General features: G+C 40.0%; 6 protein-coding genes and 4 long non-coding RNA genes across 11 annotated transcripts in view; 4 read left to right on the top strand and 6 right to left on the bottom strand.

The window, feature by feature from the left end:
* The window catches only part of LOC134177352 (uncharacterized), a 3777-nt gene extending 3344 nt beyond the window's left edge, over positions 1-433 (bottom strand). The window contains exon 1 of the mRNA XM_062644125.1: positions 366-433. The gene's annotated coding sequence lies outside the window, so the exon portion shown is untranslated. The remainder of the gene's footprint in view (positions 1-365) is intronic.
* A 138-nt stretch (positions 434-571) lies between these two features.
* On the bottom strand, positions 572-2790 carry LOC134177354 (uncharacterized). Its single transcript, XR_009969481.1, has 3 exons — positions 2682-2790; positions 2578-2625; positions 572-1365 (listed from the first exon to the last, which is right to left on the bottom strand). It is a non-coding gene; the product is annotated as an uncharacterized LOC134177354 (long non-coding RNA).
* LOC134177353 (uncharacterized) lies at positions 2342-7177 on the top strand. Its single transcript, XM_062644127.1, has 3 exons — positions 2342-2412; positions 3972-4079; positions 6549-7177. Exons 2-3 carry the CDS (start codon positions 4031-4033, stop codon positions 6851-6853), a joined length of 354 nt encoding a protein of 117 aa, XP_062500111.1. The 5' UTR covers positions 2342-2412; positions 3972-4030; the 3' UTR covers positions 6854-7177.
* A 22797-nt stretch (positions 7178-29974) lies between these two features.
* Positions 29975-30743, top strand: LOC134177702 (uncharacterized). Its single transcript, XM_062644481.1, has 4 exons — positions 29975-30091; positions 30154-30477; positions 30555-30693; positions 30740-30743. The coding sequence occupies exons 1-4, from the start codon at positions 30025-30027 to the stop codon at positions 30741-30743; spliced, it is 534 nt and encodes a 177-aa protein (XP_062500465.1). The 5' UTR covers positions 29975-30024.
* LOC134177299 (fibronectin-like) lies at positions 30709-33518 on the top strand. The gene is made up of 3 exons (XM_062644076.1): positions 30709-30869; positions 30949-31245; positions 33023-33518. The coding sequence occupies exons 1-3, from the start codon at positions 30758-30760 to the stop codon at positions 33361-33363; spliced, it is 750 nt and encodes a 249-aa protein (XP_062500060.1). The 5' UTR covers positions 30709-30757; the 3' UTR covers positions 33364-33518.
* Positions 33519-34182: 664 nt separating this feature from the next.
* On the bottom strand, positions 34183-35561 carry LOC134177138 (uncharacterized). The gene is made up of 3 exons (XM_062643872.1): positions 35263-35561; positions 34901-35197; positions 34183-34712 (listed from the first exon to the last, which is right to left on the bottom strand). The coding sequence occupies exons 1-3, from the start codon at positions 35351-35353 to the stop codon at positions 34393-34395; spliced, it is 708 nt and encodes a 235-aa protein (XP_062499856.1). The 5' UTR covers positions 35354-35561; the 3' UTR covers positions 34183-34392.
* An 8504-nt stretch (positions 35562-44065) lies between these two features.
* Positions 44066-44765, top strand: LOC134177563 (uncharacterized). The gene is made up of 2 exons (XM_062644339.1): positions 44066-44295; positions 44370-44765. The coding sequence occupies exons 1-2, from the start codon at positions 44142-44144 to the stop codon at positions 44702-44704; spliced, it is 489 nt and encodes a 162-aa protein (XP_062500323.1). The 5' UTR covers positions 44066-44141; the 3' UTR covers positions 44705-44765.
* A 3405-nt stretch (positions 44766-48170) lies between these two features.
* On the bottom strand, positions 48171-50633 carry LOC134177399 (uncharacterized). 2 transcript variants are annotated; one of them, XR_009969496.1, is made up of 5 exons: positions 50345-50633; positions 50119-50286; positions 49614-50053; positions 49227-49557; positions 48171-49157 (listed from the first exon to the last, which is right to left on the bottom strand). It is a non-coding gene; the product is annotated as an uncharacterized LOC134177399 (long non-coding RNA). The 2 variants fall into 2 exon arrangements; XR_009969495.1 differs by having other exon boundaries at positions 49227-49541; positions 50345-50632.
* Positions 50634-50873: 240 nt separating this feature from the next.
* Positions 50874-55898, bottom strand: LOC134177314 (uncharacterized). Its single transcript, XR_009969473.1, has 5 exons — positions 55789-55898; positions 55592-55712; positions 55463-55516; positions 51664-51772; positions 50874-51583 (listed from the first exon to the last, which is right to left on the bottom strand). It is a non-coding gene; the product is annotated as an uncharacterized LOC134177314 (long non-coding RNA).
* A 4400-nt stretch (positions 55899-60298) lies between these two features.
* Positions 60299-60828, bottom strand: LOC134176645 (uncharacterized). The gene is made up of 3 exons (XR_009969317.1): positions 60730-60828; positions 60595-60675; positions 60299-60502 (listed from the first exon to the last, which is right to left on the bottom strand). It is a non-coding gene; the product is annotated as an uncharacterized LOC134176645 (long non-coding RNA).
* Between the last annotated feature and the right edge of the window lie 10531 nt (positions 60829-71359).

The following is a 71359-nucleotide window of genomic DNA, read 5'->3' as shown; positions in this document are numbered from 1 at the left end:
ATAGATGCACTACAAGTCCTATTACAAATCTTACTGAGAGATGAAAAATACGAGATAGAGTGCAATGTATCCAACTGTATTATGTCAAAAGTGCAGTACAGCTAGTATCAGAAATGATACCAAAGCATGTACTAACTGTACATGACACACAAGACACATGAATTTGTGTCTAGAGTATAGCTGGATACTGACAGAATGGCTTGGTGTTAAGGGTCTGGACATATGGATAAGGGGAGAAGGGTGTTCAAAGGGATGCACAGTAACAGAGAATACCACAAAAATATGGTGTAGCCCAAGACTGGATTCCAACTGTGAAACCATCTGGACTACATATATTCCTATATATACAACACATGTACACAGACCATGTAGACCTTCCACTATATCAATCACATTATTGTGCCCTGCATTGAAGTAGACTTGAGCCAGTCTCTCCCAGCCTTCGTCATTCAATCCCCGGATTGTCAATCCTCGCCGTAGTGATCGACAATCCGGGGAACGATGGGGCGAGGAGAGGCTGTCTTGAGTCTAGCATTGAAGGGCTATTTATTCAAGAGTGGTTACCCAGTTTCCAATAGGCAAGTGTGCCTGTAGCACATCTTTGTGTACCAAGGAACCAATGCAGGTTGCCTCCATCATCCACTGGACTATTTGAATCAGGAAATTTAATGGCGTTCCAGTGGTACACAGATGGTACAGCAGTAACCTGAATGGTAAATGAACATCATTATGAAGTTAAATACTCTACTAGTGAATCCTTAATGGCAGTAAATTATTAAGTAAATGCCAACCATCAAGATAACAATGAAAACAATGAAATAGTAGTGTCCATAGCCGTAGGAACTGTGTGCGCCAAGGGGGCGATGGTTTCCCTGTAATTTTCCAACCTCATTATACATTACTCCCAAATGCTATATGCATATGATATGGTATTATATGCATTGGCTGCTATAGAAGGTAAATCGACTACCATGAAACTTACAAGTCCAGGCAATTACAACCTGAACAGTTTACACTTAGATTGAGACTGCTAATTGGATCTGACATGATTATATATGTACAATTACACAATTGAATCTAGCACAACAGTTTGTGTATATTACAAGTTTAATTTATTGTTCAAGCAAGGTTTGCTTATAATACCTACAAGAATCATTCTACCCAAATTATACCGACTGAGTAGAGCGACATGAGCGATGAGCTCTTACCAGTAATCTGTTGCAATTATTTAAACAATGACATAGATCTACAAAGTTACTACTTAATGCGATACACTATAGAGCTCTTGGTACATGTTTACCACACTGCTGTCACTGTCTGAAACTTCTCGTGCTGTAAATGTCATGAGAACAGTCTTCTAACTTCCTACCACACAGAGAGACAATTATTGTGAAACAAGACAAGCAATGGTAAAATCACAGTTTGTACTAGACATATAAACTATAAGCTAATAAACATTTAATAAGTACACTTGCATTGAATAGTAAGGTATGAGCTTGTCTTGTAATTCTGAACCCAGCTTGCCGCAGCAGTTATAGTCTTAATTAATGATTGTTAACAGTGACAGAGCAAGGGCGTAACTAGCCTTAAAATTTTACCGAGGCAAGTTTATATAAATTAATTAATTAACCTTTAGGTTTCTCAGTCACGTGTGTGGCAAGTGCTTCATGTGCCGTGAACATGCGCTAGCTAAGTGCGAGAACGGTGGTGAAAGAGGACTTCTTCTGTTCGGTAACCGCGTGCAGAATGCCCGATCTTTTCTGTTATCTACTAACTGATACATCCAGCAAAATTTTTGCAACGCCACACCCATTTTATTTACCGAGGCAGTTGGCTGCCTCATGCCTAGTTACGCCACTGCAGACATTCAGTTTAATTAAACAATACCGTAAGTCAGAATGAGATCATCTAGATGAAGACATTCCACTGTTGAGAGAATGTGTAGCTGCTGTCACAGAATTTAGTGCAGATAATTAGATTCACAATATGTTACATTTCCAGTGCAGCTACATGGCACTAGACGACAATCCTACATAGCTAGCTAGCCTACTGGCATGTTACTGAAGTCATTCTCCACGACTCTGCACTACTGCTGCACTTCTGCCAGAAATGTGTACACAGATCTAGAAACCGGCATAAGTCTCGCGCAGCCAGCCCCTCCCCACGCAGTTCCAGTCGAAAATTATTACAGTCGAAGAGGGAGAGGGGCTGGTGCAGAGACTCTTAACGGTGAGTCGTCGTGTCGCCGCTAAATTTTAGACCGCATCCCCCTAATCAACACGTGCATTAATTAACAGTAACGACACACCCACAATAACTGGTTTCATGACGTATGTTTCGTACTTTCGATGATTCGTTGCAAACGAGAGTGTCTACTGGGCACACCACTGATCTTCGTCCTACCATCGACAGGTATTGCAATGGCACTTAGACGGTAGCGTAGGCGCGAGTGCCCCAATCCGAACTGTCTGAAATATCCGGAACGTGTACGTACAGCTCAGAAAGGAAGAAAACTGTTGCTAGAAATGGACTAATTATTAAAGTTTAGTAAATAGCTAACTTCCTAGCGCTACTCACCAAACGCTATTCATTTGCAAAACTATTACAGTGGATACAGCAGTAGACCTACGTCGGTAAATAAAATATTAATTAGTGATCGAGTAAATTAGAAGCAGACTTACCTGCGGGAATGTAGACTCGATCCAGTCTCTCTAGCGGCAATGGTGAATACCGTATACCTTCGTGCAGTGGCACATATGGACACAGAATACACACTTCTGTTCTATGCATGTCTTGTACCCGGATAGTCTACTCATGCAAGTTTTGCAGCAATAATAGTGAGGGATGATTTTAGTTATAGTTTTATATAAACGTTGGTAAATAAAGCTAGGTTAGGTTTTTGATACATCTGTTGTTTGATGATTGTTGTGAACTAGTAATATTTCTAAGAAAGTATTATTTTGTCTTTGTTTCAGTGAAAAATTTGCAAGAATTGATTTTTTTTACGATATTGCTTCTCGTCTATATGTCAAAGTACAACTTTTAATATAGTGCTATGGGCAACATAACCTAGAGCTCCTGCTATGTATACATGTTTGAGTATTGGCTACTTTTGTAGCATGCATCTGAATCTCTCATGATTGAGAATTTAGCACAAATGGAAATTATGGCTTCTAGTCCCCAAAGCATCTGTTTGTGTCTAGACCTTGACCTCTAGGAATCTTGTATTTGATATGATCTGTATAACAGTTGAATCTGAAAAGAACACAGAAATCAGCGTTGGTTTGCTTTGTCGATAAGTGTCTGGATTGGTTGGGTTATGGGTTAGTTGGATTTAATTCAGGGTTGGTTATGTTCAGAGGTTGCTTGGGTTGCAGAGTTGGTTGGGTCACAGAGTTGGTTGGGTTACAGAGTTAGTTGGGTTACAGAGTTGGTTGGGTTACGGGGGAGGGGGGTTGCTCAGGTGGGTTGCTCAGGTGGGTTGCTCAGGTGGGTTGCTCAGGTGGGTTGATCAGGTGGGTTGATCAGGTGGGTTGCTCAGGTGGGTTGTCGGAGATGGTCGATCAGAGCATAGCTTCTGTACTTTGATATTGCTGTTGATCATCAATAAAAACTATTGTTAATTAATTAATTAAACGCATTGGTTATGTACTGTGTACAATAAATTGACACTGCATGTTGCGTTTCAAATTTGCATTTGACGGCATCTATTGATCATTCTACATGAGCATGCAATGTCATTCTATATGATGTGTAGTTTTGTCGCCTTTCTCATTATGGTTCATGGCTTTCTTTAATTAATTAATTAATTAATTAATTAAGCCTACTATAATTAACTTAAACATGTCGTTGTTTCAGTACACAGGCAGGCTACTAGTGGTTTTCATACCATTTGACATGTCCACTAACTCTTTGCGTAGACTTGCCTGCAAATATTAGTGCCCCTGTTTGTTCATTTTCTTCACATTTAGCATGTAACACATATCTATCACGTGAGTCGAATTCATTTGAAGTCAAGACCTGAAGAGGGATGGTACCGATTCGCCTACTTGTTGCTGTTGTTCTAGTCACTGTCTCAGGTTAGATGTCTAGTTAAATATACTACAGTTTAGGTGGCACGGCTCCTTTTGGGAGGCAACAGGATGCATTTTGGGTACGTATACACCTGTACTGGCGTTTTGTTCTTGACTCACAAGTATGAATGAATAATAGTTATTGGGGCGGCCTGAGACTTGAACTTCAGCCACTGAGATCCAGGGGCTGCACTAGCCGCCTTTTGGACGCCAAAGGTCGTTCTTTGAGGCAAAACTCGCTTACTTCGTCGTCTGGTCCTTTTTTTTTTTTTTTTTTTTTTTGTGAACGGCGGGCAGTGGCCTCTAGTTAGTCTAGCGATTGCGACATAGATGTCGTGTACGGTAGTTCTAGCACCAACCTGTCGCATTGATACGAAATCCAAACAGACTGTTAGCTAGGGAAGTCCCGCCCCGCGCCCACGTTCTTTTGACTTCTCTCACAGAAAATTATTCATTAGTACGTATACGCACAAAAACAGCTTTCTGCGGTCGACTGACGCTTACTGTCTAGCTGATCGCTTTAAAAATTACTGTTTACTAATGCTGTTTAGAAAATTAACGTTGATGATGATTTTCTGATTTTTAAAAATTAATTAATGTAGTACTTTTCCATTATCACCGCCTCCTTTCAATATAACGATCTACTTTAGTTAGCATATTTGCGCTAGTAGCAGAATGTACTGGTACTGAGGTAAGGAGTGTCCGTCCAGTCTTGGGCTGCATGGACTTGAAGAACTATTGGTCATTTCGCTAGCATTGTGTGCAACTAGCTGCGTAATGAGGTTGCATGTATTGGGTACATGTGTTGCGTACATGTTGCTTACACGCAATTTGTGCATGCATGAGTGAAAATGGTATCTGCACGAGCCTAACAAAGTCTGACCTTAGCTGTCTCTTAGTATAACTCTAGCTAGATGCCTACTAATAAATAATGTCACATCTTAGAAACATTAAGCCAACAAGCAGTCACTTGCATACAACAACTACCATACTTGGATCTACCACGGTTATTGTATAAGCCGCTTCAATAAAACTTTATTAAAGAATAGTTTTTTCGTTCTTTTATACAGAAACCAAACTGCACTGCTGCAAACCACAATCTCCTAGAGAGCTCTAACTGTAGCCATTTATTAGCAACAGATTGGTTGCTGGGAATCGCTTGAACAAGTGTCAAGAGATTATACAGTGAAGAGTGAAGCATTCAATAAAAAGATTAAGGTTGAATTTTGCACTGTAAGCTAGCTGTCATACATTCACCATGCATGTATCAAGCGGTTCATACTGTTACACTTTGACAAATTGTTGACAGAGTAACAATTGGTTATTTTGCAAGCAATTAGAGTAGCCTGTAGATAGAAGACTAGGGGCGCATTTCTTTAGTCTCCACCAGCTACAATCTGGTTGAGGTTATGGATCACTTTCTTTATGTCTTCAACGGTTAGGCTGGATTAGCTAGAGGAGGTTGGTTGAGCTCCACTGATTCTGGTTGAAGACATAAAGAAATGCTACCTTACCTGGTAGAGATCTACAACCTTAACCGGAATAGCTGATGGAGACTAAAGAAATGCACCCTAAATAATGACATGTCTAATTGCAGCAACAGGTGTTGGAATTTGTGGTTGTTTCTACTAATTAATGCTTTACTGTACTAAAACTGTTAACGTTGCTACGTTTAAGAAAGCAGTGTACAGTTGAAGCTTTCCGTGTTTCTGCAACTTACCTCTGCATTCAGTAGCTATGCACAAAGCCAAGTGCAGACTTTGTGTTCACTGCTGTGCAGAAACTTTCACTGTCGAAACGGTGTAGTACAAGACATATCCTTGTCATAAACATGTACCTTTGTGTTGGTACTAAAATAGGAAGACAGGCACTTGGATAATTGCTTGACAAATCATGGCATGATAAATCATTATGTTCTTGCCTGCACGCTAGTTTTTGTCGGTGGTGGTTCATTTCCTGCTTTGCTAATGAATGAGCTTGCTATGTATCTTGCTACTCAAATCAGCTGTTGACAAACCTGCATATCTTGCTACCTAATAATGAGTTATGGTTGAAATGAATTTAGATACTGGGATGGAAGGCATTAATTAACTGCTACTGCAGTTGTCATTCTTTTACCTGTTTGTTGTTTTTGCATGCATTAACTGTACAACTTTTGTATTTACTGTGTCGACCATTGGGAAGACAGTTTTCTATCTTTTAAGATTAATATAGGTCTGATTACTACCCTAGCTAACACTTGTTTACTTAAGTCTAGTGTACTCCAATCTATTATGACAACTGAATAAAAAAGACTTTTCCTTTATTCTGCAAGTGTCTGTAGCAAACTGCATCTCACTGTACTGCTTCCAAAACTGAACATTGACAGTTAGAACTTTCTCAACCATCTACCAACCTTCCCAATTGCTGTTTCCAACCACTAGAGACTAGAGTATTTATGAGTACACGATAACAATATACTTGTTTGTTGTATAGATGCTGCTATAATTTTCCTTCATGCTCCATCTGGTACCGTGTATATTCCTCCAAGTGGCTTTCCTGCAAAGACAGTGACATGTGTCACCAATGAGAAAGCTAGCATCACATGGGTGTTTGCTGATGGTGTTGTATTGGATCCTGCTTTATATGGCATTAGGACATTGAATGACACTGCCAGTGCTATAGATATGAGTCAACAACTGCTTCTCAATATACCAAGCAGGATAACATTTCTTCAAATATACTGCCAAGCGGGAAACATAAGCAGCACTAAATTTGGCTTTCTAAGGGGAGGTAAGTAGAAAGCTTTGTTAGTCATATCACTGATTGTTTATTTGACAACATCAAAATAACTTGTATTTAAAGATGCATGCCACTACAGGAAATAGTGTGAATATCTGTAAGTTTCATCCACACACTGTCATTTGAACAGGTCTCCTTCAATATAGCAACTGCAGAGTTCACTGCTTCATATTATCTTTTAATCTTTTTTTACAACACTATTATCATGCAATGTCATATCTAAAGCAACACCCAGATAGTTAATTAATATACTCCATGCAAGCAAGGTTTTCTCCATCAAGCTGAAACTCGAAATCAGCAATAGACTTCAGTTCGTTCTTGCTACAAACACCACAAAAGCACTTTTCATTGAACAACACATTATTCCTAATTGCATATAAACCACAAATGTCCACCAGTTTTTATACCGTTTACACAGTTGGGGACACCAAGGTAAGTTCATCAGTATTTAATTAGGCAATACAGCCATAATACCATTTAGCAATCCTTGCTGCACCTTAACCAGAAACAGATAATTCCTTCAGTAAGCTGTCTACATGCACAAACGGGACAGGGTGTGCATGGAAAGAGAAAAGAGGGGAACACTTTCCCCTGTACTCTATTTCTGGCGCCAAAGACTAGACAGCTTAGTTGTCATTCCACCGAACTTGCATTTGCTGGGATTACTACAGAAGCACAACAATTTTGCAAGATATGGGGGACATTAATCTCTAAACATTTAACTGCTATGGGTGGCATCAAGAGACTCCATCTAATGCAATGATAAAACTAAAGCAGAAAAATACACAGCTGTTTCTATTTGAGATGTGATACTTTATGGGTTTTTTTACCACAAAAGGAATGAACAGTTACCACAAGTACATAGTCCTAACTCTTGGAGTGTGTTCACACCTGACACTGACATCAGCAGACTAAAATTTAATGATTAGGCAATCATTAGCGCACATGCGTTCACATCACTAATTATTTATGATTAAAGTCACGTGGAACATGAGCGTAATTAGCCTCGAAAGCTTTTCATCAGTCATATCCGACAAGAATCCATGCGAAATGTCTTGATGAATCTATGCAGTGCTTTAGGTTTTAAGGAAAGAAACAAATTTTGTTTGCTTTTTCTGGCAGCCCTTTCGGGGACAACAGGAAGTTGTCCCAGGCACTTAAAACGTTGCCTCTTTTCCCACGTTGTTGCTGCATTTGTAGCAGCATCCAAACAACACCACATCAGAAACATTGGCAGCATGCTCTTTTCATATATTATCTCACATGCTAAGGCGTGTTTCTAGATGGTTTGTTTTGCACAACCTGAATGTGCTAGTTCCTAGTGGAAACAGCCGCTTTCTTGAACTTGTTTAGTTTTTAAATGCGTTTCAGCTAGTTTAAGGTGCAGCTAGTGGAAACATGGCCGTACCGTAGAAATATTTGCACTACCTTGATTTTGAATCAGCAACAAGCTGCTTGCGTTTTCTTTACAATGTGGAAATATGTATGATGTTGAAAAGAACTGCATCAAAGGACCCAATTTCACAAACTTGTTATTTTTTGTTTGGACTTGTATGCTGGTTTTGCCCCACGAATCAAGATACACACTTTCATGTTTCCATCATGCTCTAATGCTATAATATACATGAGCGGTTTTCAGCACAGGCTGGCTGTGTTTGCTAAACAAACCAGTCTGACAAAATTTGTGGGCTACCTCAGCACTGCTTGTCGTGGTTTAGCCTGTGTTCATACAACAAATACACCAAGTCAATCCTGGCCAGTGCATGTTGGTCTGGTTACAATTAAGTGCCAGTGTGTGAACAGGGTATAATTAATTTTCTAGATTCTCATACCTGTGTGGCAGTGTTACACATTGATGATTCTGATTATAGTTTTGCAGTTCATCAAAGCAGACTTGTACACATTCACAAGAGACGTAGATTAGAACTAATATACATGGAAATTACATGTGTTTACCCGTGAATGTTATATCATTGATTTTAAATGATGGTGATAGGCATAATTGTATTGAAATGATGAAATGAGGGCATATAAAACCAACTATTAACAAATTAGGACTTAGTCTGGACACAACTTGGACACTGTTTTCAAACTAAGAAGCGTATAGCGCTGAACAGTAGGCAGTGTTCGAAAAGTGGTCGTTAAGTTGTCATTTGACAACTAACTGAGTTCATGTGACGACCAATTGTTCCAGTGATGTTGCCATAGAGACCCAGTGTCTTTGTTTTAATGCTGTAGAGTAGAATAGTGAAATTGCTCAGGTCGGGCTGGGGTGGCGCCTCTGGGTCCTGGGATATCGTTTACTTACCAGAACAATTAGTATCACTGTTTGATATTTATGAAATATATGGTAACAGTCCTAAACGTTTTGACAACTGAAAATTTTGTGGGGTTGCCAAGATGATGACTATGTCTGCCATATTTGGAACACTAAGTAGAGCAGCTTGTTCTTGTGCACCAAAAAGTTTATTTGTGCTTTCTTGTTATTGGCTATTAACTGTTAACCGAAGTTGTGTTTACACTCTTGCTTCCATAGTTATGAGCCTTCTGAAAACCACATTAGGATTGTTGCAAAGAATTACAAATTTAGACGCTATTTTCTTTGAAGCACACTACTTGTAAAATCTGTCTAAAATCGTGCAAAGCGACTGTTGTTTTACATGTTTGGAAATAGTCTGTGGGTGCTTTCACACACAGGGTTAACTTGGGTAGAGTTATGCTAACCCTACTCTACCCAACTTACGTTCACCTGTAGAATTCTGGTAATTAGATGCAGAAGATCTAGAGTAGAGGGAATACATTGATTACTTGAAGTTTCTGCTTGAGAATAGGAAAGCAGTAACGCCGATAGCAGAACACGAGAAGGAGAAGCCATTTGGAATTTTAGCACGATCGATTCTAAGGGTGTTTTTGCGTATATTAGGACGTGTCTTTGCTAACCCGTTTTAACCCGGTTAACCCTACTCAGGAGCCAGGGTTAGCTTAACCCATGTTTGTTTAACCCCAGTCATAACTCAGGCAGACCTGCCAACCTAGCTGAATCAACTGCCTGAGTTCGCAGGAAGAATGCGGGATTTTTAAAATTCTTTGACACACCTACGATTGCATTAATATCATTAAATTTTATAATGTAATAAATGTTGAATATATATATATATATATATATATATATATATATATATATATATATATATATATACATATATATATATATATAATATACAATTATCAAAATTTAAATATTTGTATGCTTGGTTGGAGTGGAAGCTATTAAATAATTAATTAATTAATTACAGTACACTTAACTTTATTAAATAAGCAAACTGCAACAAATGTAAAACACTGCCTCTTATTGAGATATAAGCCTAGACTAAATCCATGAACGAGGTATATATATATATACACACATTAATATTCTCACTGCTAGTTTGGATGTTTTAGATTCTCTGGCCTTCTTCGATCGGTTTTCTAGCAATGTGCAACTCCTTGGTAGTCTAGGATAGCCAGCTCCTCTTCCTTTTCCACTTTTGGACAGTTTGCCTGACCGACTCCTTTTATGTCAATGTTGTGACCCAGAGACTCTGATTGTGACCAATCAAGTATGAAAGAGCCGGATGGAGAGAGGGGCTGGCACAGAGACATTAATATCTGGATATCAAGTATGTACTAGCTTAGCTAATTAAGGGTATGGTTACACAGTACAGGCACGCCCACCAATGGTCAGAATATGAGAGATTTGATGCCAAATGCGGGTAGGCAGGAGAAGAGTCCCAAATGCGGGAGTCTCCCGCTTAATGTGAGAGAGTTGGCAGCTCTGCCCAGGGTAACTTGGGTTTACTAAACTCGCGTTCACACGTCTGGGGTAATTGGAGTCTAACCCAAAGTTCATCCGATTTAACCCAAGTTAAGCCTGTGTGTGAAAGTGCCCTGTAGTTGTCAAAGTACAGTAATGGGAGTTACCACATACGGGACATAATATTGGTTGTGGTTATGTAATATTAGGTTCCCAGATTACCTTGCATTGAGCTGCAGAGCTCTTATTAGAACATTTGGTGCTAAGTAACCAGTGAACAAATATATTGTCAAGCAGGAAGCATGCAGAGCACAATTTCTCTTACAGCGGGGAGGTAAGTAGAAAGGTCTGAGTTAGTCATTTATTGATTATTTATTAATTTGACACTAATTTAATATAGAACTAAGTAGAGCTATAATTCACTTGTATTAATTTAATACTCTGCAGACAAATACAAGCTAAACAGTTAGCCATAGACAAATTTTTTGCCCCTTCAAGTTCAAGAGTACTTTAATTCATGCATCTGAAGTGTGTATATACACTCAGTGATGAAAACCTAAACTAATCTTCATTGTAGTGTAACAGTTATGGACATTTGCAACTATTTGTAAAGATTTTGTTTTCTATTTTAAGAGCAGAATTCTTGCTACAAATGTTTCTTCAAGTTTGACTGATTTCTATGCGTTACCTAAAATTTAGATTATATGGTTGATGTGTCATGAGTGTTGGCAATTCTATACTTAGTACTCTGATTTAATCAATTGGAATTATTCACACTAATATAAATATAAGTATAAAATATAAAGTATATAGTCTTGCCAATTCCAGCATGCCTGCTCCATTGATTAAATGGTGAGATCGACAGACAGGCTAAAATCGGAAGTCCTTGGGTCTGAGCTTTGGCTAGCAGTCACTAATATGTCATTTTTTCTGTAAACAACTTTGTTCCATTCTGTTTTGTGGTAGTAACTTACTCGCAGTTTCTTCTCACAATGGAGAGTAAACAAACAAGTTTGGTCTTGTTGATCTTGCTGTCAGCTAATTTAAAGAGCTGCTATGGAGCTTCTTAGAATCTATATATTCCCCTTGGCTAATTGTTTTTGGGAAGCTCTCAGACTCTTGGTAATTTATCTTGATAACTCCTTCCAACTGTAGTTATACATTACCAAAGAGTCTGTGGAGAATAAATAGCCAATAATTAGCTGAGGCCAATGATCAAGGGCAAGCTCAATTTACCGTGATAACCCAAACCAGCCATAATCTAAGTGATTTGTTATATGATTACTTGGACTGCTGGTCATCACTTTTTACTGGAATAAGTGTTAGAGGTGATTTGATGTTGGTGTTAGAAACCACAAACAGTTCGTGGTTTGAGTGACATTACATGACAGCTTAACAAGGAAGCCAGCTGTCCATAAGGAAGACAGCCACTCCACAAGGAAGTCAGGCGCCAGCAGCAACAAGTCATGTGGTTATCAACCCATTCACATATGGTATAGACAGTAGTTCCAGTTTGTTAATCGTCTTTTTCTGCTTAACCTGGTGATATTGCTACATGGCAGTGTGTCGATTTTGAGCCTCTCAGGGGGAAGATGTTGGAAATAGACTAGTAAGAAGAGATTTCAGAACGTGCTACATGCGAAAATGTCAAGCAGTACTAAAAGGGTAGATATGCAAGAATCCGGAAGCAATTATAGACGACTGATGGGTTATAGAAGGCAATTGTAATTTAGAGAAATTTGCAGTGTTAAGTGATTATGTCGTATTTGCATGAGGTTTTCCTACTGTTTACTGACGGTCAACAGGATCCAGAGTTTCTGAAAGGGTTAGGCATACTTAGCTATAGGGTACTGAGAATGTGATGTCACGAAACAAAATCTGAGATCTATACCAATTACTGATTACTGATACTGACAACTGAATCACCAAAATTTGTCTAGCTTGGACGTCTCACAAAGTTGAATACCAGTATGAATGAAGATCCTTCCACTGGCTGGTCACCCAATGTGATTGCCAGCTTGTACCCATTTGGTGCAAACACCATCAAGAAACTAGAAATTCCTAACTGTTTGATGTTGATGCTTCTCCTTGTGCTGCTGGTCTCAAAAGGGCACCTGTTGCACTACCCTCTAGTTCAGCCTTTAGTTAAACCATCAATAACGGTAAATTTGCAGTGCTAAGCTGGTTGAGCTGGTGGTGTTTTATGACAAAAATATAGCATCAACGGTCCAATTAACACCCAATCATACAACAAATTAATTTAATGTCTATTTTCTAAGGGAACAAGTAACACAAATTTGTGCACCACTTGCCAGTCAATGTCTTCTTGCTCAGGCTCAACGTGATTTCCTAACAGACTCTCTGTGTACATGCCTGATGACTCAGATCATGTCAAGTTTTTGAGCAAGCTTTGCTAAGAGCATATTTAGTATTGTGTGAGCAATTCCCTTTCATGATAGAGCACATAGCTATAATGGCAGGGTATAGTGGTAATTAAATTTAATGTAAATTTAAGTCAGGTTATTATGTGATCTTTAAGTTAAATCAGAACTTATTTTGCACATCACTTTGTTCAAGTGCAGCAATTTCTCTGAAAGAAGAGCTCAAAAAGGGAATTTAAGCATTAGTAAATTCATGCCTCTATGCAAAAGTGTCACCTTAGTTTCAAAACTGAATGTACCAGTACACAATGAGACCATGGTAGATTACAATACTGGAATCCAACAAATTCAACAAATCCAGCTTGTAAATCAGTGTAACCATCTGAGACAAGGTGGAAATTTACTGCATCTCTGCATTTGTAATGCTACTACAGAACTCTTTTTGTTCTTACATGAATTTTTAGCCCAATAGTCAACAAAAACAAACAGTCATGCACTTTGGCAGCATGTTTTCTTCTTATAACTGATGACATCATTATCACAGACACTCTTACCGGTACCTCTACATGTTGATACACAGCGACCAGTAGAACACCAGACAGAGGCTGAAGTTTGCCCATCGTGCCTCTACGAGAGAAAGTTGATACTCACTGATTCAGGGCTCTCCTGACCGCTACTGTAGACAAGTTATACTTACGCTTAGATGTCCGGTCTCTCCTTTGCACTTGTGCCTCAAGTGAGCTACGTCATATTGATTCATATGGAAAGGTTCTGTCAACAAACTTCACACTTTCCCAGATCATGCCAAGTGGTCCAGTTTAATTACTACTACTTTGTCAGCTAGTGTTTAGTTTGCCATTTGCTACCACTTACGTGGAATGCATGTTTTCCATGTTGACAGTTATCAAGACAGAGCGATGCACAATCTTTTGCAGGAGCTAGACTCTTTAGGTCTTTTTGAGATAATGCAGAGGATCCAAGCCTAGAAGAATTCTGAGGATGCCATAGCTAGCCTTACATGTATGTTGGGTAGCAATTAACCACAAGAGAGCAAAAGCAGAATCCTTGAAGGAAGTTTACAGCTAAAAAAGATAAGACGACTTTTGGCAAATTTGTTCTAAAGAAGACAGTCATGTCAATGAGCAATTTTTGCCTTCAATGATTGGGACACATGGCTGCATCCCGTGTCACCAATTACAGCAGATGAAGGCCGGGTCAGACGTAGAATGTGCCTGTGACACTGAATTATGCATGATCATTATTAATGCATTATGCATTGTTTTTATTAGTATGCAAAGTTCTTTTAATAGTGAGTTTATATCTAGTCTGAAGTAATGCACCGACTGACTAAAAAATTTACTACCTTGTTGACAGTTCAGTTAACTTAGTTTAGTATTATAATACCCTCTTTATTGTGATAGTAGTAAGCAAGATCAAGGTGGTGCTATGGACACAATGTGGACACAAACATCAGTTTGGCCACCGCTGAAAGTGGTCGGTCTCACTAACCATCTTACTTATATCTAGTAGTAATGGTAGTAGTAATTTTTGTCTGATTTGGTATAGATAGAATTTTGAAAGATTAGGATATCTTATATGTTATTGTTGCCTGTATAGTAGTTGTAGTTCAAATATACCAACCGTTCACAGCATTCCTATGGTAATACCTAGGTCCACAAACCTTGTATAGCCACCAAGTAGAAATTAGCGTCAATGGCAGTGCGTCTACCACCATCACTCATTGCCATTAATTGTAGCCACCACCACAACCACCTGTTGTCATCATGATCAATAACAGTCAACTGCCAAAATAAAATCCATCAATATGCTTTTTTGTCAATTTCTTAACAAATTGTCAAATATATTTCTGCCATTATTTTATCTTATATGGTATGTTGATAACACTTATGCCACAACAGGTCCACACCACCAAAAGGGTTTCTGGATATATCCTGCTGCTGCCATTGGAGATAGTGGAACATACAGCATCATCACCCACAGAAAACAGAATTTTGTGGACTCCTATTGCGATTATTTGCATGACAGTATTCGCCTCCCCAACGTCCCCAACAACTCAAGTACCGTACAACCGGTTATTTCTACGGTCTTAAATTTCTGTGATTTGAGAACTTAGACATAAGTTCAATAACTGTGCATTATATTTCTGCATTCTAACCAGGAAGACAGTTACTAGTACACAAATGCTACATTGTACACATGTACATACCTCGAAACAGTGATTTCCTGGGACTCCAAAGATAGATCTAAATATATGCTAATTTTATTATGCGCTTCGTGATTTTTTTACAGAATCTCTAAATTCAAATGGTGTAAAACCGATCTAGCATTATATGATCATAATTTCACAGATAATTATTGTAATAAGTTGTTTAAAGACTTTGAAAACGTCATGTGACTCACTGCAGAAATTCTCGGAGCTATAGAGCATAGGATCTAAAGACTGTATGGAGTCCAGAGACTGAGAGTTTCTACAGCAAGTGGATAAAAGATACCACCAGCTGCTGTAACTCTGTCATCGTGTGAGGAAAGTCTTTGCAAGCGTTTGCTGCTTCTGCAGCAACTCCTTCACTGCTGGCAGCTTTAATAACGAATGAAGGCTGCAGGCTGCATATTGGCTTTTGTTACATCGAAGAAGTCGGGGCGACCCAGAAGAAAATCAGGATGAAATATATCATCAGGACGACTGTTGTCATAGCCAGAACAACGTTGTTCCCTTTTTGCATGCTTGTTGTTTGTTAGAATAGCATGGTAAATCACTTTGCAAAGGACGTTGTTGCGTTTGATCTGGAGAGGACCGTGATCCATATGGAAAGGTTTGGTACACACTTCACACTTTCCCAGATCGTGCCAAGTGGTCCAGTTTACTACTACTTTGTCAGTTAGTGTTGAGTTTGCCATTTTCTACCACTTACTGGGAACAAATATTTTTCCATGTTGAAACTTATCAAGACAGAGCAAGGCACAATCTCTTGCAGCAGACTGTTTCAAATCTTCTTGAGATAATGCAGAGGGTCCAAGCTTAGAAGAATTCTGAGAATGCCATAGCTAGCCTTATGTTGGGTAGCAACCACAAGACAGCAAATGCAGAATCCTTGAAGGAAATTTACAGCTAAGAAAAGATAATACGATTAGGTAAATTTGTTCTAAAGAAGACAGTCATGTTAATGAGCAATTCTTGCCCTCAGTGATTGGGACATGTGGCTGCATCCTGTGTTACCACTTACAGCAGATGAAGGGTCAGACGTAGAATGTGCCTGTGATACTGAATTTGTGCATAATCATTATTAATGCATTATGCAGTGTTTTTGATTAGTAGGCAAAGTTCTTTCAATAGTGAGTTTATATCTAGTCTGAAGTAGTGCACTGATTGACTAAAAAATACTACCTTGTTGACAGTTTAGTTAACGTAGTTTAGTATTATAATATCCTCTTTACTGCGATAGTAGTAAGCAAGATCAAGGTGCTGCTATGGATGCAATGTGGACACAAACATCAGTTTGGCCACCGCTGAAAGCAGTCGGTCCCACTAACTGTCTTACTTATACAGTATCTAATAGTAATAGTACCGGGGTTTTCCGAAACAGCGCCCAGCCGAAAAACCGCCCAGTGGGCGATCTTTTGGAAACGGTTCTCATTTACAGCCCATGGGCCGCTATTGAGAATCAAGATTGTGTTATGTGTTATTTAACTAATCCAAGTTTAATTGTGTATCCAAGTATAGTTGAGCTACCGGTAGTTATTCGTTATGTCTGAAAAAAAAGAGTGTGTAGGACGTACGAAGATGGGACTTGACTTGCCTACTCTATGGTACTCCAGTCCATTGTGCAGATGTTCATAGTTTCCTATTAAGCGCCCGGGCGGCTATTGAGAGCGGACATTTGCCCAAGAAATTCTCATTTTCCGTGTTACGGCCCTGGGCGCTGTTTCGGAAAACCCCGGTAGTAGTAATTTTTGTTTGATTTGTTATACCAGTTGTTCACAGCGTTCCTATGGTAATACCTGGGTCCACAAACCTTGTATAGCCACTAAGTAGAAATTAGCATTAACGGCAGTGCCTCTACCACCATCACTCATTGCCATTAATTGCAACTACCACCACCCCCACTTGTGGTCATCATGATCAATAAGAAGGCAACAAAGCAACAGCAAACAAGCCAAATTTATGTTTATAACAAATACATACAGTAGTGAATACGATGCAACAAATAAAAAAAATTGAACTAAAAATGTTGATGTCAATAATTACAAGAAAGGATTGTGAAATTAGATAAGAATGAATGCTTGAAATTTAAGATGTCGGGTCAACCTTTTTCCTAGAGCACAATGTCCAACCAAAATTTTTGCCTTATATTCCACTCTGTATAATAATATCACAAATCTGTATGACATTTGTTTAGTGTAATTAGGGCTTATGTATAGGCTTGTAATCACACGGATTTTATCAAGTACATTATTTAGGTTAATAAACTATTCACACTAGTGCAGTTACAAACCAAAGCAGCCCTGTGCCAATTTATATAATCAAGCCAGCCTCCATTAATATTGATACAACTGACCTGAAAGCAAGCCAGCCAGTTGGTGGGTGTGTTTATGGTACGGACGGACACTAAATATATTTGGTCACGTACTGTAGAATGTTTGCACTGCCTTGATCTTGAATCAGCAACAAGCTGCTTGCATTTTCTTTACAATGTGGAAATATGTATGATGTTGAAAAGAACTGCATCAAAGGACCCAATTTCACAGACTTGTTATTTCTTCTGTTTGGACTTGTATGCTTGTTTTGCCTGACAAATCAAGATACACAGTTTGATGTGTCAATCATGCTCTAATGCTATAATACGAATAAGCGACTTCAGCACAGCTTGGCTGTGTTTGCTAAAACAAGCCAGTCTGGCAAAATTTGTAGGCTACCTCAGCACTGTTTGTCATGGTTTAGCCTGTGTTCACACAACAAATACCAAGTCAACCCTGGCCAGTGCATGTTGGCCTGGTTACAAGTGCTAGTGTGAACAGGGTATAATTAACTCTTTTCCCAGTACATCCTACTACTGTAAGATGCAATTAAGTGTGGTCAGTTAATTGACGGTTTTGTGACCATCTTTTTGGCTGCTATCAGACTAATTTGCAGTCAAAACGTCACAACGCTCTCAGAGACGTCATTTTCAATGCTTTATTGATAGATGATAAAGGCACTTCAAAGGAGCAGAGATTCTCGTCAGACACTTGTGGTCCTGCTGGAGACGTCTTCCACCTCAATCTTTTGCCTGGTCGTTCTGCTTTTTTGATATAAGATGAAATATTTTTGGGGAATCTATTTTGGCAAATTGGCTGATTTTTCCGCTAGTGCTAATATAGATCCTCCATTAATTTTACTACCATATGTTGACGTCCTTACCCATGTGAATCAGGCATCTAATGGCGATGTGGCTGTACCTCACACAGATGAGGTTGCAAGATGGTAATCCCTGCTTGTCGTCTGTTGTGCCTGTACCCTATCTAGCAGGAAGGTTAAAGAATGAGGCCGTGAAGTTGTCAATGAGCATTTGCTAGGAGTCATACGTACGGCTCATGTTCTTTGCACTAACATAGCAATTCTTTTGTACATCAGTACTTACTTAGTTGGGAGACCACTAAGTTAGGGAAATAATGAACAGAACGCAGCTGTCAATCGCAAACTTCTCCATGACTTGGCCACTTAACTAGTCAGTGGGAAGTATCATACATTTATCAATTATCTAATAACTGTGTCCAACTGCCAAAATAGAATCCACCAATATGCTTTTTCCGCCATTTTCTGTTACTGTATTTCAAGGATTTTATTAATTCCATTTTGTCTTCCAATGTTTCTGCAAAGATATGTAACATGTACAGACTACAGAGCTTTTGTGTTTTTATTGACTGTCATCAAAGCTAAACTCCTGTTCCTCGACAACCCGAACTGGTCATACTTTGGCTGATGTTTAGCACAGCATTGTGTTCTAGCTGCCAATTGGGCTGACTACAATTACAATTCCTTGTTTGGCTAGCTAGTTACATAAGTGTTGCTTTAACTTGCTTACCTGTTGATTTTGTTTTTTTCTTTGTGACTGGCTTATGAATTTTTTGAAAAGTCATCTCTTGGTTTTAGTATAAGTATCACTGTTGTATTGGAAACTACAAAGGCATGTGTTGCCTTCAAAATCTCTAGTGTTTAATTTGCTACTACTTAAGTGGAACCGATGTTTCCATGTTGAAAGTTATCAAGACAGAGGAGTGAGGCACATTCAATCAGTTCCAAGCAGACTAATCCAGATCTTGAGATAATGCAGAGGGCCCAAGTCTAGAAGAATTTCTGAGGATGCCGTAATTGACTGGCCTTATGGTGCGTTGCAACCACTAGAGATTGCGTGACATTCTAGTCTCTGTATAGTTCTTCACTTCATCAATTAGACTAGCCTTGTATCAGACCCTCTTGCGCCGTTGTGCTCGGTTCTCGTATGACATGACAATGCCACATCTCTCTAAATTAGGCTAGCTAGGTTGCATTTCTGTACCTCTTTTGACTTTTCGGGAAGATGTGTGAAGATGTCTTGGTACCCTCTGCAAAAGAAACCATGCAGAATAGGTCAAGAGATCTCTCTGTTCCTCTGACTGAAAGAGAAAGCGTAAGAGCTCCCACGTATGCAGTTGCTAACATGCATTTCTAGCTAAACACTGGACTCATGCACGAATATACCCAACAACTATACACAGTGAGGTGGAAACCCATTGAAGAAGGAATTGAATGCTTGTTTTGACAGACTGATAACTCTGTCTAGAGGAACTAGGACATCTCCGCACGCAACACCTCTTTAGACACAAGGAATTTAGGCACACAAGCTCATCTGGACAAGCTGCCAGATGTTGCTATAGTGTGAGGTAGTCAAACTGTCTAAATTTATTTATTCTATTGGGTACCTAACTATAGCTGAAGCAATAGCTACATGCAGGGCGGATCGAGCTAGAGATTTTTTGCAGGGATGACAGGTTTCATGTGTTTGAGGTGTTTTTGAAAATCTTTTTCATCCGTGACACCTACTTGATCACTCAAATACTTTTCTCAAATACAAGTCACTTTACAAAAGTACACTACTCTTTGAGCTGTACATTGCAATGGCATTGCCGTGATGATGGTGCCAATAGTAGCAAGCAAGCTCGTGAATTTTTACGTGGCTTTTCAAGAAGCACAGATAACAGTGTGTAGAGCATTTGTTAATTTATAGGTACACCATACTAATATAGAAATTATTATCTGTAATAATGAGCTGACCAACAAAGGTGTCTGCAGAATCATCCCCCTTTACTGAAGCACCATCTGAAGTTGCAATTATTTTTAGGCCCCAAATTAGAACACCTTTTAGAACTCAGAATTATCTTTTAGAGCTCAATAGGATCGTTGTAAAACAAGCAACAATAGGTCTTGATTGATTGCCTAAATGGAAGTATGGTTTCATCACACTCTGAACTTTCCCAGTCTGGATGTTCATTCCCTAAGAACGTGCGCTCTAGCTACCACAAGCAAATAGCAAGTAATCTACTGGGACCAGACACTACAGGATAATCGATTGGGCAATCGCGTGTGAGCGAATAGACTGCATGACTTCTAGTTGTTTCATTCCGCTTGCAAATGGACAACGCAGTCAGTAGATATATGCTTAGAGTACATGCACCTTGGCAACACAAAGGACAACATCGTCATCACAGGCAGTCATAAATTACCTGTACATGTTGATACAACAGCGTCCAGTAGAACACCAGACAGAAGCTGGAGTTTGCCCATCATGCCTCTACCACAAGCAAATAGCAAGTAATTTACTGGGCTAGCATGTGAGAGACAAGACTGACTTTTGGTTGTTTCATTCAGCTAGCAAATGGACAACACACTCAGTAATATGCTTAGAGCACATGCACTCTGACAACATATTTTCTTTTATAGTGGACGACATCATCACAGACACTCTTACCTCTACATGTTGATACAACAGTGACCAGTAGAACACCAGACAGAAGCTGAAGTTTGCCCATCATATCTTTACGAGATAAAGTTGATATCCACTGATTCAGGGCCTTCCAGACTGCTACCCTTGACGAGTTATGCCTGCTAAATGTCCGGTCTCTCGTTTGCACTTGTGCCTGAAGTGAGCTACGTCACGACAATGCAACCACCGGTGACATCAGTGGCATTGACAGTATATATTTTTAATATATATGTTTTATAATATAATATTTATTACATTAACGTTCCCCTCTCCAACATTCCCAACAACTCAAGTACCCTATAATCGGTTATTTCTGCAGTCTTAAATTTCTGCGATTTGAGAACTTAGACATAAGTTTAATTCCTGTGAATTTAATTTTTGTGTTCTAACCAGGAAGACAGTTACTAGTACACACATGTTACATTGTACACATGCACATGTCTTGAAACAGTGATTTCCTGGGACTCTGAGGATACGTCTAGATATCTGCAAATTTTATTATGCATTTTGTGATTTCTTTGCAGAATTTGAAAAATGTCATGAACGCAGAGATAACAGTTGTACGGTATGCATGTCCCAACTACATACATCCTCTATCTCTAAATTCAAATGTCGTAAAACCAATCTAGCATTATAGGACCATAATTTTACAGATAATTATTGTAGTAAGTTGTTGAAAGACTTTGAAAACGTCATGTGACTCATTGCAGAAATTCTTGAAGCTATAGAACGTAGGATCTTGAGACTGTATGGTGTTCAGAGACTGAGAGTTTCTACAGCATGTGGATAAAATATACCACCAGCTGCTGTAACTTTGTCATTGTGTGACGAAAGTCTTTGCAAGCTTCCGCTGCTTCTGCAGCAGCTCCTGCATTGCTGGCAGCTTTAATAATGAATGAAGGCTGCAGGCTATTGGCTACTGTTACATTGAAGAAGCCGGGCCGACCCAGAAGAAAATCAGGATGAAATATATCACCAGGACGACTGTTGTCATAGCCAGAACAACGTTGTTTCGTTTTTGCTTTGTTTTGTTGTTCGTTAGAATAGCGTGGTAAATCACTTCGCAAAGGACGTTGTGGCGTTTGATCCGGAGAGGACTGTGATCCATATGGAAAGGTTCGGTACACACTTCACACTTTCCCAGATCGTGCCAAGTGGTCCAGTTTACTACTACATTGTCAGTTAGTGTTGAGTTTGCCATTTGCTACCACTTACGTGGAACGGATGTTTTTCCATGTTGAAAGTTATCAAGACAGAGGATGCACAATCTTTTGCAGCAGACTCTTTTAATCTTCTTGAGATAATGCAGAGGGCCCAAGCCTAGAAGAATTCTGAGAATGCCATAGCTAGTCTTATATTGGGTAGCAACCACAAGACAGCAAACGCAGAATCCTCGAAGGAAGTTTTCAGCTAAAAAAAGATAAGATGACTAGGCCAATTTGTTCTAAAGAAGACAGTCATGTCAATGAGCAATTTTTGTCCTCAGTGATTGGGGCACGTGGCTGCATCCTGTGTCACCAATTACAGCAGATGAAGGGTCAGACATATAATGTGCCTGTGACACTGAATTTGTGCATAATCATTATTAATGCATTATGCAATGTTTTGATTAGTAGGCAAACTTCTTTCAATAGTGAGTTTATATCTAGTCTGAAGTATGCACTGACTGACTAAAAAATTTACTACCTTGTTGACAGTTCAGTTAACTTAGTTTAGTATTATAATACCCTCTTTAATGTGGTAGTAGTAAGCAAGATCAAGGTGGTGCTATGGACACAATGTGGACACAAACATCAGTTTGGCCACCGCTGAAAGCGGCTGGTCCCACTAACCATCTTACTTATATCTAGTAGTAGTAGTAATAGTAATTCTTGTCTGATTTGTTATAGATAAAATTTTAAAAGGTTAGGGTATCTCATTTGTTATTGTTGCCTGTATAGTAGTTGTAGTTCAAATACCAGTCGTTCAAAGCATTCCTATGGTAATTCCTGGGTCCACAAACCTTGTGTAGCCACTAAGTATAAATTAGCATCAATGGCAGTGCCTCTACCACCATCACTCATTGCCATTAATTGTAGCCACCACCGCAATCACCTGTCGTCATCATGATCAATAACAATGCAACAAACAACAGCGAACAAGCCAAATTTATGTTTATAGCAAATACATACAGTAGTGAATACGATGCAACAAATAAAGAATTGAACTAAATGTTGATGTTGATATAATTACAAGAAAGGATTGTGAAATGAAATAAGAATGAATGCCCTAAATTTAGAATGCCTGAAATTTAAAATGTCAGGTCAACTGTTTTTTTCCTAGAGCATAATGTTTGACCAAAAATTTTGCCTTATATTCCACTCTGTATAATAATATCACAAATCTTTATGACATTTGTTTAGTGTAATTAGGGGCTTATGTATAGGCTTGTAATTACATGGATTTTATTAAGTACATTATTTAGGTTAATACCCTATTCACACTAGCACTTGCAGTTACAAACCAAACCAGCCCTGTGCCAATTTATATAATCAAGCCAGCCTCCATTGCTACAACTGACGTAGAAAGAAAGCCAGCCAGTTGGTAGGTTTTTTTTTTTGGGTATGGACACTAAACATATTCGATCACATACTGTAGAATGTTTGCACTACCTTGATCTTGAACACAGCAACAAGCTGCTTGCATTTTCTTTACAATGTGGAAATATGTATGATGTTGAAAAGAACTGCATCAAAGGACCCAATTTCACAGACTTGTTATTTTTTGTTTGGATTTGTATGCTGGTTTTGCCCCACAAATCAAGATACACAGTTTGATGTTTCAATCATATGCTCTAATGCTATAATATTCATGAGCGGCCTTCAGCACAGTTTGGCTGTGTTTGCTAAAACAAGCCAGTCTGACAAATTTGTGGGCTACCTCAGCACTGCTTGTCGTGGTTTAGCCTGTGTTCACATAACAAATATACCAAGTCAGTCCTGCATGGGCAGTGCATGTTGGCCTGGTTACAATTAAGTGCTAGTGTGTGAACAGCATACAATTAATTTTATAGATTCTCATACCTGTGTGGCAGTGTTACACGTTGATGTTTCTGATTATAGCTTTGCGGTTCATTAGAGCAGACCTGTACACATTCACAAGAGACTTAGACTAGAACTATACATGGAAATTACACGTGTTTTACCCGTGAATGTTATATCATTGATTTTAAATGATGGCAATAAGCATAATTGTACTGAAATGATGAAAATGAGGGCATTTAAAATTAACTATTAACAAATTAAGACTTAATCTGGACACAACTTGGACACTTTTCAAACTAAGAAGCGTATAGCACTGAACAGTACGCAGTGTTTGAAAAGTGGTCGTTAAGTTGTCATTTGACGACTAACTGAGTTCATGTGACGACTAATTATTTCAGCGAGGTTGCCATAAAGTCACTCAAGTTATGGTGGACCGAGTGAATTTTTGTTTTAATGCTGTAGAGTAGAATAGTGAAATTGCTCATGTTGGGCTGGGGGTGGCGCCTCTGTGGTCCTGAGATATCGTTTACTTACCAGAACAATCAGTATCACAATTTGATATTTATGAAATATATAGTAACATTCCTAAACTTTTTGGCAACTGAAAATTTTGTGGAGTTGCCAAGGTGATGACTATGTCTGCCATATTTGGAACACTAAGTAGGGCAGCTTGTTCTCGTGCACCAAAAAGTTTATTTATGCTTTCTTGTTATTGGCTATTAACTGTTAACCGAAGTTGTGTTTACACCCTTGCTTCCATAGCTATGAGCCTTCTGAAAACCACATTAGGATTGTTGCAAAGAATTACAAATTTAGACGCTATTTTCTTTGAAGCACACTACTTGTAAAATCTGTCTAAAATCGTACAAAGCGTGCAACTGTTGTTTTACATGTTTGGAAATAGTCTGTGGGTGCTTTCACACACAGGGTTAACTCAGGTTAACTCGGGTAGAGTTATGCTAACCCTACTCTACCCAACTTACGTTCACTTGTAGAACGCTGGTAATTAGATGCAGAAGATCTAGAGTAGAGGGAATACATCGATTACTTGAAGTTTCTGCTTGAGAATAGGAAAGCAGTAACGCCGATAGCAGAACACGAGAAGGAGAAGCCATTTGGACTTTTAACGCCATCGATTCTAAGGGTGTTTTTGCGTATATTAGGACTTGTCTTTGCTAACCCGTTTTAACCCGGTTAACCCTACTCAGGAACCAGGGTTAGCTTAACCCTTGTTTGTTTAAGCCCAGTCTTAACTCAGGCAGACCTGCCAACCTAGCTGAATCAAAATGCCTGAGTTTGCAGGAAAAATGCGGGAGAATGCGGCAGTTTTAAAATTCTTTGACACACCTACAATTGCATTAATATCATTAAATTTTATATTGTAATAAATGTTGAATATATATATATATAATATACAATTATCAAAATTTAAATATTTGTATGCTCGGTTGGAGTGGAAGCTATTAATTAATTGATTAATTAATTACAGTACACTTAACTTAATTAAATAAGCAAACTGCAGCAAATGTAAAACACTGCCTGTTATTAAAACATAAGCGTAGACTAAATCCATGAACGAAGTATATATATATATATATATATATATATATATATATATATATATGCATTAATATTCTCACTGCTAGTTTGGATGTTTTAGATTCTCTGGCCTTCTTCGATCGCTTTTCCAGCAATGTACAACTCCTCGGTAGTCTAGGATAGCCAGCCCCTCTCTCCCTTTTCCACTTTCGGACAGTTTTGCCGGACCGACTCCTCCTTTTATGTCAATATTGTAACCCAGAGACTCTGATTGTGACCAATCAAGTATGAAAGAGCCGGATGGAGAGAGGAGCTGGTACAGAGACATTAATATCCGGATATCAAGTGTGTACTAGCTTAGTTAATTAAGGGTATGGTTACACAGAACAGGCACGCCCACCAATGGTCAGAATATGGGAGATTTGATGCCAAATGTGGGTAGGCAGGAGAAGGGTCCCAAATGCGGGAGTCTCTCACTCAATGTGGGAGAGTTGGCAGCTCTGCCCAGGGTAACTTGGGTTTACAAAACTCGCGTTCACACGACTGGGGTAATCGGAGTCTAACCCAAAGTTCATCCGATTTAACCCAAGTTAACCCTGTGTGTGAAAGTGCCCTGTAGTTGTCAAAGTATAGTAACGGGAGTTACCACATATGGGACATAATATTGGTTGTGGTTATGTAATATTAGGTTCCCATATTACCTTGCATTGAGCTGCAGAGTTCTTATTAGAACATTTGGTGCTATGTGCCTTTGTGCCTTTGTACAATGTGGTTAGGGAATAGGGTAGAAGCCATGGAATTCCCTGGAGGATTGCAAACAAAGGAAAACATTACTAATAGTTACAGTTCTTATGAAAGTTTGCAGCATTTCTAACTGATGCATGAGAGCAGTCGCTACTGAAAATTTATCTATGGAGGAAGCAACCAAATCAGAATATCTTCTTTGTCTGCAATCCTCCAGGGAATTCCATGGCTTCTACCCTATTCTCTAACTACACTGTACGCAGGCACATAGTACCAAAATGTTATAATAAGAGCCCTGCAGCTAAATGCGAGGTATTACAGTACATGTCATAATCCACATAGGCGATTCATTTTACATTATGGTCGTATAGCCTGGCTTCTGAAGAGGGCCTGCGTAATACACCAAAATGGACCAATTACATCACAAACATGTCACGTAGTCTTTTTGATTTTTTGAATTTTATATATATATATACTAGCTAATTATCCCATTCTTTGTCCTGGCCAGTTAAGTTAATTAGCACAAATTCCTGTGTGTACACTTCGGGCATCTTACGATTCGTTTATTGGGCAGAGACAACACAAAATACTGGATAATGTGTAACCCCCTATAAGAGACCAGGTCTTTGCTTGCACACTGGGCTGGGGGGATGAAGCTCCCCTCGCTCGGTGTAAGAATTAAATTATTTTGTGTCGGTGACTCTTGCAAATTTGTTTATACAGTCTGCCAAGCAAGGTAGTTTTTGCTTACTCATAGTGACATCCACGGTACACCCCCTGCTCATGAACATCTTCCTATGCCACTGTTGCAGCTATTTCGACAGTCTCGTTTTAAAAGAAGCTTTTGCGATACATTTGTGTGTCAAGCCGGTCAGCAGCTTCGTTGTCTCTTTCCTGGTCCAATGACAACTTTAATGATCCACAGACGAACACTAGCAATGCATTGGTACTGGGCACAGATCACCATGAATGGCACCGGTTGCTATTCCAAAGTGAGAAAAGGCCGTGTGCTAGAGAAGGAGTGCAGAATTGTAGCAGATTGTGAGCGCATAGGGAACAAACGTTTAGTGATGTAACAACCTACAGACGAACGCCAGCACAAAGCAAAGTACAGGGCATCGGCCATCGCAAAGGGCACCAGTTGCTTTTCAAAGTAGAAAAAGTAGAAAAGGTCATGTGTTGAAGGTAGAGCAGAAAGAAGCAGTGGTTTGCAACTACATAGAGAACAAACATTATTTGGCTGCGTCCACAGAGAACTTTCCTTTAGATATATAGATACCACAATTAAAAACATTTTTATAATAATGAGGAGAAATGTAGGGATTGCGTGAAAATAATAGAGACAAGGATGACATAGTAGGTGCTCTTACAATTTTATTAATCGCGTTTTGCATACTATGTACGCGCCAGTACATTTGATCGAAATTGGACCTACGCGGCTGAGTGGGTGGTTCGTCCGAACTCCCAGTCTACGGGCCTGTAAGTTCTGTTTATTTTTTCACAAGACTTGGCAATCACAAACATGAATTACATGTTCTGGCAAGAAGTCTTTCATGAATGTTTTGTGAATTTGATTTGTGGTTTGTCCATTGTGTCTGGTTGCCACGTGTGATTAATTGCAATTGCTGCTCTGTGATTGGACAGAACTAAGGGAGTGGCACATTCCTGAGTGTGACGGACATAGTCAGCCAGCCAGCTATATATAATAACACCAGATGTCAGTTAACCTGTCCTATGCTATTCGCCAAGTCATGTGACTTTACAAAGTCCCTTTTTTCTTGCTTATACCTGAAATAGTTGTCTTGATATTGACAAAGAACAGGATGCCAAGGAAAGAAGGCATGCAATGGTACGCTGTCTTTATAGTCATTTCATGCTATATTGAATGTAAAAGCTTCAGGCAACTTCAAAATTTACCTTATTTTAGCATTTCACTAGAAGCAAAATTACTAGTTTCAACGAGAAATATCACAACTAATCCAATGTTCATTCTTTGTTTAGTTGTATTCCTATTGTAATGAGCTACGATAATCACTATTGAACTATATATGGTTGTCATGTCTATACCTTACTGTGTTCAAACGGTGTACAAAGTTGTCCTGAATATAAGCCTGTCTTAAATATTAGCCTGAATTCCAAGGCTTGTATTCAGGACAGGTTTGTAGACCATTCGAACATGGTAAGGTATAGACATGACAACCATATACCACTTGAAAAAGCAAGATTTGTTAAGATATATAGACATGACTACCACGAGATGCCAGTTTCAAGAGCATCAGCTGAATCTTTATCATCACTGTCAGTGTCATTGCACGTGCACGTGACCACACGCTTGGTGCGTCTTGAACGAAAGATCGGGTGACCGGCTTGTACGCAGCATGAGGTCTTCAATCTTCGGCTTTTATTTGAGATCGGCTTTAGTTGCGACAATACGGTAATTGCAAACATGAATTACAATGTTCTGGCAAAAACTCTCTCGTGAATGTTTTGTGGATCTGATTGGTGGTTCGTCCATTGTATCTGGTTGTCAATCATAAATATTACTCTGTGACTGGACTGAACTAAGGGCATGGCACGTTCTTGAGTATGATGGACATAGTCAGCCAGCAATCCAGCCAGTCAGCTACGCACATAGTCACACGTTTTGAGGATTGCTACTTGCTAAGTCATGTGACTTTACAAAGTCCCGTTTCGTTTTCTTTATAGCTGAAATAGTTGTCTTGATATTGTCAAAGAACAGGATGCCAAGGAAGGAAGACATGTAGTGGTACGCTGTCTTTATAGTCATTCTATGCTATATTTGAATGTAAAAGCTTCAGGCAACTCCAAAATTTACCTAATTTTAGCATTTGACCTAGCATTACACTTGAAACAAGGTATTTGTTTTAACGAGAAATATCACAACTAATCCGATGTTTATTTTCTTGTTTAATTTTATTCCTGTTGTAATGAGTTGCAATATTCACTATTGGACTATTGAGACTTCTAGTTGTAATACCAGTATATCAAGTGTTTGCTTGGTTGTAGCTGCTCCATCTGTGGAAACTCCTCCTGTTGATAATACTGTGAATGAGGGTGCAGACTTTGTAGAATTCAACTGCATTTTTCCTCTGACTGCGCCTATACCCACTGTTAGCTGGATATTTACCAACGATGATGGTCACATGCAGACAGTACAAAAGCAGCAAGAGCAGCCTCGAGATCCAAGTTCAAGAATAAGTGTTATTAGAATAACTTCAATTTCAAGGGACAAAAGTGGTCGTTATGATTGTGTTCTTAAAAATGAATTTGACAAAGTCACTTCATCAGCACATCTGACTGTACAATGTAAGTAATGAAATTTGTAATTATTTATCAACACTAAGCTGCTGATATACAGTATAGTTTCTATAGTGTTTTTGCTTTATTTTGTTCTTGTTCCATTTGTTAGATTTTGATGGTGTCAGTCTTAGTGTTATTCCAAGCAATGAACTTGTATTTAAAGGAAACGGGACTTTAGTCATCAACGTGTCATCAGTTCCAGCTGCAACTGAGATACGTCTGAGTCGAAATAGTGTTGTACTCTTCTCATCATCTAACGGAAGTCTCGACAAAGCAATAGGAACTGTCATAGTGAATGAGAACAATCACATACAGTACATATTTACCGTTGATAAAAGCTGGAACGCTATGGTAACGGCATATGCTGAACATCCACTAGGGAGTAATACATCAACTCAAGTAATAACTGTACTTGGTGAGTTATGTGACAAATTTTTGTTGTTAAATGACATGTACACGTATTTCTGTATATTTCAGCTCCTCCAGGTCCAATTGATGTGTCTGTAACCACCTCTTGTTATAACAATAATAACAGTTTGCTGGTTATGTGGACTGTGTACAGTAATGGTGGACGTGACATCAGCAAGTACACACTGAGATGGAGGAAAGGTTGTAGTAATACTCCAACTACATTGCTCAACTCAAAGACATGGATGGTATCGAACAATGCTAGATTTACACAGCAAGGAGGCAGTTCCATAATACCAGGACTGGATGGTAACACAACATATTGTATAGACGTTGAAGCAACAAATAGTATTGGGGCAATGTCCGTGACAGTCAAAGCAACTACATCGTCTGGTGTGTTCATGACTTCTTAGTTACTTGCATCTGTAGTTATCTGCACTTGTAATATATGTTGGGTTGTTTTGTTGTAGTTCCAAACCAGCCTGAACTTCAATGTAATCCCACATTGACCACAAATACAAGTGTAGCAATAACGTGGGTAGTCAGCAGCAATGGTGGTGATGACGTCTCACATTATGCTGTAGTACTAAGTGAAGATCTGAATTTTATGCAGACAGCTTATTTAAAGAATCTGTTTGTGGTTGACAATTCTGAGTTGACACAGAAGGGTGGAATGGTTACTGTGCCAGGTCTTTCTGGTGGAACAACATATTATGCAAAGGTTGTTGCAAGAAATTGTGTTGGTGCTAGTGTTCCTGCTACACAGTCTTGCTCTACACGCTGTGGTCAGTGTATTTGTGAGTAGTTTCTTGTATTCATGTGTTGTTTGGTCTCATATACATTATGTTGTGTTGTTTTTGTAAGGTCCATTGTTGCAGCCACGAGCAGCCAAAGAAGTATTTTTGTCTGATGACACCATAACACTGACAGTAAAGGCTCCTGACTTGAATTGTCAAATTGACAAATACATTGTTAAAGACGTCGCATCTGCCGACGAACTCCAGTCATCATATTCTGTTGAGAATGGCATTGTAACTATTACCATAACGGGACTGGAGGCAGGAGCAAACTATACAGTTCAAGTGTATGCAGTATATGATCAGTCACAGGAACGTCCAATAGGGAAACCAGTCACATTTCAAATATCAAGCCAAGATAAAGGTAAGAAATGAAATGTGTTTTAATAGCACAAATTGTGTATAGTTGATGCGTTGATGAGTTGATGAAGCAGCTGGTGTGATGAAGTTATTATACAGGCTCATTGCTGTTGTCTCAGTTAGCACTGATGGGTGACCATGCATGCGACATTGTCAACATTCTCTTTACTTGTAATTTGTCTAGTTGAGTCAACTGTCACTTTACTGTACAGGTTAATGTACAGATTTGTCACGATGTATCTAGTACTAACAAATTGAAATTTGTAGAACAACTTGATGGTAGTGTTTAGAGGTTGTGCTTAGGAAGCTTCTCATGGGACCAATGTTTGTACAGGCTTTGGAGTTGTTTGAGGTGGAAAGGGTCTCTCTAGATGAGAGTGGTGTAGTACCAACTAGTAATATATCTCTTTTTTGAAAAGTCATTCTGCTTCTAATCAGTGCACTGCATGTCGAATGTGACATATAGACTCAGCAGGACTTTTCACATTACTACTGCATAGGCGTAGCAATTAATTAACGTGGTTACAATTTGGGGGTCATCTTGTGCAGTACTTTTTGTATCAGCACATGTGCACTTACACACATATTGTTAGCCATGATGTTGACACTTATGCAAATAATAAGTAAACATAACTAAAATAGTTCCTTCTCCTCTCAGTAACGTTTATAAAGGAATTTGGTAGATCATTCTTATTCGCTCTGTCTTGTGCACACAGAGAGACATTGCATGATTTAGTCTTGCCTGACTCATTGCAGTTCTCAGGTATGTCTTTAGTCTCCTAAGTGCTGCAAATGTTTTCTCAGCAGTAAAGGTGGTGACAGTAATAGAGTGGTGTAGAAAAGACTAATCAAACTAACTACTTGTGAAAGCATCTCCATAGGGAGAGAAATTTCAGCCATGATAGAATATATTGGCATTAATAGTTGGCTTTTCAGTCAAGATAAATCAGGGTAATTTTTGTAGTAGAGTTCTAGTCCTTCTGGTGAAGGTGTACCGTCCATGGTGCATCTACCATTTGCTACATCTAATAGCAGCTTCTTCGTGCAAAGAGAAATGATGGGCATGGCAGTGTTGAACGGTTGCAATCCCACATTGACCACAACTACAAGTGTAGCAATGACTTGGGTAGTCAGAAGTAATGGTGGTGATGATGTCTCACATTATGCTGTAGTATTGAGTGAAGATCTGAATTTCACACTGATAGCATATTCAAAAAATCTGTTTGTGGTTGACAATTCTGAGTTGACACAGAAGGGTGGAATGGTTACTGTGCCAGGTCTTCCTGGTGGAACAACATATTATGCAAAGGTTGTTGCAAGAAATTGTGTTGGTGCTAGTGTTCCTGCTACACAGTCTTGCTCTACACGCTGTGGTCAGTGTATTTGTGAGTAGTTGTTTGTAGTCATGTGTTGTTTGGTCTCATATACATTATGTTGTGTTGTTTTTTGTAAGGTCCATTATATTGAAGAGAGTGGCATTAACTCATATGCGTCTGTTTCCCTCACTTCCCCCCACTTCCCCCCACTTTCCCCACTTTCCCCCACTTTCCCCCACTTCCCCCACTTTCCCCACTTCCCCCACTACCCCACTTTTTCCCACTACCCCACTTTTTCCCACTACCCCACTTTTTCCCACTACCCCACTTCCCCCCATTTTCACCCCCCACTTCCCCTACTGTAGAACACCGGGTACTTGTGCAATTTTTAATAAATAGAAATAGTCAGAAGAGAGACTTCTAATGTGTACAAGAGGATGGCTATATGTGACAATGTGTCTCCAGGTGAGGAAGGTCTATCATCAAGTGTTGTAGCTGGTGTGGCTGCTGCAGTTGTGTTGGTGATCATTCTCATCATTGTTGGTGTGATAATATGCCTATACAGAAAGAAGAGAGATGTAACCAAGTCCACTCGAGAGACTAGTAGGACAGTCAGAAGTCAAATGTATGAAGACCCATTGCAAACTCCAATCTCAGACACAGTGATGCAACAATCAAGTGCATATGGCGTGGTGGGAAGGGAGAGAGCAGCTGGTGACTCGGAAGTAAAGATGCAGGAATCACGAGCATATGCAACGATACCCATGCAAGTGGCTACTACCAATGCAATCGTGTCCAACATGTAGAGACAGCTGTCGGACATGGACAAATATTGTTTCTGTAGTAGATGAGTTTCTTACTTACATGCATAATTGCTTAGGAGTTATTCTGCATGTTATAATCAGTGTCACTTTTCTTCTGGTGATGCATTGTAGCTACGTAGGCAAAAAGTGTTTGTATGTGCGTGTTTTGACCAATCAGTGCTTTCTATATATAACTGTTGGGACTTGCACAAGGCCTAGTCAAATAACTAATTGAAAATAAGCTCAGCATTTTAGTGCAGTACATTTTTTGCTTGAATATAAATGCTATGGTGCTATTTTGTGTTAGTGCTTCTAGATGTGACGTTTGCTAGCCAAATAAATACTTCTGCTAAAATACTTCTATTCCTTTGTATTTATTGCAACATCTATCTCTTGTGAACGACGCCCTATATAGCTAAGAAATAGACGTTCTGTGAAAACTGTAAGAACTTATTCTTACCATCATTTGGTAAACAGCTAGAGTACAAACTACTAAAAGTGCTGCATGTACAATCAAATCAATTAATTAATTAAGCACAATCAGTGTCCTGGCTTGCACAACGTCCTTGTACTACTGTACCTGTACATGTTTTAATTGTCTACAAAGTTTAAAATATCTTTAATATCGTTAGATAAGCAGCACATGTTTACTCACTGTTCCGGTTAGAGTATGCGCATGCTCGCAACCACGCCAACGCCTGGCACCGTGTCGTACTGTACTGTTGCGTGTACTCGCACAAATGGCATGAATGAAGCCTCGTTTATATGGTCGTTAGATTGAAACGGGAGATCGCGATCTGATGATGTCATACAGAATGAAGATGCCACAGTCACCATTGCTGGTAAGTCATTAATTAATTAATTAAGTCAACGATGATCAGCTTAGCTAGCAATATTAATGCGTTCATTACTTCTCTTGCAAAGTGACATGCACAACAAGAAAAGACTAAATCACTAAGTTAGCGCTTAGTCAAACAGCAAAACACCATAAGCGTGCAATTTGTAAATTGCTTGTTATTCCGTCACGTGACTTTACATCACAACTTCATACTGTGGAACATGGTGGGCAGGTTGTTGCATCTTTCCAACACCATAGGCGTTCGATTCCTGCATTCTGATTTCTGATCTTGGATTTCCTCCTCCTGCCACGGCCTTGAATGCAGTATAGGCACTGGACTGACTCATGACAGTATCATAATCAGATCTTATATCTTCTGTAGTTTCCACGTGTGGAGGTCTTGACTCTGAAGATGCTCTTCTGGCTTTAAACCACCAGAGAACAAGAGACACAATCATGACTATGATGACAGGCGGAGCAGCAATTGCAGCTATGACTCCCGACGACAATCCACCTACAGTTATTAAAAGGTAATACAACATTCTTATTAATATTTATATTCAAACTACATAATTCATGAATAATATTTTCTGACTGTCACTGGTTGGAGACAATGCTAGCTGTCAATTTATGCAATAATAATAATATTAATTTAATATTAATTAATTAATAGGTTAGGATTTGAATGGTGCTGTTACTAACTTGGATTGCTTATTTGAATACTTATTGTGACTGGTTGTCCTACTGGACGCTCCTGTGACTGATCAGCTGCTGCATACACTTGAACTGTATAATTTGCTCCTGCCTTGAGTCCTGTTATGGTAATAGTTACAATACCATTCTTGACAGAAAAAGATGACTCGAGACTTTTAGCAGACATTAAATCTCTAACAAAGTAGTTGACACTTTGGCAGCCAAGATCAGGAGCATTTACTGTCAGTGTTATTGTGTCATCAGATGTAAATACTCCTTTGGCTGCTTGTGGTTGCGAAAATGGACCTTGTACAACAAAATAACATATGACAGGAACCAATAGTTAACATATACAATACACAACTGCTTACAGATACAGCTATCACAGTGTGTAGAGCAAGACTGTGTAACAGAAACACTCTCACCAACACAATTTTTTGCTGCAACCTCCGTGTAGTACATTGCTCCATTAGAAAGACCTGGTATAGTAAACGTTCCACCCTTTTCTGACAAATCAGTATTGTTAAAGACAAATAGATTCCTTGAATACACTATCTGTGTAAACTGCTGATCTTTACTCAACGTAACATTGTATTGTACAATGTCATCACCACCATCGTCGCTGACTGTCCAGTTTACTACTATACTTGTAGTTGTTGCAAACGTACGATCACAAGACAGAACAGGCTTGTCCGAAACTACAACAAACAAACCACACCATATATTACAAAATACAGATAACTACAAGTGTATTAAGATGTTACAAACACACCTGATAGTGTAGTTGCACTGGCCATTGCTGTTGTTGACCCATCACTGTTAGTTGCCTCCACCTCTACGCAATACATCGTTCTGCTCTCCAAGCCAGATATTGTGTATTGTCCTCCCTCTTGTGTAAATGGAGGATTATTTGATACCATCCATGTTTGTGAGTCAATTGGTACAATACATCTTTTCTTCCAGGTCACTTTGTAGTTTGCAATTTGTCCACCCTTTCTAACCACATTCCATGTAACCTGCAAACGGTCACTATAACAGATAGTGTTTACAGACACATTGATAGAACCAGGAGGATCTACTGAACACAACAATTATTTGATGTAGTCAATGACAGATTAATTAACTGTAACATGACTGACCAATTACGTTAATGATTTGAGTTGATGTATCACTCCCAAGCAAATGGTCAACGTATACCATTATCATAGCGTTCCAGCTTTTATCAACAGTAAAGATGTACTGTATGTGATTGTTCTCATTCACAGTGACAGTTCCTATTGGTCTGTTGAGATTTCCGTTAGACGATGAGAAGAATACAACATTATTTCGACTCAGACGTATCTCAGTTGCAGCTGGAACTGATGACACGTTGATGATTAAAGTTCCTTGTTTTTTAGATACAAGTTCATTGCTTGGAATAACACTAAGACTGACACCATCAAAATCTAACAAATGGAACAAGACAGTTAGTCTAGTGCAGAATAAAGTGAAAACAGTATAGAATTTATGCTTTATATCAGTAGCTTAGTGTTGATCAATAATTACAAAATTTCATTACTTACATCGCACAGTCAAATGTGCCGATAAAGGGACTTTGTCAAATTCATTCTCAAGAATACAATCATAACGACCACTATTGTTCCTTGAAATTGAAGATATTCTAACAAAACTTGTCCTTAGAAATGGAGGACGTGGCTGCTCTTGTACTGTCTGCATGTGTCCATCATTGTTGGTAAATATCCAGCTAACAGTCGGTATAGGCACAGTCAAAGCAACAGTGCAGTTGAATTCTACAAAGTCTGCACCCTCATTCACAGTTCGATCAACAGGAGAAGTTTCCACAGATGGAACAGCTACAATCAGCCAGACAGTGATTATAAATCAGTTGAAATTACAGAAATAAATGTTATCTAAACACAGTAAGTAATATGCAATCATTTGCTTATCAAATTTAATACAAAAATGTAAGTAAGCCCACAGGCAGTCTATTCAATTAACTAGAAAATAAGTATTGCATAAATTCTTATATCATGGGTGTAATATTTTACCTTCAAATTGGCATAGTTGACACCTTGACTGGCAAGGCTTATATCAATCTGCCACCCATGCTATTAGTTTCTTAATACTTTAACTTATTTTACAGTATCAAGAATGTAGAATATTGAAGACTAATTACACCATATGCAATGCAAACGTAAATTAAGAATGTATGCTTTATAATTCTAATAATGCATGTTATCTTAGTAGATCCATTACAGAACACTAAGTCAACTGCATGGTAATGAAATGTGTAGAGGGTTCATAAGTGAGGCACCCATTTAATTAAGGATTTATAGCTACAACGTTCTTACTAATGCAAAGTAATGAATTCATATGAATATGCCTACAAGCGTTTCTGTGGTAATGTAGGCACAGTTAAGCCTGCAGCAATGTGCTGCACATTTGTCATGTACTGAATACATGAAAACACAGTTTTATGATAAATTACAAAACTGACAGGGTGGGGAATGCACGATGGAGTTGGGACCTCTGCTGCTGAAGTCCTGTATATGTACTAATTTATGTATTAATTGCATCTATGCTATACAATGGAAATAGTAGTACACCATATGTACTACGAAATGTAGAGTTATGGATTGAATAAGATTTGTTATGTACATTAATTACAAACAACTGGTTTGGATATAAGTGGATTTAAACCACTTGTGGTCACAGGAAAAGGTAGTGCAATCCATTCTACCAAGTAGATGCACTACAAGTCCTATTACAATCCTAATGAGAGATGGAAAATACGAGATAGAGTACAATGTATCCAACTGTGTTATGCCAAAAGTGCAGTACAGCTAGTATTGGAAATGATACCAAAGCATGTACTAACTGTACATGACACTCAAGACACATGAATTTGTGTCTAGAGTATAGCTGGATACTGACAGAATGGCTTGGAGTTAAGGGTCTGGAGATAAGGATAAAGAGAGAAGGGTGTTCAAAGGGATGTAGAGTAACAGTGGAAACTACAAAAATATGATGTAGCCCAAGACTGGATTCCAACTGTGAAACCATCTGGACTACATATATTTCTGTATATACAACACATGTACACAGACCATGTAGACCTTCCACTATATCAATCACATTATTGTGCCCTGCATTGAAGTAGACTTGAGCCAGTCTCTTCCCGCCTTTGTCATTCGATCCCCAGATTGTCAATCTTTGCTGTAGTGATCGACAATCCGGGAACGGCGGGGCGGGGAGAGACTGGCTTGAGTCTAGCATTGAAGGGCTTTTTATCCAAGAGTGGTTACCCAGTTTCCAATAGACAAGTGTACCTGTAGCACATCTTTATGTACCAAGGAACCAATGCAGGTTACCTCCACCATCCACTGGACTATTTGAATCAGGAAATTTAATGGCATTCCAGTGGTACACAGATGGTACAGCAGTAACCTGAATGGTAAATCAACATCATATGAAGTTAAATACTTTACTAGTGAATCCTCAATGGCAGTAAATTATTAAGTAAATGCCAACCATCAAGATAACAATAAAAACAATGAAATAGTTATGAAATAGTAGTGTCACTGTGAATAGCCATAGGAACCGTGTGGGCCATTAAGGGGTGATGACCCCTGTAATTTCCGACCTCAATATACATTACTCCTAAATGCTATATGCATATGATATGGTATTATATGTATTGGCTGATATAAGGTAAATCGATTACCAGTGAAACTTCCAATTCCAGGCCATTACAACCTGAACAGTTATAATTACGTAGATTGAGACTGCTAATTGGATCTGACATGTTTATATATGTACAATTACACAATTGAATCTAGCACAACAGTGTGTGTATATTACAAGTTTAATTTATTGTTCAAGCAAGGTTTGCTTATAATACTTACAAGAATCATTCTACCCAAATTAAACCGATTGAGTAGAGTGACATGAGTGATGAGCTCTTACCATTAATTAATCTGTTGCAATTATTTAAACATTGACATAGATCTACAAAGTTACTACTTAATTAAGTTAATGCAATACACTCTAGAGCTCTTGGTACATGTTTACCACACTGATGTTACTGTCTAAAACTTCTCATGCTGTAAATGTCATGAGAACAGTCTTCTAACTTTCTACCACACAGAAAGACAATTATTGTGAAACAAGACAAGCAATGGTAAAGTCACAGTTTGTACTAGACATATAAACTATAAGCTAATAAACAATTAATTACAGTACACTTACATTGACTAGTAAGGTATGAGCTTCATGTTGCAATTCTGAACCCATGCAGCTTGCTGCAGCAGTTGTAATTTTTTTAATGATTCTCAACAGTGACCAACATTCAGTTTAAACAATACCGTAAGTCAGAATTAGATCTAGTCCATTTCACTGTTGAGAGAACGTGTAGCTGCTGTCACAGAAAGTCTACTCTCACATGGGGTATGTCACCAAAAAATGCACACATAATGCAGTTAATTAGATTCACAAAAATGTTACATTTCCGGTGCAGCTACACGGCACTAAGCGACCATCTTAGCCTGCTCCCATGTTACTGAAGTCATTTCTAGCGACTTTGCACTACTGCTCCACTTCTGCCAGAAATGTGTACACAGAAAACGGTGCCTCTCGCGCAGCCAGTCCCTCGCGTAATCGAAAGGGGGAGGGGCTGGCTGCAAGAGTCACCACTAAATTTTAGACCGCGACCATTACGACCTCCCCTTTTAAATCCTTAGCACATTGCGTAGTACCGACACAGCCACAATAACTGGTTTCATGACGTACGTTTCATAGACGAGGGCATGATTCGTTACGTTGCAAACGGGAGTGTCTACTGGGCGCTCTACTGATCTTCGTCCTACCATCGACAGGTAGCAATGGCATGTACGGTAACGTAGGCATGAGTGACGCAATCCGAAATGACTGAAAATGATATCTGGAACGTGTACATGTACAGCTCAGAGAAATAGAAAGAAAGAAAACTGTTGCTAGAAACGGATTAATTAACTAGGTACTAGTGAGTAGAATAGGAACAGTAAACACACTGACCTCTGGGAATGGTGAATACCGAGTCGTATAGTGGTGAATCTACCGTTTAGTTAGATGGTGAACCTCTTGGCGGATCAATCGCATACACACTTCCGCTGTTTACGGATGGTTTAATTGTATGTACCCGGATAGTCTACTTACTAGTATTAAGTTTTGCAGCACTAGAATAGTACTAAGTAGATTGATGGATAACAATATTAACTAGTTATAACATATTTAATTCTTGGATTTCTAGTTGCGCTGGAGGATTACATAAATTAAATGGAATATACCTAGTTTAATTAAAGTTGGAAATGATAATGACTTTTTGTTGTTGTCTTTTTATTGCTTTATAGTACCACTGTTTACTCTCAATGCACATACAATGGTAGTCAACTGGTAGAAACATTTTGTTCAGGAGATGTCACTTTTAGTACAGCACATCTAGCTAACACAGTGACAGTTTATTTACAGTAACTGCTCACATGGTGTTTGTACTGGTAATTATCCACCTGGTCTTTTCTGTAAGCTAGCTCCTGCAAAATTTATGCTTAGTTGCATGGGAAATACAGTTAAAATCACTTCTTCACTCAACTAGCAGCTTACAAACTTACTTTGGTTGAAGACGGGCACCTGCAGGATGTTGTTTTAGAAGCTCAAATACTAAGTTAGCCAAATAGGTGAGAAAAGGGTAAGAATTAATAGAGAAAAGCAAACAATGTTAACGATATGTGTGAAGAACAAAACTTACTGCTTCTTTATGGTGATCGATATATGTGCTGCATGCCTGGTTCCAGAAGAGTGAAGGTTGCTTAGATGCGATCATATACATACACAGCAAAATAGACCTGTTTTGTAATCATGAATATTGTAACGAGACTGTTGTATTGGTATATTGTATGTACTTGGAAAATTGTGTCATCTATAACATGTAGGCAACTGTGTACCTATCATGTTACAGAAATTAAATTATCACTTTGTATTTTATATTTCTTCTGTTGAATTTGTTTATGTTTGTGTTCTAGCCCAAATTAAGTTTGTGGCCTCTCCTCCAAGTATCGTGTATATCCCACCAACTGACAGTCCAGTGAAAACTGTGAGATGTATAACAAATGTCACTGCCAGTATCACATGGGTGCACAACAGATTTAAAGATTTGGATCCAATAACTTTCAACATTACTGAAGAGAACAGCACTTCTAGTATCATGCTTGTGCATCAAAGTCTTGCTGAGGCTAACGTATTGGTCTTTGGTACTCTAATAACTGGCTCTATTGTGTGTCAAGCAGGAACAACAGACAGTGTTCCCTTCACATTTAGACTGGGAAGTGAGAAAATGTTTATGTTCAACATTTATTCATTCCTTTTATTCACTCCATTTATTCATTTTTAGTACATGTGAATTCTACAGTATCAAGTATTGTCTAGTAATTAATGTCTAACTATATAACAACTCCTTCACCTAGTCTCAAGCAAGCCATGCCAGATTTTTTTCTTATCATCATAATTTATTAGTATTTTCAGAGATGTTAACAACAGATTATATTGAGATTAAATAAGCAAGTAGGCAGTGCATACCATAATTATTAGAAATAACTTCACATTGGGACAGATAGTGTGTGTGTCACAGTGTGTGTGTGTGTGTGTGTGTGTGTGTGTGTGTGTGTGTGTGTGTGTGTGTGTGTGTGTGTGTGTGTGTGTGTGTGTGTGTGTGTCAATGTGGACATTTAGTCTCGCACAGCCAGCCCTTGCCCTTTTTGAATTTCGTTGGCGGGGAGGTTAGTCACTGAAGAAATAGTCTGTAGTCGAAAGTACAGTAACAAGGATTATCACATAATATGAGACATAAATATCAGTCATTGTTATATAATGCTAGGTTCCTGTACATATGTCATAAGCTACGAAAGCAATTGATTTCTTGTTAGCAGTTGCAGACAGTAAGTTCCGTTTATTTTCAGCAAGACCTGGCAATTGCAAACATGAATTACACTGTTCTGGTAAAATCTCTTTTATGAATGTTTCACAGATCTGATTGGTGGTTTGTCCATAGTGTCTGGTTACCATGCATGTATGATCAATCAGAAATACCATTCCATGATTGGATCAAAACTAAGAGCATGGCACATTTCTGAGTGTGATGGACATAGTCAGCCAGCTATATACACAGTCACACACTAGATGTCAGTTAACCGTATACATTTTAAGTATGTTACTTGCTAAGTCATGTGACATTGCAAAGTCCTGTTTCTTCTTGCTTATACCTGAAATAGTTGTCTTGATATTGACAAAGAACAGGATGCCAAGGAAGGAAGGCATGCAATGGTACGCTGTCTTTATAGTCATTTTGAATGAATATGAATTAATGATATATTTTTTTATATATTTTGTCGCTATATTGAATGTAAAAGCTTCAGGCAACTTCAAAATTTACCTAATTTCAGCATTTCATCTAGCATTCCACTAAAAGCAAAATTACTTGTTTCAACAAGAAATATCACGACTAATCCAATGTTCATTTTTTGTTAGTTTTATTCCTATTGTAATGAGCTACGATAATCACTATTGAACTACAGTATTGAGAATTGTAATTGTAATACCAGTGTGTAACTTACTACTATAAAGGAGTGAATGAGCATGAGTGCATTTATGTGTATGTATGGTGTAGTAGTAACTGACTTTTATTATGGAGTGTCTGTCAATTGTTTGCTTGGTTGTAGCTGCTCCATCTGTGGAAACTCCTCCTGTTGATCAAACTGTGAATGAGGGGTGCAGACTTTGTAGAATTCAACTGTACTGCTGCTATCGACTCTTAGCTGGATATTTACGAAGAATGATGGTCACGTGCAGATACTGAAAATGCAGACAAGCATTTCACTTACAAGGGTGAGCGATATTAGAATATCTTCAATTTCAAGGGACAAAAGTGGTCGTTATGCTTGTGTTGTTGAGAATGAATTTGACAAAGTCACTTCATCAGTACATTTGACTGTACAATGTAAGTAATGGAATTTTGCAATTATTGATCAACACTAAGCTGCTGATATACAGTATAAATTCTATACTGTTGTTACTTTATTTTGCACTAGACTAATACCGACTTTATACTAGACGATTTGACTCGAGCCAAATTGGCTCAAGCCTAGGTGTCTCGAGCTAATTTGGCATGATTGGTGGTGTGTTTAGACTATCCGGGCTAACTGGGTGTGGTGGTGCATTTGGCATGCTTTGCGCAAGCGCATGAAGAAGACGTTACTGTTTTTGTTTCCAATCTTATTTTGTCAATTTTGGTGCAAAACCTGTCTAAAAGATTCTTTGACATGTTTATCAAAGTCTTTCAAGGTTGCAAATATGGAACGAGAAATACGGGAATATGCAGAAGGAAATATACTATATGTATTGTTGCCCCGTAACACGAAAATATGTAACACATGGTTAGGTTTAGCTCGAGCCTATGGTTTAACTCGGACTAATTTAGCACGGGCTAAAGGCACTTAGCTCAAGCCAACATCGTTCACACGGGGCCAAATTAGCACGGGCCAGTTTGGCTCGAGTCATATCGTCTAGTGTAAATTAAGCCAGTATAACTGTCTTGTTTCATTTGTTAGATTTTGATGGTGTCAGTCTTAGTGTTATTTCGAGCAATGAACTTGTATCTAAAAACCAAGGAACTTTAGTCATCAACATGTCATCAGTTCCAGCTGCAACTGATATACGTCTGAGTTGAAATAATGTTGTGCTCTTCTCATCATCTAACGGAAACCTCAACAAATCAATAGGCACTGTCATAGTGAATGAGAACAATTACATACAGTACATCTTTACCATTGATAAAAGCTGGAAAACTACAGTAACGACATATGCTGAACATCCACTAGGGAGTAATACATCAACTCAAGTAATAACTGTACTTGGTTAGCCTCGGCCTCCCAGACCCGTGTAGTGCCGATTCAAAATCGTCCTCCACGGGTCTGGGATGGTACCGCCTCTTCTCAATATATTGCGGTTGGTCCTAGGACCAGCATTTGTTTCTGGTATTTCTATAGCTTCGCCAGGTCCAATTGATGTGTCTGTAAACACCTCTTGTTATAACAATAATAACAGTTTACTGGTTACATGGACTGTGTACAGCAATGGTGGACGTGACATTAGCAAGTACACACTGACATGGAGGAAAGGTTGTAGTAATACTCCAACTACATTGCTCAACTCAAAGACATGGATGGTATCGGACAATGCTAGATTTACACAGCAAGGAGGCAGTTACATAATACCAGGGCTGGATGGTAACACAACATATTGTATAGACGTGAAAGCAACAAATAGTATTGGACCAATTTTAATGTCCACGACGGTCAAAGCAACTACACTGTCTGGTGTGTTTATGACTTCTTAGTTACTTGCACTTGTAGTTACCTGCACTTGTAAATATGTTGGTATTGTTTTGTAGTCCCAAACCAGCCTGAACTTCAATGTAATCCCACATTGACCACAAATACAAGTGTAGCAATAACTTGGGTAGTCAGCAGCAATGGTGGTGATGATGTTTCACATTATGCTGTAGTATTGAGTGAAGATCTGAATTTCACGCTGATAGCATATTCAAAGAATCTGTTTGTGGTTGACAATTCTGAGTTGACACAGAAGGGTGAAATGGTTACTGTGCCAGGTCTTTCTGGTAGAACAACATATTATGCAAAGGTTGTTGCAAGAAATTGTGTTGGTGCTAGTGTTCCTGCTACACAGTCTTGCTCTACACGCTGTGGTCAGTGTATTTGTGAGTAGTTGTTTGTATTCGTGTGTTGTTTGGTCTTATATGCATTGTGTTGTGTTGTTTCGATCTGTACGTCCATTATTGCAGCCGCAAGCAGCCAAAGTATTTTTATCTGATGACACCATAGCACTGACAGTAAAGGCTCTTGACTTGAATTGTCAAATTGACAAATACATTGTTAAAGATATAGCATCTGCTGACAAACTCCAGTCATCATATTCTGTTGAGAATGGTATTGTAACTATTACCATAACGGGACTGGAGGCAGGAGCAAACTATACAGTTCAAGTGTATACAGTATATGATCAGTCACAGGAACGTCCAATAGGGAAACCAGTCACATTTCTAATATCAAGCCAAGATAAAGTAAGAAATGAAATTATGTATAGTTGATGAGTTGATGAAGTGCTTGGTGTCATGAAGTTGTACAGGCTCATCGCTGTTGTTTGAGTAGCACTGCTGCATGGGTGACTATATATGCATGTCAATATTCTCTTCACGTGCAAAATGTTTAGTTATGAGTCATCTGTCACTTAATTTGATGTACAGTGTACCTCAGTAGGCATGTTCAAATACAAACAGCTAGTGGTCATATGTGCTACCTTGAGTGCTTTAATTGTTTGAGTCTCTGTTGAAGAGGCTGGAATTAAGGCTTGGGCTACTATATGTCTAGTCAAATTTAATACCAGTACAGCTAGTAATTAAGTGTTGAAGACTGATTATAACTGCATGGTAGACAAAACTCTGTAGTGTTGCTTAGGTGAGAGCTTTGCAGATTTGTCAGCGGCTATCTAGTACTAACAAATTGAAATTTGTAGAACAATTCGATTGTAGTGTTTTGAGATTGTGATTAGGGAGCTTCCCATGGGACCAAAGTTTGCTGCTTGAACACTCTTCTCTTCTGGTTTGTACTGGCTTTAGAGTTGTTGGAGGTTCAAAGGGTCTTTCTTGGTGTAGCTAAAAAATTTTTGTAGTAACAGCTAGTAATATTTCTCTTTACAGGTGTTAAATTATAAACCTATTAAACAAAGTAACTTAATGCCGATTTGTAAACTGCTGCAATTTAACAAATTTGACTATACCCTTCAAGACAAAACTTCAGAGCTTGTGATTAAATTGGTAGGGTTGAAATCTTTATTGAAGAGAGCGGCATCTGTTTCTCTCACTTCCCCACTGTGCAGCACTGGGTACTTGTGCAATTTTTGATAATTAGAAATAGTCAGAAGAGAGACCGCTAATGAGTACAAGAGGATGGCTGTATATATGACGATGTGTCTCTTTAGGTGAGGAAAAAGGTCTATCATCAAGTGTTGTAGGTGGTGTGGCTGCTGCAGTAGTGTTGGTGATCATTCTCATCATTGCTGGTGTGATAATATGTCTATACAGAAAGAAGAGAGATGTAACCAAGTCCACTCGAGAGACTAGTAGTAGGACAGTCAGAAGTCAAATTTATGAAGACCCATTGCAAACTCCAATCTCAGACAGTGATGCAACAATCAAGTGCATATGGCGTGGTGGGAAGGGAGAGAACAGCAGGTGACTCGGAAGTAAAGATGCAGGAATCACGAGCATATGCAACGATACCCATGCAAGTGGCTACTACTAATGCAACCGTGTCCAACATGTAGAGACAGCTGTTGGACATAAACAAATATTGTTTCTGTAGTAGATGAGTTTCTTACTTACATGCAAATTGCTTAGGCGTTATTCTGCATGTTGTGATTGTAATCAGTGGCTCACTTTTCTTCTGGTGATGCACTGTAGCTGCATAGACAAAATAGTGTTTGTATTATATGCGTGTTTTGACTAATCAGTGCTTTCTGTATATAACTGTTGGGATCGACTTGCACAAGGCCTAGTCAAATAACTAATTGAGAATAAGCACAGCTTTAGTGCAGTACGTCTTTGCTTGTACATATATAAATGCTATGGTGTTATTTTGTGTTAGTACTTCTAGATGTGACGTTTGCTAGCCAAATACTTCTGCAAGCAGGATTTGATTTACTGAATTCTTATTATTGTAAATGATACTTCTCAACAAAAAAGGTCAGCATTGAAAGCCTTGTCAAACTGATAATAATAATAATAACAATAATAACAAAAGTTATATATATTTATATAATTATTGCCACTTTATTGATATCAATAGTTTTAACTACAACAACTGTGACTAACAGAAACTATGTCAAGTAAAATGAACAACAAGGAAAAGACTTAGTGAGTGAGCTTGAGACGAGTCTCACTCTGCACAATGTCCATCATGTCTAATTTGAGCGGACAATGTAGTTTGATCTTGCCCTTTGGACACACAGAATTGCTGATCGTAATAGAGCAAAACTTAGTCTGCATCTAACCATAGACATTGTTCATGCATGAGGTATTTTGATTGTTTGAAATGATGTTAGCTATATGCTTGAAAATGTGGTAGCTTCTTTGCCCATCCCTCCAGTTGAAGAAAATACTAATGGAGCGTTCCTTCTTCAATCTCTCTAACTCATTGGTTCCTGTAGTTGGGGGTTGGTATGTCGGTAACTTGACAAACCTGACACAATTTGAATTACATATAGGCCAGTACATGTAGGCTTTGACAATGAGGAGTATACTCTACCTGGTATCTACCAAAATACTTCTCTCTACCAGTATACTATACAGTGAAACAAAACATGCATCAAAGTGACAAACTTTTCGTGGCTTTAGGTGAGTAGTGGATCATCTAGAAACAGTGAGAAAACAAGCAATGCCCTGCCAACACCTGTCTGTTCCCATAAGTGTGAACTTTGAAAATCATCAATATCTCCACTGTTTCTTGGACTTCCGCAATGCTCTGGTATTGCTATAAACGGCTAGCTAGGTCTGGCATTTCTGTTTATCAAATTATCTACGCCCTTCCTACAAACCAAACGGAAGGATATAGTACTTTTGCATATCAAAGACAAACGGGTGCAGCAATGGTTATTATCCAATTATCTTGTAAGACCAACAGATCAGCAACTGGAACGGTCCAACTGGAGCAGCTCATAGTGCTCTAATGAGCACACCTGGTGTGACCTCTACTTCATTACTCACCTCCGAGTTCACACTTACAGGGAATAGACACAAAAGGGAAAGTAGGTTTACTCCCCCCCCCCGCGTGGGGAGGGATGGGATGGAGTCGACCCCGACACCCAGAAGTGTGAACATATGAATTGGATTCTAGGAAAGGTTTAGACCTAGACAGTTACACTGTACTGTAGGGGAGTACTGTAAATTTTTGGAAAGGAAATACGGAACGAAACTGGGAAATTGGGAACATGTAAAACCCTGCCATGGCACTAGACCCAAATTTCCTAGGAAATCTGACACTAGACCCAAATTTTCTGAGAAATCTGGTGGACACCCAAATTCTCTTACTTAGTGAAGCAAACTGCATAGTTTCCTTGTTAATCTTGCCTTGATCTTTCTGATTTTGTGCATGAGTAATACTTTAGAGAGAACACATCGGATCATTACACATATATATTGCCATAAAACATTAATAGGTAACTGTAACATCATATGCAACATGCAGAATTAGGGAGTCCCAGCAAAACAGATAAGGACTTCACTGAAATGGTTTCATTTCCAGAACACACTGACAGTGCCAGGTTTTCTTTGTTGACATGTCATAAGCTCTCTGTATGCAAGTAAAATGGTACCATTCTTCACATTTGTCACACTGTAGCATTCTGTCTCCCGTGTCAGGCAGTCAGAACACTTTGATAAAACCTTCCACTACTCTATGGCAAAGATGTGTCATTCTCTTTGTAGAAGGGAAAGGTTTCATCTCTTCCTCTCTAATACGGCTTAACAAGTGCTTTCTCATCAGATCCTCTTGAAATAGGATGGCTTCGGGATCTTGGCCACAACAGATAGAATAAGCAAATGCTAAGGCAACAGCCCACAGTTAATTCCTGTCCTTTGTCGTTGTACTTGAGGAAGCATAAAATTGATTGACGCAGATTCAGTGAAAAGAATAGAAGCGACGATCTCCTCAACATCCTTTCCTAACTTAGGACATGATGAATGAAGGCTGTCAAAAATACTGACATTGTTTGAGGGACACCCAAACGACGACAAACATATCCAGTGATTTCTAGAGCAGTTAACAATTTGTACAAAAGGACCTTTTTGTATGTCAAATGTCAGTGTTTCCGACAAAATAGGATGTTGAAGACCACCAACAGATGGGAACTGCTTTTGAATCAGCTGTTGACCAGCATTGATCAGTTGATCGTTCAACCATGCTGCTGTTCCACTGTTCTTTTCTAGGATCTGAAGATCATGGCTAGATAGCCCCAATGGCTGGATGTCACCAACTGCCTGAATGTCATCATTATTGTCGGAAATGACAACGGGCTCTGGCACTTCCCTAGTGACCTTGGTCTTTATCTGACATTGCTTGTTCATTTTCTTTTGATATGAAGCTGTGCCCATGCCAGACTTATACTGTAAGAACAGTTACACAAAATATCTAGTTCAGTTTGTGCTTCCAAGCAAACCATTGCAGGACATTACCTTCTGATGAGGTTTCACTCGTGTCTGATAAACTGGCACAGCTTCCAAGTCACTTCAGTTCTATTCAAATCAGGATTTGCTTTGTCACCCAGTAAGGGAGTGATCGACTCCTTTACTAAAACCCACATTTAGCAAGTCTGAAGATCACAAGTGGTTTACTATGAGCATTGAGGTATACCTCTGCACCTGCACTATCTTCATCAGTATTGAGCTTAACTCATAAGGTGGCGGAGGCAGTGGAATGTCATCAGGCACAAATGTTGGTGGTGGGGAAGGTAGAAGAAAACCAGTATTGACATTTTCACTGACATGTGTCTACAAGTGTTCAAAACTTAATAATATATGTCAACATTACGCTTCGTACACAGTCTGTGGTAGTTAACTCACCTCATTGTTGCTCTCATCATTGCTTTGCCTGGACAGTTTGGATGGAGGAGAATCGCCTGTGTTCCATAGCTGGTGGTACATTTTGAGGCGACAAGCATGTACTGTCTGCTTCACAGTGACACCTGGTGACCATCTGTATTTCTCAGCTTGAAGCATCCTTTGCCTCGACACTCGATTATGCTATATGGCCCAGTCCATCTGACCTCTAGTTTCCCTCCTTTACGACTATCGTGTTTGCTGTTTTTTTAAAAGAACTTTATCATTTAGTTGTATTCCTGTGGAAGAGGTGTTGTGTCGCCTGTCATAACTGTCTTTGTGGCGTTGTTGTGCCTTGGCAATATTCTTCTTGGCAATACTAGCATATGACTGCCTGATGTTTACTAGTAATTCTACATGATGTTTGAGTTCTTCCTGTGTTTGACTTGACACTCCAATCTCAGCTACAAAAATAAACATAAACAAAACATTGAATTTGCAGAATAAAACTGGAATACAGCCACATTACCTGATTTTTCTACCTTCATGTCCAATGGCAAATGTGCCTCACGATTATTAAAGAGCATGAAGGGTGTAAAGTTTGTTGATGAATGAACAGCTATACCATACGAAAAAAGGATAGCAGGAATTGCTAGGACCCATTCGTTATCAGAACTGTGGATCATCTGACTAATACCTACCACCAAGACAGATAACAATTTAGGAAAGATAAATAATTTAAAGCCAACAAATACCATTTTTAAGAGTTTGATTGAATCTCTCTGTTAGTCCATTGGTCTGTGGGTAGTAAGCACTCGTCATTCAATGTTCGACACCTGTCCTTTCCAGTAGCATGTCACAAACTGCATTGCAGAATTCTCTGCCTTGGCCGGAAATTATAACTTTGGGAATTCCATGTCTCATGAACAGTTCATACAAGAGTTCTGCAACATAAATCGCTTCTTTCATTGGAATGGCTTTGGCCTCAGGCCACTTGCTGAAGTAGTCCACGATGACAACAGCATACCCGAGACAGAAGATATCATGGTAATATGGTGATGGTGTTACTGTGTAGATTACATACGTAGGTAAGCTAGCTATGAAGTTATTGCTGAGCGTAGCGAGGCTTCTAATCCGGGTCAAACAGAAAGGGGCGTGGTTCTATATGGCTCTCCATCAAGCTCTTGGTATATATATATATATATATATATATATATATATATACATATATGTACACACAAATCTCAAATCTCCTCCCCACCACCACGTTTCATGATAGGACCTACCTTAACTAAAAAATCATTGCCGTGTCCGATTACAGATGAGTCTCAGAACTATTCGTTTAGGTGAGCAAATGGCGACCAAAAAGCTTCATGAACTTCCGTCGCCCCATCCTTTTGTATTGTAGCTAGAGATTGTGTGTACTTGACAACCAAGAAACACCTTTATTAGCTGGATGCCACCTACAGTCACCTATTCACACGTCCCATACTACAATCAATCCTTTACTACACTGTGTTGCATCTAACACTGTTGATAGTCAATGTTTGCTGATATCAATTTCTATGTCAGTAAATACCATACCACTGTCGTTACAACGGAACTGAGTGCATACCTAGACTGTACATTTCAATTGTCTTGATCACGATCGCAAAACGACGACTACCTCTACCATGCCTATAGACGTAATCTAAACTACTAGGAGGTTTGCATGTTTACTTCCATGACAGCTAGGGTTTCAACAAATACTTATTGTCTAGCTAGGACTTGGCGCGCTCCATTGGACGTGTTACTCACAAACACGAGGCGCCTACAGACACCATACAACTAGTATTATGTGACATACTTATTTCCATGACTTGTTTCTGGTAGGGGTCCAATTAAGTCAATAGCAATTTGTGTCCAGACCTCTGATGGACCTGGAACTGGATGTAACAGTTCAGAAGGGTGGTCAAATTTCGTTTAGTCCTCTGACAAATATCACAACGCTGAATCTAATAACATGAAGAATTACAAATACAGAATGCAATATTACTCAAAGGCACAGTTCAGATATTCTGTGTCAGATTCTCACCAATTCTTTCACATCACTAACAATTCCCAGCCAGTAGAACTTTGATTCTACAAACAGTCTTGTCTCTACCCACGTGATGGCCTTCTACAACATGGCAGTCTTGAAGGATCTGAAAGAGCAAACGCAAATGCAATATAACAAGAAATCATACATGATTGATATAAATAAAGTCCCCATGAAGGGGACCCAGTTGACAAACACACAAGACCTCATTGTATCACATAAAGATAGCCAACGAAGATACTAAAAAAACCTGTCGTCTAGTCGCAGTGTCACGAATATCTTGTTGCTTGACTTTAGTCTTTTTGTCAATGTAATACAATATTCCGTCTTCTAGGTTAAATAGTTTTGACTTCTTCCGTACGGCAGACTTCTGACTGTCTGGCACGTTTGAGAACACTCACTATTAAAAACCTGCATACGCGCACACACCATGCCTAGGATGCGGGCGCCCCCTTCGTCTCGTCTTACCTTTTCAGGATAGCTTGAGTTTTCAATGTAGTAAACTAGTCGGTCATACATTTTGTTCTCTGCTGCTAGACCATTGTCTTCAACGTTTGCCATTGTGAAAGATTGACTTCAAAATATCAAAGCCTGTGCAGTAACGATAGTCTTGCGTAGCCAGACCGTTTCTAAATACTTCCGGGAGTAACAACAGTCGCCTCGTATTTCCTGCCCTGGTTGTCGTGACGTCCTACATTTCTAGCAAAAGTGGTACGCCCAGTTCAAATTTCGAGGCAATCTGGATCGGCCATTCCATATTTCCCCGTTCTCGATTACCCGTTACACCGGGTGACCAGAGTGTCCAGACCATGAGCACTCCAGAGAGAAAAAAGTAAGACATTCCAAAATTCCCACCTACAGCACAGCCCTCTGCTCGTAATAATCTTCTCTTACACCACTGATGTCACCTAAACTTAGTCTCGTGTAGCCAGACCATCTCCGCCTACATCCTTTTGGCATCCTACATCCTTTTGGCATCCTACATCCTTTTGGCATCCTACATCCTATCTCTCGCAGGAAAGATGTAGGCGGAGATGGCTTGGCTACGGGAGACTAACCTAAACTTGCATGCCATGAGTAGTACAGTACACATTGTGCGCAAAATTACCTAATGTAATGGGACCAAAATGCAAAGTTATTTAGAATCTCGAGCCGATAATGTTGCGGACAATGGCCAACGAAACAGCTTGTCTGCTTTTTTCAACGTAAATACCAGTCCTGGCTGTAACGTGCTACAGCCCAAGCGCACAGACTTACAAGGCAGGTACACGCCCCTCCCTGCACGCAAACGTCTCGCCACACAAGACTATGAGGCAGGGCTGACCATAGCCTCGTACCAAGGCCCTCTTGCGCGCCCCGAGAAAAGGGCCTGGTACACGTTGTATTCGCATGCGTGCCTAAATTAGAAGGAAATCGTGGTAATGTATGCGTGTATGCGGACCCGACATTGTTTAGAATCTCGAGCAGATACTGTTGCGTGCAACTGTTGAACAGACAGCGAAACAGCTTCGGTGCGTGGATGAAGCCGTAGATCTAGACCCAAGGTCAAGTGATCCAACTAGATGATTTTAGACCTTGTTTTGTGGCAGTGTCGAGTTTGATGTCTAGTTGTACTGCAGTCAGGCTGTTTGCAGTGTTTGCTTAGCGAGAAGGACTGCAGCAGAAGTTGCAGCTTATTTTGGGAATTTCTAACTGTACGACAGACGGTCTTCCACGCAGCTCTTACTCTGTTCATTCGAGCTGTAGCAGAAAATTGAGGGAGCAGGCACATGACAGTTAGGACGTCGACTGGTATCAAGTCAAAAAAACCGGACAAAGAACATCACCTGGTGCGCATTCAATTGGGCTCTTCCAGAAGAGGCTCCGTGTGGACACCGTATGTTCTTCCAACTTCTACAGTTCTGCCGCTATAGTCGAAAGAGCCAACTCTACCAACTCTGCTGCTTGTTGGAAGAGGATGGGAGAGCCCAATCGAATGCGCCCTTGTATCCGTACGTACAGAAGCTGTTTGCTGCCATATTTACGTGCGACACTATCAGCTCGAGATTCTAAACAGCGTCAGTTCCGCGTGCATGCATACATTACACCGATTTCCTTCTAATTTATGCATGCATGCAAATACGTGTACCAGGCTCTCTTCTCCGGGCGTGCAAGAGGGCCTAGGTACAAGGCTAGGCTGACCAGAGCCGTAGAGACTCAAACTTCCAGACCAGAGAACGCGCAAAGCACCGCGAACTCTAGTCTTGACCAAGTCCATACTAAAATGATTTTGGAAATAGCCTTCTAAGCCAATCAGCTCCTTACAACTCAAATCTCGGTTGTAAATTCTGATTGGCTTAGCAATAATTGGTTATGCTAAGTGCACTAATGCTGATTACGAGCAAGTGAAATCCTTGTGGCACCTAAGTGCAAGCACGCGTCATGCACATGTCTAAAACGCGTTCCGAGTGACTATACATCTAATCATGGCCACAAGTGCCAGCAGCATTGCGAACGAGAGTGTTCTTACCACGGCTTTCGCCAAGGCGTCTGCGACACTGGGAATTGCGACACTGGGAATTGCGTCACTGCATCCTGAACAGCGAACGACGGTGGAGTACCTTCTGAATGGATGAGATGTATTCGCTACATTTCCGACTGGTTTTGGAAAGTCTGCTATCTTCCAAGTGCTCCCTCTAGTGACGCATGAGCAGCATGCAGCTGGAGTAAATCTTTTTACTAAACATCCAATTGTCCTTGTTCTTTCTCCGCTGAAATCTCTCATGGAAGATCAGGTAACCGTCCTCCTATCTAGGGGGTTATCAGCTGCTATTATAGGAGCAAGCTCTGAACGCGATTCTGGTATCAAGCAAGGATGCTATTCTTTCGTGTATGGTAGTCCTGAGGCTTTAGTTTGAGCTCCAGTTCTTCAATCTTTTCAAGCTTACGTTGACAGGTCCTGCACAGCAGCATCGGTAGATCATCACCTTTGACAACTGGTCGAGCAGTTACACTAAAGTCCATTCCCGAATAGGAGAATACGTGGGAAAAACCGTATCTCCTGAAGCAGACATCCTAGCGAGTTGATTCCAACATCATTGGAAAGCTCACAAGAAGGAGGTTCCAGATCTGTTAATAAAATACGATTGGTGCTTTATTACAACACAATTACTAACTTCCTGTATGACATGTGCTTGGCCCTGACCTACTCTGCCATTTACACCAGGTGTCAGATAACTTCAAAGTCACCCCTATGACAACCACTACTTGAAAGCTGACGTGGACGTACTTTGAACTATGGATTGATAAGTAAAGGTCTGTTCACACTAGACCAAAATGGATCGCGATTCAATCGCCCACACTGCACTTTGAAAATGATACCTCTGCCTCATTTTGATATCACGTGACTGATGACCGAGGTGTACGTGTGGCTTCTTTGCTTGTGGAAAGCGCTGATACAGCGACGTAAGGTGAGCGAGAACAAAGACAGTAAAGAGTGCTAGATGTTCCGACTACACGCATAGCGTACGTCAAGGTAACGCCCACTATTTCTAATTGGATTCAACCAATCGGGATCGAAACCACCTCACGATGTGGATCGGATGGATTGCGATTGAGTTGCAAGTGTGGACAGCGTTGTTGGATCGTGATTCCATCTCGATCCAGTTGCCAATGTGGACAGGCCCTAGGGGGTGCGACTCCCTCCCCAGACCGATTTTATGAAAAAATATTTCTATTAACTCTTTCCTTTATAATTTCATTTCATCATCAATTGCTACGTCTGCAGAGTGACAATATTCAAAACTCCTGGCGTCACCTTCAAATTGACGTGCATTCTTGAGTAACCCTGCAATTCCGGTATTCCTTCCTCCTAGTCAGAAGCGACGGTACAACATGACTAGCTCCATTCGTCTCTTAAAGTGTAGAAACAGTGTCTGTAGCTTACGTCTAGTTCACTTGCATGTTTCCAACCTTGCAACTGGCCGAGAACTTCCGGTGCACTCGACCGTTGCGCGAAGACAGTATGGACGCCATTACGAGCCTTCTTCTTCTATTAAATTGGCAAACTAAAGCGTAGAACCAAAAAACTTGGCACGACGATTCGTTACACGAGGTACAACAATGTGATAGATCGATTTTTACCTCCGTTACGCTGACAAGCGCATTTGACGTCCTTTACACACAAAATTTGAACACCTCGAGGTAGCGAAACTCGTCAAAATAAGCTTGAACGCACAAAAAAAGAGTCTAATCGCATCTGACTGTTCCGCGATCACGTAGCCTCGGGTTCCCTGCACGCTCGATTAAAGCGAGCGCGCAATAACTGTTGCAACCTCGTTCAAAACAGCGGAGGGGTGTCTTGTTGCTATGGAGACAACTTGGCCGTTGGACCGTTGAAACTCGACTAACATTAGCAAGTGATAAATTTTGAAACGTTTTAACTGATAGTTGATATGTGACAGTTATGTCATGAATTTTAATGATATTTGTCAGTAGGGGATCAATCCCCTTAAAACAGCTGTAGCTAGCAAGCCTATGTAGTTGAGGCATTGGTTGAACCTCTGAATGTAAGTTCGTACCGAAACATTTCTATACTGGAATCCTAAACTACGCCCATTTCTGCTCTTCAATTCCTTATCTACTAACAACAGTTCCCACGCATTCTGCCATTCGGGAATGGACTTTAGCTAGAGTTCTAGCCAATGTCCCTGCCGCAGAATCAAAGAGTCGCTGTGTCCAGCCGTACACCAAGATATCGCCGCAAACACGGCAGACGTCTCCTCCTTGTTCGTGAGATCCCGTTGCACTAAGGATATAGTTCACGCGCTTCCCGCACTCTCTGGTCTGGAAGTTCGAGGCTAGGCTAACGCACGGAGACAATTCGAAACCCATCTGGAGGGCCCCTGGACTTTCTCGTAGACACGTGATGGCCAAATTCCAGCTTCTATTGGTCGCTGTTCTAACAACTTGTAGAGGTAAGATCTAGTGTCTGTGACGATGACGTCGGTTGTATGTTGTACATTGGTCGCGTGGACTATTGGTTTCGCATTTATGGCGTCTCGAATCGGCACTCTCCAACTCTTGAAGCTGTACGAGAGGGATGCGAAGGGCGTGACGATGGCCATGATAATTTTCACGCGTCTCCGAGTCGTCTCGATGAGCCGATATCGAGTGCGACCTGCTTCTTCTTCGTTTGTATTTGGCTTCATATGAATACCGAAGTCATCACGACATTGGCGATCGCAATTTCGCGTGTCTGACGTTTCGTTTTGAGGCAAATCTCGGCTCGTCTGGTAGCGGGCGTGTCGACATTTGCATTGGTGTAGGAGCCAGGATGGCCATGGTCCCTTCAATCAGCAGCCTATGGTCAATATATATAAATAGGTCATAGTGAAAACGAGCTACAAGTGGAAGAAACGAGGAGCTCCAATAATGGCATCCAGGTTGACCCCTAACCTGCATGCCTTTCCTACACTTTTGATACGATATGGCGTTTGTCATCCTTGCAGGAAATCTTTGGATTCGACTCTCTGTGTAGCTATCACCTTTAGCTGGTACTCACTGTACAAGTGTACAAGTAGCACACTTGTGGGACTGAATTCCTTGTGGCTGAATCGAGGTGTTGGATTAGTTGTTTTAGTCCTGTAGAAAGGGCTATCAGCCTGTCAAAACAAAATGTTCAATTTCTTTTTCGACGGGTTTCCATTTTACTGGGTAGTTGTTGGGTACATTCGTGCATGAGTCTATATAGTGTTTAGCCTTAATGTGTGTTACTGTAACTGCTTACACGGGAGATCTTTTCTCTCTCTTTTAGTCAGAGGAACAGAGAGGTCTTGTGACCTATCCAGACTGAATCCCCAAAAACCAGAAGAGGTAAAGAAATGCACTTATAGAGTAAAACCCAAAAGTGGAGCTGTATGTTCTTTTTTCCACGCTTCAGTGAGGGAAAGATATGCTTGTAACTTAGATGGTTAATTTCTATTGAATGTTGTGACATCCATTTTAACAATGAGTTATGTTAGCCAGAATAAACGTGAACCCTGGAACATCAGCTATAGCCACGCTTTAGTTTAGCCTAGGCTGTTGCAGCTTACTAGACTACAACTGGTTTTGATGTAAAAGGTAGCTGTTCAGCCGCTTTCATATCCCCACACATTCCAGTAAGACCAGGTGGTGTCTAATACCAGCTTTACACTACTAGTAGACGATTTGGCTTGAGCCAAATTGACTGGCCCGTGCTAATTTGGCATGATTGGTGGGGTGTTGTAGACTATCCAGGCTAACTGGGCGTGGTGGTGCATTTGGCATGCTTTACGCAAGCGCATGAAGGAGACGTTACTGTTTTTGCTTCTAATCTTATTTCGTCGATATCAGCGCAAAACCTTTTAAAAAGATTCTTTGACATGTTCATCAAAGTTTTTAAGGTTGCGAATACGGGACGAGAAATAAGGGAATACGCAGAGGAAATATACTACGTTTATTAGGTTGTGCATATGACGTCACTAGGCCACGTGACCCGCTGCCGCCGCCATTTGAGTGGCAAGTTGTCAGTCACGCCCTTATCTTCCCATACTAGTGCGCAGTTCCGTGTCTGCTAGAGATGGTCAAGAACTGCTGTGCTATTGGGTGTACTAGCTAGTAGGTAATTCAGTGTTGGACGATATCGCCTTTTGATGACGTTTCGAGGGCTCAGTCGATTCGCAAGTGCAACGCGCTAGAAAGTGTTCAAGGGTCTCACGTGATCGTTGCCAAACGGTACGCGTTCACTAGACAGCTGCCCTGAATCAACGCCAAGGTCATATCCTCAGATCTCGTTGCAAAAGCAAACGTGACATCCCTAGTCTGGCAGTACATACTTTGGGTTGGAGAGCAACCAAGACAGCAAGCCCAATACGAATGACACATAGGAAAGTCTCTTGCAAGATCCAAGAGCAGCATGCAATAGGAGAGATCTAGCGCGGATTGTGGCCGGATATGACGGATGAAAGAATGCCAAGGCTAATTTTACATTCACCTGCCCAGGTGACTAGTCTTAACTAGAGGTGTGAACGCGTTTGTGCTACTACTATTTGTTGGTGTAGCTACTGTCCAGATGTCGGTATGAATTACATCGGCAACTGGGTACATGCTAGGCCGTCAGCTGATCTAACTAAGCGTTATAATTTACTACACCTGTACTCTGTTTTGTGTCTGTCGTACGCACCAAAAGAAACAGAACAAAACCGGATCCTGCCACTCACACTAGCTCTAGCATGCGTGTTTTGCCACTCAACAAGGCGACCTAGCAACTGTTGCTATAGTCCGATGACGCCAATGCACAACCTTTACGTATTGTTGCCCAGTTACACGAAAATATGTACACCAGGTTAGGTTTAGCTCCAGCCTGACCCTAGAGTTTAGCTCGGACTAATTTAGCACGGCTAAATGCACTTAACTCGAGCTAACATCGTTTACATGGGGCCGAATTAGCACGGGCCAGTTTGGCTGGAGTCAAATCGCCTACTGTAAAGCCGTTACTAGATAGTTGTCTCCTATGGGGTGTCAATATTCCTATCCCACACCACAAGCATGCATAATTTTTAATCTATATCATCTCCGCCCTTGTTTTTATACTAAAGCTGGATTTACAATATGCAAACGCTTGAGCGTCGCGTCGCGTGCGTCCTGTCAAGTTGTCAGTTGTCTTGCGTGGGAGTGGCATGTACGTGTCACAAGCGTCGTACCATTCACAATACGATTTCAGCGCGCCGTAGACGTCGCTGCCTGAATTATTGAACTGACCACTCGCGCTTCGATTTTCTACTAGCACAACTTTGCCGAAACCCCCAACTTGCTCAAAATCAATTTCTGCGCGTTCTCCCTTGCACGCAGGTCTTTGCACATCTTGCAGTTGATCATCCACAAGCAAGGATAGCTCCCTACACAATCTATAGACCGCTCAACGTCGACTACACAGCCGAAATCAATAATTATTGCTCACGGAAGCCAAACGTGCATTTATAGTTGGCTGTGATTGGTCGAGATCAATGTGCTACTTTCGACGCGACGTGAACAGCTTCCGGTTCGACGCTCAAATAGAACTTGGTTCTATTTGGACGCGTCGCGTCGACCATTTACAATATGAATTTGTACTACGCGACGTGACGCACGCGACGCGGCGCTCAAGCGTTTGCATATTGTAAATCCAGCTTAATCCGCGAGAGCAGAGGCAAGAAAATTTAATGTACCTTGCTCTCGTCTGAGTACACTAAACAAGACGCGCAGATGTCACTCAAAAACTGGCGGTGGAGAAGTGTGAGCATCATGAGCGACGTTGACAGCACGTCAAGATGAGACCGCACGTCACCGTCTAGGCTGATGTTGCGTACTACACGAATTGCTAGACAACACGAAGGCAGAAAGAGACCTACTGAGAACGCTTCTACTCTAGTAGTGGTTCAGTACGTCGATACAAGAATTTTGATAGCCGACCAGAGACCATTATTAAATGTCTTTAGATAGACAAGGGGAATAATGAGAGCGGCAGAACAACGACATCAAAGGCGGTTACCACGCTGAGACTTTGCCCGGTTTGACCATCGGCTGATAACAGGGGCGGCGGAGCGTATTGCAAGTTGGGGGAGAATTGGAAAGTACAAAATCAGCGCTGCAATGTGCACATGAACTATAATCGAATAAACTGTCACTTCTATGTTACGTACAGCGCCCATGCAAGTACCTATCATGACTATCCTAGGAGAGTTAGCACAAAGTCTTTCCAATAGCACGGAAATTATGCCGTCGGTAGGTTCCTTGTGAACGTGACAGTCATTCACGCCTTTCTGTCATGTTCCCCCAGGGACTTCGCCGCCCCTGCCTTATCAACAAGAAGCCAAGGTTAGCATTAGACCCGAGTCGTTGATGAAGGAACTTTAGTGTAATACTCTAGACAGTGTATGGTTGACTCACCTGACAAAACTCCAATCTTGGCGTACGCTCACTGCGCGTATCTCTTCTCGACGTGCGATTTCGTCGTTACGGTCGTGATTACTGCAATATGATTGTATTTGCTGTACGTACGAGATGCGATAGCAAGACACTGACCCTGGTTAGCGTTGGTTGCTATTACGCATGTCCAATGCCCGAAGCTCTTCGGAGTTGTTGGAGACCTGAGTGCTATAAGTATGGCGACCAGCAGTTCTGCTCGTCCGACGCCTTCGTTCCTTCTTACTACCCCAAGGAGGATTACAGTAGTGTGTCATTGGATGACAAACGACCTGACAGTTGGGATGCAGCGCATGCGCTCATTGTTATCGCTAGTGATAATCAGCGTGCCAGTCGATGTGATGACGTCTTTGCATGCTTTCACAAGAGTATATGAGGTGGCGACAATCCCACGTGCTAGTCATGTGTCCAGCTCCTTTTCACGCTCTTCATTGGCTCTTGACTAATGGGTAAACGCATGCACAAAATACTTGAAACATCTTTCGAAGAAGTCTCGTGATTACCGCGGAAAGCCTAATGCGTCAGAATTCAAGAACTTTTGGACCAGACGTATGGCCGTCAATAGATTCAGTAATGCAACTTTCGAGTTTTGTTACGGAAGATTGAAAGACTCACCAGCACCGAATCTAATAGTTGCACTCTTGACTGCATGGGATGCCCAGCTGTGTAACTTTTGCATAAATAAAGTTGTCTACTAATTTGCACACTAGAAGAGTTGCTTCGGTCACGTGTGTTGCACTCTCTAGGTAAGTTAGAAAGGTACAGTTTCCTCTTGGCCCGGTTGGGGCAAACATAAAAAACAACTAAGACATCTGAAGACTACAAAATACACAAGCCATAGACAACACAAAGTACAATATCTACACCATTCGTACATGCAACGTTTAGCTACAGTTAATATAATAGACCTCTCACTAAATAGTTAATTAGCCGACTGTTCTGCTTTTTGTAAATATTTTAGCTTCATGTCTTAGCTCTTGTTATAGCTTCTTGGAAACAGTCGATCATGAATGGATTCATACTTTCTCATTCCATAGAAACCCACATGTGACACCCTTTCGAAAGGCTTGACTAACCATGTATGATACTTCAGATCTGTCCTAGTCCCAAATATGAGAGGCAAATGCCAGTACTGCTGGAATAGTTTTATGACTACAATTTTTAACCATACTTTGTCAGAGCTACTCACACCGCCAATTAATTAATTAAGTCGACAACCTTTATTACGCGCGCTACCTAGTTGTACAACTACTACTAGAGTCTAAAGATATCCACATCTGACAGCGTAATTGAATTGCGATGGCCGCATTTTACAGCCTCTCTAGCTAGCTAAAATTAGTAATTCGTGAACGCTCTCTAATTTCTACAGTGTAATGTAACAGAAACCAGGGTAGGATGTATGTTGTGCTTTGATTAGTCGATTGACGCGTAGGTACTTTTTACACCTTCTGACGTCAACATCTGCGCTATTTTCACTTTTTACGTGGAAGTGGCCGACTAGGAGAATACGTAGGAACTGGGGTAGTTAATAGATAAGAAATTGAAGAGCAGAGATGGGCGTAGCTAATTATTGTCAGTTAAATAAAAGGTTCCGGTATCGCTATGAACTTACGTTCAAAGGTTCAACTAATGCCTCAACTACTAGTACATAAGCTTGCTAGCTACAGCTGTTTTACTTATCAATCAATAGTTCACAGTACGGCTGCGTCAGCTTTCAAGTGGTGGGCGTTATAGTGGTGACTTTGAAGTTATCTGACACCTGGTGTAAATGGCAGAGTAGCAGGGCTAAGCGCGTGTCATACAGGAAGTTAGTAATTGTGTTGTAATAAAGCACCAATCTCCGTATTCATGAACTAATCTGGAACCTCCCCCTTGTGAGCTTTCCAATGACGTCGGAATCAACTCGCTAGGACGTCTGCTTCAGGAGATACAGGTTTTTCCCCACGTATTCTCCTATTCGGGAATGTACTTTTTAGTGAGATTGCGGCTCAACAGGCGTGGTTTGCATATCCTTGCTAACCGTATTCGATTAGCGAATGCAAATGAAGCTATTCCGACGAATAGACGAGAAGTGGTGACCAAGTCGGACGTGATGTCATCATGCAGATGTTTGTCAGCGTTTCAGCTTATTCATGACTTTCGGACAATGGTTGCTAGACTATCTACGTTGACGGTGACAGCTGTATTGTGTGTCGTTACGAGACTCAGAGGTGAGGCTGAGAGCTAGTAAGAGAAGGAGTTGAATGTAGCGGGAGCTGTTCGTTCCGACATTTCTGTTGTAATACGATTAGTCTTGCTAGGCGCGAACGGCACGCACACACCCTTTTTCACACTTCTAGCGTTTTCTTACTAGGGTTAGGTTAACTACCGGCGTTCTCACTTGTCTCTTGGGAACATATCTGTACATAAATTATGTCCCATTGGCATGCGTGAAAACAGCGGGACAATTGATCATGAAGAGCATGGAGCTCTGGCTGTCCGTGGACAGAAGCTGCAGTACTGCCGGCGACAAAGAAGTAACAAGAGCACAGTTTGGAGGTCCATCGAAGAATGTAACGTAATACACACTAATTGCATGCCAATGTTGCTAACCTTGCGCTAACCATGGTTAGTGCTCACCAAGAATATGACACCTAAATGCTCTCATGGGGTCTGCAAAACGGTAGTTATGTATAATTAAGTTTGCTAACCAAGGTCGCTAACCCTAGTGTGAAACACATTATAATGATAGCTAATTGTAGTGTAGGCTACTCAATAAGGAAAGAATGACTACTCCACGCCTATAGATTTGGGAGATGTCTTTTCAGTAGATGGCCTGGTAAGTTGTGCAAGTTTTTTTGAATGATACAACTAAGAACATGGTGTTGTAAGACAACCAGGTGGCGGAACTAGAACAGATATTGAAGTTCAAGGTTAGAGGGAACCTGGTAGGGGTACTTTGACGTTACATGTTCAAAGTTTTCTGTTGGCAAAGATGAACTAAGCGACAAATTATATGACTGAAGTGATTGGTTCTACTGTACAGAAAGATTTGTCTCAATTTCTAGTCTCTTTTTTTGTTGGGCTCTACAACATACCCTGACTGCTCTTGCATTGGGTGTACATAACATAACACTCCTTGTAAACTGCTGTTGCTGTAAACCAGGAAGTGGTTGGAAATTGTGGAAGTTTGATATAGATACTCAACAATAACTTTTCAACATATTAGAGATTCAACATATTAGACAGGTAGTATGAGTTAGGGGAACTGTGATGGTGATTTGTAGAAACAATTTGAAACCGCACTAGCAGGCAGTTATATTAGTAAGTATTCCCAATTTCTGGGTCATCGTGTAATTGGCTTGATAAAGTTTTTGAATTGAGACTGTGAGAAAGTCTAAGCAGCTTCAGTTTAGAGGTTGCATGCAGTTCACTGCTAGAGAGTGAAGTGACAGATTACAATTACTACTATTCTATGAGTTACAATAAAGTGAGTTTAGCTATAGGTGGGCACGTTAAACTCTACATTAATGATGTGTGCTTGTTTAATGTTGGAACTAATATGACTTTTGTTGTTGTTGTCCTTGTCATTAGTTTAACACCACTGTGCTCTCAATGCCATACTGGTAGTCATTTTAAGAAAGATGTTGTTCAGAAGATGTTGCTAGTATCTCATAACACAGTGACAGTTTATATATACAATATTTGCTTAATTAAATGGTGTTTGTAATCATACACCTAGAGCTAATCTGTAAGCTCCTGCAATATGTATAGGCTTAGTTGGGAAATACATGATTAAAATCACCTGTTTTCAGTCAACTAGCAGCTTACAAACTTACTTTTGGTTGAAGATGGGCACAGAATGTTGTAGCCAGATAGGTGAGAGAAAGGTACAAATAGAAAAAAGCAAACAACGATCTGTGTGAAAAACAAAAAACTTACTGTTTCTTTACAGATATAAGTAGCTGTCTGGGTTTAGCAGAGTGAAGGTGCAATCATTTAATTTGTAGACTGTTTTGTAGTCAGGCATATTGTAACAAGACTGTTGTGTGTACTTGGCAAATTGTGTCATCTATAAAATGTAGGCAATTCTGTACCTATCAATGTTACAGAAATTAAATTATCATTTTGGGTTCTGATATTTGTGCTGTTTAATGTGTTTCTGTTGTGTTTTCTAGCCCAAGTTAAGTTTGTGACCTCTCCACCAAGTATTGTGTACATCCCACCAACTAACAGTTCAATAAAAACTGTGAGATGTACAACAGATGTCACTGCCAATATCACATGGGTGCACAGCAAATTTAAAGATTTGAATCCAATAACTTTCAATATTACTCAAGAGAACAGCACTTCTAGTATCATGCTTGTTCACCAGAGTCTTGCTGAGGCCAACACATTGGTTTTTACTGCTCTACAAAGTGGCTTTATTGTGTGTCAAGCAGGAACAACAAACAGTGCTTCCTTCACGTTTAGACAGGGAGGTGAGGAAGCGTTCATGTTCAACATTTATTCATTTCTAAATATAGTAATATGTTCTACAGTCAAGTATTGTTTAGTAATGTCTAACTAACTACAACTCCATCACCTAGTCTAGAGCAAGCGATGTCAACATTTTTCTTATCATCATTATTCATTCATTTTTGCAGTTAACAGACTGTATTGAGATTAAAGCAAGTAGGCAATGACCATACATATATTAGAAGTAACTTCACAGTCGGACAAATAATATATATTATATCATATGTATATATATATAATATTTATTTAGATATACATACACGTGTACCCACCATTGTGGGCACACTCAAAACTAAACACTGAAATGTACATGGTCATTACTGTCTAAAACTAATCTACATAGCAACATCTTGGCATTGTAAGACCGTATATCAATTGTGAACATAAATAATTAAAGCATGTAATTTTTGTGGAGATGCGCTTTTACAAAATATACAAACATTTTGAGAAAATGATGGGTATGTAGGGATAGGTATGTACTTAGTCATGCTTATCTCCTACATCACAATCCAGTACTGTGAGTGTCACACATGACTGCTGTGTTTTAGATTGAAACTGCCGCAAGCAATTAATTTAGGAAATGAGCACGACTAATTACATACCCATCTCTACATACCGATTATTTTCTCGAAATGTTTATATATATATTTTTAGCATGCATGGAAAGGACGCGTGCGGCTTGGGATTCAATACTTTGACTGATACTGGTAACAGCTGACAGATGTACGTACTAACATTGATTGCATCAATTAACAACTCCCATGCATCTTGCACAGAAGTCTACACGATCACATTCACATGCACAGAGACAGCACGGTGTCACCTCAGTGAGCAGATAGTCACATGTGACTGGAACAACATGGCGTTGTAACACTATCTAGATCTGCATAGCAGGAGTTGACATGATACTGGATGGACTTTGCACAGTTCTAGCTGTTGGGTCGTTGCAATTTCTTGGACAAGAGCAAATTGTTTCATACGACTGTCGTCGTTGTAGCTGCTTCGAGTGAGGCGCTAGCCTGGCTGACAAAAGCGAATATGAAAGAATAAATCACGTTTTTTACTTGCCAATATATGGCTTCTGAGACGCTTGGTGTCTGGCTACCATTCAGACTGTTTACAGTCAAGCGTTAGGTGGCTCTGAAATTTTTATACTGAGTTATAAGAAATCTGGATAACACATGTTTGGATACTTTTGTATGGGCGGCCAATTTAGAATCTTTGCATCATGAAAACGCACTTACACAGACTGCCCTTTTTATGTATATGTAGATTACAAGAATCATCTCTACATTAGATTGTGCAATCATCCTATCAGACACAGTATTTAGTGGAAATACAATACAGTTGAACCTTGCTAATCCAAACCTCGCTAATCCAAAGTACCTTTGGTGCCCTGCCTTATGTACCCAGATCCTATTGAGCAGCCTTATCCAGGTTGTGGTTATCTAGTTTTCAACAAACGATCGCATCTGACTATTTTAAATTCTGACTGTCACATTATGTAGAAGCACATGTAGTCGTTGCAGCTGTGTCCTTTACCACAAAAGATGCATTAATGTGACAGTGGTCTGGGTGTCCGAGGCAAGGTCTGGACCTCCAAGTCTATGCGCTTTGGCATTTTGGTAATTTGAACAACTTCACTAATCCGAACAGGGCTTGGCACGGGGCTGTTCAAATTAGCAAGGTTTGACAGTATGGTATAAGATGAAATATTGGTAGGGAATCTATTTTTGCTGATTTGTGGATTTTTCAGCAAGTGCCAATATAAAATCCGCCATTAAATTTTCACCACCAGGATATGTTGACATCATTACCCATGTGAATCAGGCATCTAATGGCGATGTGGCTGTACGTCACAGGGATGAGGTTGCAAGATGGCAATCCCTGCTTGTAGTCTTTTCTGCCTATATCCTATTTAGCAGGAAGGTAAAGAATGAGGCCGTGACGCTGTTGATGAAACAGGAGCTAGGAGTCTTGCGGGTCACGTTCTTTGCACTGACACAGCAATTCTTTTGTACATCAGTACAGGAGTTGGAGACCAGTAAGTTAGGGAATGCATGATGACCACGAACGCAGTTGTCAATCGCAAACTCCTCCATGACGCGGCCACTTAATTAACTACATAGTGGGTGGGCAATATCGTACATATATCACTTATCTAACAACTCTGTCCAACTGCCAATTTCTTAGCAAATCGTCAAAATGAATTTCCACCAATTTTTATCTTATATGGTATGTTGATAACCACTTATGCCATAACAGGGCCACACCACCAAAGGGTTTCTGCATATAATCTTGTCTGCTGCCATTTGTGACACAGCAGAACATACGGCATCATCACCCACAGAAAACAGCATTTTGTGGACTCCTATCGTGATTACCTGCAGAGCAGTGTATAGCAACATGTTGGCTGATACTTCCTTATCCAGTTTGAATCTGACTGCAGTTCTGTTGCTGTAGTTCAAGGATTTTCTCTATTCCATTTTGTCTTCCATCATTTCTATATGAAGATTTGTGACATGTACAGACTACAGAGCTTCTGTGTTTTTATTGACTGTCATCAAAGCGAAACTTCTGCTTCCCAACAACCTGAACTGGTCATGCTTTGGCTGATGTTTAGCACAGCATTGTGTGTCTACCAATTGGGCTGACTACAATTCTACTTCTTTGTCTGGCTAGCTAGTCACATAAGTGTTACTTTAACTTGCTTACCATGTTGATTTTGTTTCATTATTTGTGACTGGCTTATGAATTTGTGGAAAGTCATCTCTCTTGATTTTAGTAGCATCAATCTTTTGTATTGGAAACTTCAAAGGCTTCAAAACCAACGTTTCCATGTTGAAAGTTATCAAGACAGTGAAGCACAATCCATTGCAAGCAGACTCTTCCAGATCTTCTTGAGATAATGCAGAAGGCCCAAGCCTAGAAGAATTTCTGAGGATGCCATAACTAGCCTTATGGTGGGTAGCAACCACTAGAGGTTGTGTGACATTCTAGCTTCTGTATAGTTCTTTACTTCATCAAATAGGCTAGCCTCGTACCAGACCCTCTCGAGCTGTCAACTCGGTTTCCGTATGACACGACAATGCCACATCTCTCTAAATTAGGCTAGGTTGCGTTTCTGTACCTCTTTTGACTTTTTGGGAAGATGTCTGAAGATGTCTCTTTACTCTCTGCAAAAGACCGTGCAGAATAGGTCAAGAGACCTTCTGTTCCTCTAACTGAAAAAGAGAAGAGCTCCCATGAATGCAGTTACTAACACGCATTTCAAGCTAAACACTGGACTCATGCATGAATATACCCAACAACTACCCAGTGAGGTAGAAACCCTTTGAAGAAGGAATTGAAAGTCTTGTTTGGCAGGCTGATAACCCTATCTAGAGGGGCTAGGACATCCAACACCTCTCTAGCCACAAGGAATTTAGACACACAAGCTTATCTGGACAAGCTGCCAGACGTTGCTAGTGTGAGGTAGTCAAATTGTCTAAATTCGTTTGTCTCTATTGAGTACCTAGCTATAGCTGAAGCAATAGCTACATGCAGGGTGGATCTAGAGATTTTCTTCAGGGATGACATGTCTCCTATGTGTTTGGAGTGTTTTTGAAAAATCTCTTATAGCCTAAATCCGCTCGTGACACCTACTTGATCACTCAAATACTTTTCTCACATACAAGTCACTTTATAAAAGTGCCTTACTCTCTGAGCTGTACATTGCCATGGGATTGCCATGATGATGGCGCCAATAGTATCAAGCAAGCTAAGTAAGGTTTAACGTGAGCATTTGATAATTTGTAGGTACACCATAGCCAACTAACATAGAGATTATTATCTATAGAAGACCAACAAAGGTGTCAGAATCATTCCTCTACTGAAACTCTATCTGGAGTTGCAATTATTATTGGCTCTGAGTAGAGCGCCTTTTAAGCCCTGTCCACACTAGACCAGAATAGATCACGATTTGATTGCGATCCGATCCAGATAGTGAACGTTCACACTGCACTTTGAAAACGCTAAATCTGCCTCATTTTTTATATCATGTGACTGATGACCGATGTGTATGTGTGGCTTCTTTGCTTGTGGAAAGCGTTGATACAGCGACGTAAGGTGAGCCAGAACAAAGACGAGTGAGGAGTGTTAGATGTTCCGACTACACGTGTAGCGTGTGGAGATAACGCCCACTATTTCTAAATGGATTCAACCTCCGGTCGCAATTGAAACCACCTCGCAATGTGGATTGGATTTATCGTGATCGCATCGTGATCCAGTTGCAAGTGTGGACAGCGTTGCGGTTGGATCACGATCTAGTTGCCAGCATGGACAGTCCTTTAGAACACAGAATTAACTTTTAGAGGTGCTTAACTAATTAGAATCATTGTAAAACAAACAACAATAGGTCGTGATTGATTACTTAAATGGAAGTATGGTTCTATACTTTCCCAGTCTGGATGTTCATTCCCTAAGAACATGTACTCTACCACAAACAAATAGCAAGTAATCTTCTGGGGCTAGACACTACCCTAGTCACTAAGTGTATGTGAAAGTGAGGATAATCGATTGAGCAATCGCGTGTGAGCGACCAGACTGACTTCTGGTTGTTTCATTCAGCTTGCAAACGGACAACGCAGTCAGTAGATATGCTTAGAGCACATGCACCTTGGCAACACAAAGGACGACATCGTCATCACAGACAGTCGTAAATTACCTGTACATGTTGATACAACAGCATCCAGTAGAACACCAGACAGAAGCTGGAGTTTGCCCATCACGTCTCTACCACAAGCAAATAGCAAGTAGCCTACTAGGGCTAGCATGTGAGAGACAAGACTGACTTTTGCTTGTTTCATTCAGCTTGCAAATGGACAACACCTCAGTTAATATGCTTAGAGCACATGCACTTTGGCAACGTGTTTTCTTTTATAATGGATAACATCATCACAGACACTCTTACCTCTACATGTTGATGCAACTATGACCAGTAGCACACCAGACAGAAGCTGGAGTTTGCCCATCATACCGCTATGAGAGAAAGTTGATATCCACTGATTCAGGGCCTTCCTGATCGCTACCCTAGACGAGTTATGCCTGAGCTTAGATGTCTGGTCTCTCCTCTGCACTTGTGCCTCAAGTGAGCTATGTCATGACAATGCAACCACTGGTGACATCAGTGGCATTGACAGTATGAATTTTTGATATATATATATATATATATATATATATATATATATATATTATAATAAAATACTTATTACACACATTAACGTTTCCCTCCCCAACATTCCCAACAAGTCAAGTACCGTATAACTGGTTATTTCTGCGATCTGAGAACTTAGACATAAGTTTAATTACTGCAAATAGAATTTCTGCGTTCTAACCAGGAAGACAGTCACTAGTACACACGTTACATTGTACACAGGTACATGTCTCGAAATGGTGATTTCCTGGGACTTCGAGGATAGGTCTAAATATCTGCAAATTTTATTATGCACTTCGTGATTTCTTCGCAGAACTTGCAGAAATGTCATGATTGCAGAAATAACCGGTTGTACGGTATGCTTGTCCCAACTACATACATCCTTTATCTCTAAATTCAAATGTTGTAAATCAATCTAGCATTATATGACCATAATTTCACAGATAATTGTTGTAATAAGTTGTTTAAAGACTTTGAAAACGTCATGTGACTCATTGCAAAAATTCTCGAAGCTATAGAGCGTAGGATCTTGAGACTGTATGGTGTCCAGAGCCTGAGAGTTTCTACAGCAAGTGGATAAAATATACCACCAGCTGCTGTAACTTTGTCATCTTGTGACGAAAATCTTTGCAAGCTTTTGCTGCTTCTGCGGCAGCTCCTGCATTGCTGGCAGCTTTAATAATGAATGAAGGCTGCACGCTGTTGGCTACTGTGACATTGAAGAAGCCAGGGTGACCCAGAAGAAAATCAGGATGAAATATATCACCAGGACGACTGTTGTCATAGCCAGAACAACGTTGTTCCCTTTTTGCATGCTTGTTGTCCATTAGAAGAGCGTGGTAAATCACTTTGCAAGGGACATTGTGGCGTTTGATTCTGAGAGGACTGTGATTCATATAGAAAGGTTCAGTACACACTTCACACTTCCCAGATTGTACCAAGTGGTTCAGTTTACTTTCTACTTTGTCAGTTAGTGTTAGTTTGCCATTTGCTACCACTTATGTGGAACGGATGTTTTTTCCATGTTGAAAGTTATCA

The sequence above is a fragment of the Corticium candelabrum genome, chromosome 3, assembly GCF_963422355.1.
Source record: "Corticium candelabrum chromosome 3, ooCorCand1.1, whole genome shotgun sequence".
Classification (NCBI taxonomy): Eukaryota; Metazoa; Porifera; class Homoscleromorpha; order Homosclerophorida; family Plakinidae; genus Corticium; species Corticium candelabrum.
The sequence above is the reverse complement of the archived record's forward strand: the minus strand, read 5'-3'. Positions and strand labels throughout refer to the sequence as shown.

Bases quoted from the DNA above. Each gene is read 5' to 3' on its own strand.
- LOC134177353 (XM_062644127.1), top strand. From the start codon at position 4,031: ATGGTACCGATTCGCCTACTTGTTGCTGTTGTTCTAGTCACTGTCTCA. The intron at 4,080-6,548 runs GTTAGATGTCTA...TTTGTTGTATAG, and splicing joins TGTTCTAGTCACTGTCTCAG to ATGCTGCTATAATTTTCCTT.
- LOC134177702 (XM_062644481.1), top strand. From the start codon at position 30,025: ATGGTAACGGCATATGCTGAACATCCACTAGGGAGTAATACATCAACT. The intron at 30,092-30,153 runs GTGAGTTATGTG...TGTATATTTCAG, and splicing joins TCAAGTAATAACTGTACTTG to CTCCTCCAGGTCCAATTGAT. The intron at 30,478-30,554 runs GTGTGTTCATGA...GTTTTGTTGTAG, and splicing joins CAAAGCAACTACATCGTCTG to TTCCAAACCAGCCTGAACTT.
- LOC134177299 (XM_062644076.1), top strand. From the start codon at position 30,758: ATGGTTACTGTGCCAGGTCTTTCTGGTGGAACAACATATTATGCAAAG. The intron at 30,870-30,948 runs GTCAGTGTATTT...TGTTTTTGTAAG, and splicing joins GTCTTGCTCTACACGCTGTG to GTCCATTGTTGCAGCCACGA. The intron at 31,246-33,022 runs GTAAGAAATGAA...ATGTGTCTCCAG, and splicing joins AATATCAAGCCAAGATAAAG to GTGAGGAAGGTCTATCATCA.
- LOC134177138 (XM_062643872.1), bottom strand. From the start codon at position 35,353: ATGTACTACACGGAGGTTGCAGCAAAAAATTGTGTTGGTGAGAGTGTT. The intron at 35,198-35,262 runs GTAAGCAGTTGT...TTGTTGTACAAG, and splicing joins ACACTGTGATAGCTGTATCT to GTCCATTTTCGCAACCACAA. The intron at 34,713-34,900 runs GTTAGTAACAGC...TAATAACTGTAG, and splicing joins TATTCAAATAAGCAATCCAA to GTGGATTGTCGTCGGGAGTC.
- LOC134177563 (XM_062644339.1), top strand. From the start codon at position 44,142: ATGGTATCGGACAATGCTAGATTTACACAGCAAGGAGGCAGTTACATA. The intron at 44,296-44,369 runs GTGTGTTTATGA...ATTGTTTTGTAG, and splicing joins CAAAGCAACTACACTGTCTG to TCCCAAACCAGCCTGAACTT.